The 69,808-nt window shown below is 45.0% G+C and overlaps 1 protein-coding gene and 26 non-coding genes across 27 annotated transcripts in view; 1 reads left to right on the top strand and 26 right to left on the bottom strand.

The window, feature by feature from the left end:
• HELLS (helicase, lymphoid specific) overlaps positions 1–24,076 on the bottom strand; it is a 42,456-nt gene extending 18,380 nt beyond the window's left edge. Inside the window, exons 1-9 of the mRNA XM_040362201.1 lie at positions 23,950–24,076; positions 14,725–14,843; positions 11,984–12,106; positions 11,723–11,770; positions 9,547–9,571; positions 9,371–9,432; positions 9,222–9,263; positions 8,904–9,128; positions 223–405 (exon numbers count right to left, since the gene is read on the bottom strand). Of these exons, the coding sequence (XP_040218135.1) occupies positions 223–405; positions 8,904–9,128; positions 9,222–9,263; positions 9,371–9,432; positions 9,547–9,571; positions 11,723–11,770; positions 11,984–12,106; positions 14,725–14,843; positions 23,950–23,983 (861 nt within the window). The 5' untranslated portion in view covers positions 23,984–24,076. The remainder of the gene's footprint in view (positions 1–222; positions 406–8,903; positions 9,129–9,221; positions 9,264–9,370; positions 9,433–9,546; positions 9,572–11,722; positions 11,771–11,983; positions 12,107–14,724; positions 14,844–23,949) is intronic.
• Positions 24,077–31,598: 7,522 nt separating this feature from the next.
• LOC120912488 lies at positions 31,599–31,757 on the top strand. The gene has a single exon (XR_005743086.1). It is a non-coding gene; the product is annotated as a U1 spliceosomal RNA (small nuclear RNA).
• Positions 31,758–39,591: 7,834 nt separating this feature from the next.
• On the bottom strand, positions 39,592–39,706 carry LOC120912600. The gene has a single exon (XR_005743133.1). It is a non-coding gene; the product is annotated as a U5 spliceosomal RNA (small nuclear RNA).
• A 281-nt stretch (positions 39,707–39,987) lies between these two features.
• LOC120912593 lies at positions 39,988–40,103 on the bottom strand. The gene has a single exon (XR_005743126.1). It is a non-coding gene; the product is annotated as a U5 spliceosomal RNA (small nuclear RNA).
• A 649-nt stretch (positions 40,104–40,752) lies between these two features.
• Positions 40,753–40,866, bottom strand: LOC120912567. The gene has a single exon (XR_005743101.1). It is a non-coding gene; the product is annotated as a U5 spliceosomal RNA (small nuclear RNA).
• Positions 40,867–41,151: 285 nt separating this feature from the next.
• On the bottom strand, positions 41,152–41,266 carry LOC120912591. Its single transcript, XR_005743125.1, has one exon. It is a non-coding gene; the product is annotated as a U5 spliceosomal RNA (small nuclear RNA).
• Positions 41,267–41,551: 285 nt separating this feature from the next.
• LOC120912585 lies at positions 41,552–41,665 on the bottom strand. Its single transcript, XR_005743119.1, has one exon. It is a non-coding gene; the product is annotated as a U5 spliceosomal RNA (small nuclear RNA).
• A 649-nt stretch (positions 41,666–42,314) lies between these two features.
• LOC120912587 lies at positions 42,315–42,429 on the bottom strand. Its single transcript, XR_005743121.1, has one exon. It is a non-coding gene; the product is annotated as a U5 spliceosomal RNA (small nuclear RNA).
• A 244-nt stretch (positions 42,430–42,673) lies between these two features.
• On the bottom strand, positions 42,674–42,793 carry LOC120912606. Its single transcript, XR_005743139.1, has one exon. It is a non-coding gene; the product is annotated as a U5 spliceosomal RNA (small nuclear RNA).
• Positions 42,794–43,080: 287 nt separating this feature from the next.
• Positions 43,081–43,195, bottom strand: LOC120912599. The gene has a single exon (XR_005743132.1). It is a non-coding gene; the product is annotated as a U5 spliceosomal RNA (small nuclear RNA).
• A 287-nt stretch (positions 43,196–43,482) lies between these two features.
• Positions 43,483–43,597, bottom strand: LOC120912597. The gene has a single exon (XR_005743130.1). It is a non-coding gene; the product is annotated as a U5 spliceosomal RNA (small nuclear RNA).
• A 285-nt stretch (positions 43,598–43,882) lies between these two features.
• Positions 43,883–43,996, bottom strand: LOC120912584. The gene has a single exon (XR_005743118.1). It is a non-coding gene; the product is annotated as a U5 spliceosomal RNA (small nuclear RNA).
• A 649-nt stretch (positions 43,997–44,645) lies between these two features.
• LOC120912595 lies at positions 44,646–44,758 on the bottom strand. Its single transcript, XR_005743128.1, has one exon. It is a non-coding gene; the product is annotated as a U5 spliceosomal RNA (small nuclear RNA).
• Positions 44,759–45,042: 284 nt separating this feature from the next.
• On the bottom strand, positions 45,043–45,157 carry LOC120912581. Its single transcript, XR_005743115.1, has one exon. It is a non-coding gene; the product is annotated as a U5 spliceosomal RNA (small nuclear RNA).
• A 243-nt stretch (positions 45,158–45,400) lies between these two features.
• LOC120912605 lies at positions 45,401–45,520 on the bottom strand. The gene has a single exon (XR_005743138.1). It is a non-coding gene; the product is annotated as a U5 spliceosomal RNA (small nuclear RNA).
• A 285-nt stretch (positions 45,521–45,805) lies between these two features.
• LOC120912590 lies at positions 45,806–45,920 on the bottom strand. The gene has a single exon (XR_005743124.1). It is a non-coding gene; the product is annotated as a U5 spliceosomal RNA (small nuclear RNA).
• Positions 45,921–46,204: 284 nt separating this feature from the next.
• LOC120912582 lies at positions 46,205–46,319 on the bottom strand. Its single transcript, XR_005743116.1, has one exon. It is a non-coding gene; the product is annotated as a U5 spliceosomal RNA (small nuclear RNA).
• A 287-nt stretch (positions 46,320–46,606) lies between these two features.
• On the bottom strand, positions 46,607–46,721 carry LOC120912596. The gene has a single exon (XR_005743129.1). It is a non-coding gene; the product is annotated as a U5 spliceosomal RNA (small nuclear RNA).
• Positions 46,722–47,006: 285 nt separating this feature from the next.
• LOC120912583 lies at positions 47,007–47,120 on the bottom strand. The gene has a single exon (XR_005743117.1). It is a non-coding gene; the product is annotated as a U5 spliceosomal RNA (small nuclear RNA).
• A 649-nt stretch (positions 47,121–47,769) lies between these two features.
• Positions 47,770–47,882, bottom strand: LOC120912594. The gene has a single exon (XR_005743127.1). It is a non-coding gene; the product is annotated as a U5 spliceosomal RNA (small nuclear RNA).
• A 284-nt stretch (positions 47,883–48,166) lies between these two features.
• LOC120912580 lies at positions 48,167–48,281 on the bottom strand. Its single transcript, XR_005743114.1, has one exon. It is a non-coding gene; the product is annotated as a U5 spliceosomal RNA (small nuclear RNA).
• Positions 48,282–48,524: 243 nt separating this feature from the next.
• LOC120912604 lies at positions 48,525–48,644 on the bottom strand. Its single transcript, XR_005743137.1, has one exon. It is a non-coding gene; the product is annotated as a U5 spliceosomal RNA (small nuclear RNA).
• A 285-nt stretch (positions 48,645–48,929) lies between these two features.
• Positions 48,930–49,044, bottom strand: LOC120912589. Its single transcript, XR_005743123.1, has one exon. It is a non-coding gene; the product is annotated as a U5 spliceosomal RNA (small nuclear RNA).
• A 284-nt stretch (positions 49,045–49,328) lies between these two features.
• On the bottom strand, positions 49,329–49,443 carry LOC120912579. Its single transcript, XR_005743113.1, has one exon. It is a non-coding gene; the product is annotated as a U5 spliceosomal RNA (small nuclear RNA).
• Positions 49,444–50,066: 623 nt separating this feature from the next.
• On the bottom strand, positions 50,067–50,181 carry LOC120912578. The gene has a single exon (XR_005743112.1). It is a non-coding gene; the product is annotated as a U5 spliceosomal RNA (small nuclear RNA).
• Positions 50,182–50,424: 243 nt separating this feature from the next.
• On the bottom strand, positions 50,425–50,544 carry LOC120912601. The gene has a single exon (XR_005743134.1). It is a non-coding gene; the product is annotated as a U5 spliceosomal RNA (small nuclear RNA).
• A 285-nt stretch (positions 50,545–50,829) lies between these two features.
• Positions 50,830–50,944, bottom strand: LOC120912588. The gene has a single exon (XR_005743122.1). It is a non-coding gene; the product is annotated as a U5 spliceosomal RNA (small nuclear RNA).
• Between the last annotated feature and the right edge of the window lie 18,864 nt (positions 50,945–69,808).

The raw sequence follows: 69,808 nt of genomic DNA, 5'->3' as shown, positions 1-69,808 counted from the left end.
TTACTTTAGGGATACAACTATGAAACTACACTAAGCCCCCCAGAAGTCTGCCATGCCTAAGAAAAAATAAAAATATATATAGATAGAGATAGAGATAGATAGAGATATAGTGAAAGAAAAATACACAGAGTCACAAGTACACTTTTGGACTAAGGAAGCCAAGCATGCACAGTATTAAAACAAGCTTAGGATACATCGTTCAATACAAAAAATTAAAATTACCTCAGGAGAGAACCGTTTAAACTCAGACATCCAGTTAGGAAGTGTAGACAAAGGGCCACAAACCAAGAATGGTCCAGGTACACCTCTTTCAATCATCATCGCTATAGTAGCAATACATTGGACCGTCTTTCCCAAGCCCATTTCATCAGCCAAAATGCCATTAATTCCATTCTCCCACAACATCTGTTGAGGAAACAAAAAAAAAAAAAAAAAAGGCTTACTGCATAAACAAAGGGAAAATGATACTACCGAAGCAATAAAAGCCAATTAGGAGATACTCTATACAAAACAAGACAGATGCACCAGTCTACCTACTCAGTGCCTAACCGACTAGCATTTTTTTCTGTACCCTGGCTCCCCCACAAATCCCACTGGCCATCAGTAACAATTCATGGGGTTGATGCTTTTGCTACACCATAGACTTGGCAAACAATTTGTAGCTTAGATACTAGATTTTCTTATAGGCAGACTTATCAGATTTTAAGTAAGCCAAGTGTGATATAATAGAAGCACTACTTGATATAGAATTTCAAGGTAAATGACAAACTTGCACCAAAAGTAGTTGTATAAATAAGTGCAGCGCTGAAAGGAAATTTCAAATTATGAACATAAAGTGCACGAAAACAAAATAAAGTCTCTTAAAACCTTGTTTCAAGGGAAATGTGGGGTGTCAAAACATGTATCAAACATCAGCTGGAGGCTGGCATCTCCTGTAGAAGGTATTTCACCCAAAGTGTGGTCTGTAGATTTAGTGTGATATCCCACCACCAATATATAATGCATTTACCAAAAGATGAATATGAGCCTTTTGTTATAAAACACGTGGGTAGACAGATTTCAGCCAGGCCTTAATCCACTGATCAGCATCCAGGTGCAAGTGAAATAAATAGCAATTTTTTTTTTTAGTACTTTTTACTTAGGTAGACTTATGGGGCACTTTGGGTTTCATAGTTGGTGTCCCTAAAGTAAATGTTACCACTTAACATGATTGAGGACAACATCCACGCATTTTATAGCACAAGGCTCAGCTTTATACATCTTTTGGTGGGTGCATTATATACTGGTGGTGCCATATATACAGAGAATCTACAGACCACACTTTAGGTGAAATACCTCCTACAGGATATGCCAGCCTCCAGCTGATGTTTGGACACCCCACATTTCCCTTGAAACATGTTGAGAATTTTGTTATTTTCATGCACTTTATGCTCAATCATTATTTGAAATGCTCCCATCAGCGCTGCACTTATTGTATTTATATTGTTTGAGGATTGTAAATTCAATTTTGTGCAAGTGGCCTCGTTGTTGCACTAAGAGCTCACAGGGGTACTCAGGGAGGGCCCAGGAGTGCAGGCAAGGGACCATAGAAGAGTGAGGAAGCTCAAAAAAATAAAAATAAAAAAAAACCCACCACTGCACAGAGCAGGCAATATGACTTAAACGAAAGACTTTAACCACTTAAGACCCGGACCTTTAGGCAGCTAAAGGACCTGGCCAGGTTTTGCGATTCGGCACTGCGTCGCTTTAACTGACAATTGCATGGTCGTGAGACGTGGCTCCCAAACAAAATTGGAGTCCTTTTTTCCCCCACAAATAGAGCTTTCTTTTGGTGGCATTTGATCACCTCTGCGTTTAAATAGAGCGACAATTTTGAAAAAAAATTCAATATTTTTTACTTTTTGCTATAATAAAAATCCCCCAAAAAGATATAAAAAAAAAATTCTCAGTTTAGGCCGATACGTATTCTACCTATTTTTGGTAAAAAAAAAATCGTAATAAGCGTTTATCGATTGGTTTGCGCAAAAATGTATAGCGTTTACAAAATTGGAGATATTGCATTTCTATTTTTTTTTTTTTTTTTACTAACAATGATAGCGATCAGCGATTCTTTTCGCGACTGCGACATTATGGCGAACACTTGACAAATTTTTGGGACCATTGTCATTTTCACAGCAAAAAATTCATTAAAAATGCATTGTTACTGTGAAAATTACAATTGCAGTTTGGGAGGTAACCACAAGGGGTGCTGAAGGGGTTAAGTGTGACCTCATTTGTGTTTCTAACTGTAGGGGGGTGTGGCTGTAGGTGTGATGTCATTGATTGTGTTCGGAACACACGATCAATGACGGCGCCACAGTGAAGAACGGGGAAGCTGTGTTTACGCACAGCTCTGCCCGTTCTTCAGCTCTGGGGACCGATCGCGGGACTCCAGAGGCGATCGGGTCCCGGAGCTTCGGGGCACGACCCACGGCTGGGCACTTAAAGAGGATGTACCTGTATGTGCTTGTGCCCAGCCGTGCCATTCTGCTGACGTACATGTGCAGGAGGCGGTCCTTAAGTGGTTAAGATCACTTTAATGCTCACACAGATGTCGCTTCTCAAATACATCACCCGCCTTTTGCTGGAGTTAAAGTGGAACTTACCCCCAAAAAAAATAGGATTTTTGTACTCACCGTAAAATCCATTTCTCTGAGTTCATGGACGGACACAGCATCCTTTGACAGTAGGGTTATGCACCTTCCTTCCAGGAGAGTTTAGGCAGACTTTACAGCACTTAAAGAGTCAACAACCTTTCCTTAGTGCAGCTCCTTACCAGGGTGCGTGGCTCCCCGGGCATAACCCACACCCTGCTCTAGCAGCCTCAGTTCATAACAAGCAGTACAAACAAAGGAGGGGTGGGTGCTGTGTCCGTCCATGAACTCAGAAATTGATTTTACGGTGAGTACAAAAAAATAGGATTTTTGTACTCACCGTAAAATCCATTTCTCTGAGTTCATGGACGGACACAGCAGCAATTGACCTTGGGGTTATATCCGCTTCCTTCAGGAGAGTTTAGGCAGAAACAAAGCACTCAGTGCAGCTCCTCCCAGGGGGCGTGGTTCCCAGAGTATAATTCACACCCTGCTCTAGCAGCTTCCAGTTCGTAACAAGCAGTACAAAATAAGGAGGGGTGGGTGCCGTGTCCGTCCATGAACTCAGAGAAATGGATTTTACGGCGAGTACAAAAATCCTATTTTCTTTTCCGTTCATGGACTGACACAGCAGCAATTGACCTTAGGGACGTCCCCAAGCAGTGTCAAAAAAATTCGAGGGGTGGGAAAAAACACAGCAAATTAAGCTTCACCCCAAACAAACCAGAGTTCAATGGTGGAACTTCAACCTTAAACAGCCGCCTGCAAAAACTTGCGGCCAAAGGAGGCATCTGAAGGTGCACTCACATCCACCTTGCAAAACTTGAAAAGGTGTAGGTTGACGACCCGATCGCTGTCTTAAAACACCTGTAAAACAGACGCTTGATGGCGAAAAGTCCAAGAGGGATCAATCGCCCTGGTCAAAAGCGCCGTAACCAGAAAGGGAGGCGCCCTCCCCTTTTAGGGCATAGGCCTGGAGCACAACCTGACTGCTCCACCTGAAAAATGGAGGCCGACGACCGCCAGACCTTTTTTTAGGAACAGTCACTGACACGAACAGAGAGTCCAATCTCCGGAACGGAGCTGTAGCAGACAAGTACGCCCGTAAGGCTCGCACCACGTCCAAGGGAAGCAACGTGGCCTCCAAGTTCTCCGGCTGAGGACATAAGGATAGTAAAACCAATGTCCTCATTAATGTGAAAAGCCGAAACAACCTTCGAAAGGAACGATGGCTGCGGCCGCAGCACCACCTTATCCTTGTGGATGACCAAGTAAAAGCCTTGCAAGACAAGGCCGCCAGATCCCAAACTTGTCTGACCGAAGGAATGGCTGCAAGGAAGACCACCTTCTGGGACAGAGTCAGAGGAATGTCCTCAATCGGAGCCCTTTGAAGCACCGAGAGGGCAGAATTCAAGTCCCACGGAGGACGCACAGGAGGGGCCACATGCCTGACCCCCTGTACAAACGTACGCACCAGGGAGTGCGTCGCCAACGGCCGCTGAAAATAAACAGCCAAGGCCGAAATCTGACCCAGAACCGTACTTAAGGAGAGAGCCTGATCCACTCCACTGTAAGAACAGCAGAATCCGGGACAGCACGAATGTGCCATTTCATCTCTGCACACATAGAGATGTAGGCCTTACACGTACGATGGCAAACCCTATGTGAAGTAGACTTTCGTGCAAGTAGCATGGTAGAGATCTCCGAGTCCGACGGACCTCGGTCCTTCAGCACCTGGCTCCCAACAGCCATGCCGTTAAAGCCAGCGACTAAAGCAGGGTGAGAAAAATCGGACCCTGCGACACATCTATTCTCAGTGGTAGAAGCAAAGAGACGTCTGCCACCAGACGCACCAGGTCCGCGTACCAGGAACGGCGCGGCCTATCCCGGAGCAACCAGGATTGTTGGTAACCCCTCCGCTTCCACTCTGTGCAACAGGCGAGGGAGAAGCTCCAGAGGGAAGGCGTAGACTAGGCGATAGTGACCCCACGGTGCCACCAAGGTGTCTGACGCGTTCGGCGAAGGGTCTCTTGACCTGGCCATAAAACGTGACATCTTCCGATTGAGACGGGACGCCAGAAGGTCCACGCCTGAAGTGCCCCATTTTTGGCACAACTTTGAAACTTTTCTGGGTGCAACGACTATTCTCCCTGGTCCGCTGCGGCTGAGCTCTGCGTGCCCCCTTGATGGCAGACATACGCCACGGCCGAGGCGTTGTCGGACTGGATCCTGCAGACCCAGAGACCACTTGGAGAGCCGCAGCCTGATAGCCCGGAGCTCCAGGACATTGATTGGCAGACAGGACTCCACCGCCCCTGGGCTGACTGGACACTCCAGAACGCCCCCAGCCGGAGAGGCTGGCATCCGTCGTGACCACTGTCCGATAGCACGGCAGGATTCATTTCCTGGTCCGAAGTACTGGAGATGCCACCCACCACACTAGGGAGGACCTGACCAGGCGACTCACCCAAACCTGGTAATCCAGAGACGAAGGGAGCTTGTCCCAACGTGACAGAATCTCTCTCTAACACTCGGGTGCGGAATTGGGCATACGGAAACGCCTCGAAAGAGGCTACCATGGGACCCAGAATTCTCTTGCAAAAGCGAAGCAAGGACCACATCTGGGTCGCTAACCGCTGAACTGCAGATTGCAGTGTCTGGAGTTCTTCCGTCGGGAGAAAAACTTGCTTCTGAGGAATCGAGGACCAACCCCAGGTATTCCAGTCGCTGAGACAGTACCAACATTGACTTCTGGACATTCAGTAGCCACCTGAATCTTTTGGAGGTGCTGGCAGGTGATGGACCATCCTCTAAGACTGAGCTTAAAGAAGCTCTCAGGAGAAGGTCGTCCAGGTATTCCACAAAAGCGATTCCGCGCTGCCTTAGCAGGGCCAGAATCGGAGCGATCACCATTGTGAAAACTCGTGGTGCCAAAGCCAGGCCAAAGGGGAGGGCCAAACTGAAAATGGTCCTCTTCGACCGCAAAACGCAGAAACCTCTGGTGTTTTGCGTATATGGGAATATGCAGGTACGCGTCCTGAATCTTTGCACTTTGACAAAGGAGTTAAGGGCCGTCCAGGATTGGACGGACCCCTTCCTTTTTTGGGGACTTCAAACAGATTGGAGTAAAAACCCCTGAAACCGTTCCCTTGAAGGAACCGGTATAATCACTCCCCTGACCAGCCCCTGACAGGGGCACCCGGCATACCGGAGGAAGCTGGAAGGAAAAATCTGTTTGGTGGACAAGAGAAACTATCTTGTACCCTGAGGAAATTACCTCGCAAACCCAGCGGTCGGAAAGAGGGATCTCCACCGAGCCGCGCATCCGCAAAGTCGGCCCTCCACCCGAGTATCTGGCGGGGGCAGACCTACATGCAGAAGCAGGCTTGCGGTACCAGGTGTGCTTTTTGATCTACAGCGGGTGCCTTCGCACCCTGGAAAACATTTTCCTGCCGTACCTGGGGGGCGAAAAAAAATCACTTGGGGGAGGTAAAGGAGGGACCCTGCTTATGACGAGGCTCCTTACCCTTCCCAGATTGCGGGAGCAGAGTGCTCTTACCCCCTGTAGCATCTATAATGTCATCCAGGGACGCCCCAAAAAGCCTTGCACCCTTCAAGGGTAAGTCCCCTAAGGACCTTTTAGAGGTTTGGTCCGCAAACAAACACTTTAGCCACCCAAGGTGGCATAGTACCACCGCGGAGGCCCTGGAGAACAAGAGGAGCGTATCCAGGGCCAATTCACAGGCCCCTGCAGTAACTGGTCAGCCAGGCCCACACAGAGCTCAGGAGCATTATGCGCCTCCAGCTCCTGCAGCAGGGACTTGCCTGCTCGGTAATTGTCTGACACTAGAGCTCAGGCCAAAACCGGTCTCACTGCCGACCCCACTACTGTAAACATGGAGCAGGCCACAGCCTCAACTCTATCTGCGGGGTCCATAAAGGCGGGAGCCCCTTCCACAGGCAACATGGTAGACTTGTTTAGTCTTGACACAGGGGGGTCCGCTGACGGAGGACTTTTTTTTTTTTTAAGTCTTCCTCAAGAGGATAACGGACCGCAAAGTATTTTGGTACATCAAAAACTTTCTGCGGCCGATTCCATTCCTTGTATAATATTTTGTCCAGGTAAGGAACACAAGGAAACACTTTTGCGGTGCGGGGCAGCGTGCGGAACCCAAAAGGGACCAGGCATCTCTGATGGCTCCGCCGTCCTCAAGTTTTTGAGTATCCCGCAGTGATAAGAGCTTCAACAAAACGCCTTATCAAGCGCTGACCCTGAAGCAGAGTCATCCTCACTGACCGTGTGGGCTAAGCCTGCAACATCTGACATGACAGAACCAGAGCCAGCAGCAGGATCTGGTTCCGTGTCAGAGCCTTCCCCAGAAGCAGGGAGGGGGGGGTTTTTACCCCCCTTCTGGCCGCTTGTCACTTCAATCCTGGCGATAAACGCCTAAGGGACTGCCGTATGGGCTCTACAGAGACCGCAGGGGCACTAAGGGTCAACTCAGGCATGCTTGGGGTAGTAGCCTCTGTTCAGACTCCATGTTGACCCACCGCTATACCGCCCTAGTACTGCAAGACAGAGACCCACAGGTCACCCTCCCGGCTGCAAAACAGAGCAGGGGACCCCCAGGTAACTCACCACCCGGCCAGGCTGTAGTGCTGCTGAGAGTGCTGTCCGCTCTGCGCCGTCCCTCAGGAAGCAATTCGCGGGCTGCAAAATTGCGGCCATACACGTGTTTAAAGCAACAGTGACACAGCAGAAAACACAGCCCAGCACACACAGCAACTCCAATACAACAAATTATTAAGAAGGGAGAAGCTGCTGCTCCAGGTGAGCACACCTGGAGCAATCAATGTCCTCTCAGAAACAGGTGGGTGCCTGCAATGCATGAGGCAAAAACTTGAAGGCAGGGTGTGGACAGCCGCACACCAATGAATCTTAAAAAAGTAAGCCTTTAATGGTGAAAAAGGAAAGGCACTACAAAAAAAAAAAAAAAAAAAAAAATGAATGGCACCACACAGCAGCACAGCCCCCATAGTGACAGAGCCCCAGGCGGACCCCCCCCCTTACAGCCGCCACCCAGCATGGGGGAAGGAGGGGGAGGAAGGGAGAGAGGAAAGCAGGGCGGACCCTCATTCGACCTCCCCAGGAAAACACCAGCCAGACCACTTACCTGAGCAAGGGCCACTACTTACCCGTCCTGCGACCACCGGCTGGAGGTATCCCAGACAGATCCAACGTCCGCTAAACGGCATGGCTGTCGGCCAGACACACTGACAGAGCCATAAAAGACCGGTCATATGTGTGCCCTAGAACAAGATGTTCCCCCGGCCGCCCCTGGAGCAACGGGGCCTGTCGTGGACATCCCAAAGCTGAGCTAAGGGCCAGCACACGCTCGATGGCCGAACATGGGGGGACTACAAGAGTCGAGGACCCAGCCTGTCACCCAGTCGGCTGTTGATAGAAGAATCACAGGATTAAAAAATTCAGGAACAAAATAAAAAGCGAGAAAATGGCAAGAAAAAAAAACTCCAGAGTACAGGACTCCAGAGTGCCTGACCTCTCCTGTCGTTAGGCAGGAAAAAAAATGGGGCTGCTAGAGCAGGGTGTGGGTTATGCCCGGGGAGCCACGCCCCCTGGGAGGATCTGCACTAAGGAAAGGTTGTTAACGCTTTAAGTGCTGTAAATTCTGCCTAAACTCTCCTGGAAGGAAGGTGCATAACCCTACTGTCAAAGGATGCTGTGTCCGTCCATGAACGGAAGAGAAATGAAAATAGCTGTTTGTTTGCATCCTCCTCGCCACATTTCAGCCCCTTCTTCCCCTGCAGTCTTCTGGAACACATCACAGGTCCTAGAAGACTACAGGACCATTTACAAAGTGTAGCGAAGCTCACGCAGTAGGGAATTGGCTATGAAGACGCTTCACTGCCCCTTTCTAGAGATGCCAGCACCTGCACCCGAATAAAGAGTCTGCTTGGGTGAGGACATTGCTGGATCCCTGGACAGGTAAGTGTCTCAATATTAAAAGTCAGCAGCTACAGTATTTGTAGCTGCTGACTTAATTTTTTTGGAAACCTGGAGCTCTTTCTAAAATGTTGTACAATGTGCAAGTTAAGAACCAATAAAACAAACAAAAACATGCAGCAGTCATATAAAGGTGGGGGAAAATCCTCATGAAAAGGGCAGACTTAAAAACATTAAATATTTAGTGTGATAGGACAACAGTAAAACACCTGCAGTTTTACGGAATTCCCTCAAAGTTAACCTACCCTGAGCCATTCCATGCCTTCCACTTGGTACCAGCGCATCACACCTCCAACAAAGTACTTTGGCTGTTGAAAAGGAACTGGTTGGCCATCTACTTTCCTCACTGGGTCCAGCATATGCTTAGCACTGTGCCTCACAGCTTGATTCAGGCGATCTTTAATTATAGTGTTCGAATCTCCCATCTGCTCAATCTCTTCAGATGTTAGTTTACAGGCAGAAGAATCATTCTATAGGTGTAGAGGAGGTTGTGGAATATGAATATAATATGATAAATAAAATGAACTCTAAATACAAAGAACCTGTAAAAATTCCACACATACCTCCGAATCCTGCTTGGATCGTTTGGAGGCTGTTAAAATATCCTAGGAAGGAAGAAGAAGAAGAACAAAAAAAAAAAAAAAAGAAGTGAAATTGGATTCCAAATGAATATTTTGCAGAGCTGTACTTTGCTAGATTAAAGTGCTCTTACTTCTTTTGACATGACATCTGCGATACAATAGCTTTCCTCACGTGGTCTTTTCTTTGCCTGAGCTGTAGGAAAAAGAAAAGCACCCCTTAATTGGCACATATCAGCACACACTAGGTGAATGTACATAAAGCTGCAAAAGAAGAAAGAAAAAAAAAAAACCCACACCAAAGACTCACCTGTTTTGTCGGAAGTTTCTTTTGGCTAAAAATTAAAAATAAGAGACGTAAGCATATCCCATATTCACAAAGTGGGTTTGAGTTACTAAATGAACAGCATTAACACGATCTGAATGACTTTGCAAAGTGAGAATTTTCCTTCAGGCTTGGCAATAGATGTACAGACTTCAATCTAAATTAGGTGCAGGCAAATATGATTTAAATGACCTAAAAAGGTTTTTGACTGCTTTGAGGCGCACTTAAAGTATTTTTGGGCTATACTGCTACCTACAGGATTAGCAAAGAAAAAACTAGAGCTACCCAAGATAACCTGTCCCACTAGGCCACCGTTTTGTAGCAAAACATTAGAAAGAGCATGATCATAAACAAAACAAAAAAAAGTTTCTCGTTCATAGAAAACTACACAGAAGTCTTATACCTTGGAGATGTGCAAAAGCAGTTTGAGGTGTGGGCACCCCTGGGGGTGGAAACTAAAACTTAAAAGTGAAGTATGCCTTCATCCAATAAGAGCCCTTACAGAAGTAGACTGCCAAGATTTTAGCATGTAGAAAGACTCGGATGGTCCCGTCCCTCAGAACCTGGGTTTCAGCATACTTGCCATTAAAGTAAGCAGCCATAAAGCAGGATGGCCACTTAGTCCTTGGGACATAAGATCTTAATATTGCATTGCCCAGGTAATGTCTGCCTGGGGGAATTTAGCAAGTCAGCTTGCCCAGGCTAGTCAGGAGCAATAAGTATTACAGAATTTCCTTCATCTTTGCTTTCCAAAACGTGTCAGCTTTGCAGGATAAAGGCCCAGCTCTGGCTGTATTGATCCAAAGCCAGACTCCAGGTACAGAGATCCTAGTGGAAGCAGCAGATAATCTGGTGACGATCCTGTCCAGCAGGACCACAAGCAGCATCCCCAAACTGCAACAAGTGCTGAACAAACCAAGTGAAGGAACCACTGATTCAGGTGCTGCTGGCTGAGGAAGCCTGCATGCCAATTATCTACAACTGTAATGTGCTTGTCTGACACGTTCTGCCTAGAATAGGATCCAATCCGACCCCATCCACAATGAAACAGAGAAACTATAGGGGGGGGGGGGTGTTGGATGGGGAGGGGTGGTAGAGGGGACTAAGCGAGAACAGGAGGAAAACAGCAGGGAGCATTGTAAGTCTCCAGGAGGGATTCATTCCAAGGTCAGTGACAGACAGTGTGTGGAGATCTAAAGGAACATGCCACGATTGGTTGTGAAGCCAGAGGAAGAGATTATGTGGCTGGGGTTTGAATCAAGCTGCTGCAGCCAGGACTTGCTGGGATTAGTAGTTCCATCAAGATTCAGTTTGCACAAATACTTATCGCTATTGGTTGCTACACCAAAGGGGCCTGCAGACCCATGCCAGCAAATGGTGGCTATTTGACTGTTGGGACTTATTCAGAGTGAGGCCTAACCATATGCCAACTGACAGGATTCTACAATTGTACAGTAGAGAACGTGAAGTTGACTCAAGTGATGTGCTGGTGACTTGTGCTTTAGACTGCCACTATAGACTCAAAAATCGTTGTTCAAGTTTACAAAAAGCTCCCCCCCCCCCAATCCAAGATAGAGAATATATAATATATATATATATATATATATATATATATATATATATATATATATATATATATATATATATATATATATATATATATATATATATATATATACACATACACACACACACACACTTCATTGGCGATGTGTGTCTGAAGTGAATGCCTTGCCCAGCAGGGTGATGTGTGGAACTACTACATTCAGCGACCCCACAGGGCACCGCTACCAGGAGATAAGGAGAGAGTACTACAGAATGCAGAGGTGGCAGGGTTTAGTGCTTGCTGTAACTGCTCAACATTGGAACCCCTATATTTGTAGGCTCCAGGAGGGGGTGGGGCTAGACCCAGCTATGACAGGGAAAAAAAACTGCTTCAGACAGGGTTCAAATTTTAAATGGAAACTGCTATAACCACAAGAATCCCTGGAGATTTATGCCACTTGATTCTGCTGACAGTCTTATCTTTAAGTTTTAATACATCTATAATTAAATTTTGCATCTTTTGCACTGCATGCTTGCGTTATATTAAATAAGATAGTTTGAAAGATTGTCAAAGTTACACACTGCTTTCATATCTATAAACTTTAAATAAGGATACCTGTTTAGATTTCGGCTTCTTTTCAAGTTTTTCTTTCCTTTTAATCTCCTGAAAAAATAAAAAATATAAATAAAAAAAAAACAAGAGGAACGCCGTCACACTGTTCAGATTTCATTGCACAGAGCTGTAGCAACATTCAGTCAGCCCTGGCTGTACCCAACTCTACAGCAATAAACGTTACCAGGACAAGAAAAAAAATGCAAAATTTACATCTAGGCAGCATGTCTTTCTGTACATCAACAGTGCATGGAAATAACTCACCTCCAGCTGCTGCTGTTCCATTTTAGTTAAAAGGAACTTGGAATAAATGTTACTTTTCTCAAGTAAATGCTGGAGCCTTTTATAGCGCATTTCATTGGAGTCTCTTTCCCAAGACCTCTGAGCCTGCAAGAGGAACCAAGATAAGAAACTGGACAGAAAAGAATGGTTTTGTACATCTTTGTTTGGCAAGTTCAATGGAGGTACACAATGTATTGTTGAGCACATGTCCTGCCTTTGGGGAAAAAAATAAAAAAAGTTCATCAAGTCTGCCTTCATTTTTTGTTACATTGAGTATAGGGCTGAAACTAATCGATTAATCGACAACTAATCGATTATGAAAATAGTTGTCAACTATTTTCATAATCCATTAATTGGCCAGTTGATTAGTTGGCCTGCATATAGAATACATTTGTTTACATATCGGGAAATACAGTACAGCACACATACAGCTCAGTACACCATCCATACATGCCTGAGAATTTGTGAATGTGCAAGTGTGAGGAGCAATGCCTCATGGGACATGTAGTCCTAGGCAGGAAGTGAATGGTTCTAATGGCAGAAGTGTTTTTTTTTTAAACCTTGCTATAGGGGGCGCTCTATACTATACTTTGCAGCTTGCTATTGAGGCACTCTGAAGGCAGGAGGAGCCAGAAGCATCGGTGAGGGACCCCAGAAGTGGAGGATCTGCTGCTCTGTACAAAACCATTACACATAGATAGGAGGCAAGTATAACAAGTTTGTATTAAAAAAAAAAAAAAAAAACTTTAAAGACTCTGTGCAGGGAAGATCAGCATCTGAACCCAGAGAAAGTGGAGGTAATAGAAGGCATTACAATTACTGTAGTTGGTTATTTATATTTACCACTGCATATGGATATTTAAAAATAAAATGCCTTTTTTTTTATTTACAGATTAACTAAATTGTTCGCCACACTTTCTTTTGCCATGATGGATTTTTATTTGGGTTCCCACCTGGAGCGGCTACTCCTTTTCCTTGACATCCAGTCAAGATGCTATAGGTCAGGCAGGAAGTAGTTAAATGGTACGTTTTTAAGATTATCCGATTAATCGAAACAATAATCGGCCAACTAATCGATTATAAAAATAATCATTAGTTGCAGCCCTAATTGAGTACAGACCCAGCATGTCTGCATTTGCTTACTTTTGACTTACTACGAAAGTCTATGCCAAGCATCAACTACCCTTTCAGTAAAATACTTTCAAAGATTAGTTTTGAACTTTCCTCCTGCTAGCTTGGTCATGTCCCTGTGTTCTTGAGCTTCACATCCATGCTGGCCATCCCTGGTGGTCCAGACTGGGCCACCGTGGGGGGGGGGGGGGGCTGTGCTGATAATCAGCGCAGACCCCCGTCAGGAGAGCTGCCGATCAGCTCTCATCTACTTGCCCAGACACAAGTGAGGAAAACCTGATGCACAGCTTTTTTGTTTACCATGTGATCAGCCGTGTCTAATCACGGCCGATCAGTGTAAAGAACCTCTATCAGAGGCTCCTTGCAGAGATCAGTGTAGCCGTGTGTCAGACTGACACACCGCACCGACAGTTACCCTGAAAGATGACGTCAAGACAGGAACAAAAGGCGTTTCTGGACAGCCGCACTCTGAACAAATGGTAGCCTTTATTAAAATAAGGACAGGACTACAAGTCACAGCAAAAAAAAAAAAAACCCTGGCAACTGACACGTTTTGCACTGGAACTAGTACTTAATCATAGCATGATTGAGTTATCTGCCATGATGGATTTTCATTTGGGTTCCCACCTGGAGCGGCTACTCCTTTTCCTTGACATCCAGTCAAGATAAATGAACCATGGCCCAGCTTTGCTATAGGTCAGGCAGGAAGTAGTTAAATGGTAAGTTAAGATTAGTCGATTAATCGAGACAATAATCGGCCAACTAATCGATTATAAAAATAATCATTAGTTGCAGCCCTAATTGATACTAAAGGTTTATATTTACACACACACACACACACACTTGTCCACCCCAACACTTAACCCAAGTCCTCTCAATCCAGCACTGTGCCTGGCTGCAGCCCCACTCTCCTCACAGGACACTTCCAGCAGCAGAAGTCATTGGCTCCTGCTGCTGTTGGTCAAATCCTGTAGGAGGAAGTGAGGGGTTTGGCCGAGTCACTGTCTACAAACATGGTCCTCTAAAGTGCACCCTCACAGGTTGTCAGCTTGCAGAGGTGGCACTTATAGGAGCCAAGACTGTCTGGGGGGGGGGGGGGGGGGGGGGGGGGGGAATTGATCTGTGGAGAAGATTTTAGACTTAAATACCACTTTAACATGTCAAGATTATATTCAGGCAACTAAATTACAAGCCGTCAGCATTCAAGTTTTTTTTATAAAAATACTTTCTTCAAAATGTTTTGCAGACTCAATGACCTGGTTCCCATAGACTCATCTCACAACTAGAACTGAGTCCCCCAGTGAAAGACAAACTAACCACTACAAAAGGGCTTATGTGGAACATAAATAGGCTGTCGCTTTTTGAACACACCTGAACCCTATTGTAATCAATTGTTACAGCTTTTAGTTTAAGCACAAAAAAAAGAAAAAAAAAAAAAAAAAAAAAAAAAAAAAAAAAGGTAAAGAGTCTATATTGCTTTGGTTGAGGCACTTTTATAGCACAAAAAAAAAAAAAAGTATGATCAAGGTATTTTACTTTGTATGCATACTACTAAAGATCATAAAAAAAATAAAAATAAAATATATTTGCACCTTTTCCATCATTTTCTGCTCTTCAACTTGAGCTGCTTTCTCAAGCTTTTCCTCTTCCTTCAACATTGCTGGAGTTATTAATCCATCCAGTAATGGAGCCATCTCAGATTCAGATGAAGCTGCAAACAAGAACATTTGTTTTAAAAAAACGTTAGTCCCATCCTTTAGCTGCGAGGTTTAGATATTGAAACATAAAATTTCTGTTCCATTTTCACTCATGTTCCATCAATGGTTACGCTTCACATTTCAAACTTCTTTGGTCACATATGGGGTGGAAATCCTTTAGGGCTATACTACAATGGTGGCATTCCAAAACAAAGCTGCCCATTATGGAACACAGAAGCTCATTGTATGCATTATGAATGATCCCATTTTCAAAGTTAATAATGGTTTCTAGAATACATTGCCCCTGTAGATACACGGACTTCTAAAAGTACAATGGCCATGTGGTTAGCACTTCTGCCTATCTGCACAAGAGTTGTTGGTTCAAATCCCAGCCACTACCTGCCGGGAGTTTGCATACGAGTGTGCGTTTCCTCCAACCCACAAGACATGCTGGTAGGTCGATTGGCTCCTGTTTAAATTGGCACTAGGGCATACACATTGAAAGTGTTTAGGTTTGATATATGGTTTTGGTAAATCTAAAGGAAAATTTAAAAAGGTAAAAAAAAAGAAAAAAAATTGTATCATGTATAGCAAGCTGTAAATTACATAGTAGGCAAGGCTGAAAAAAACAACGTCCAAAGTCCAACCTATGTGTGTGATTATATGTCAGCATTACATATAACTGTATGTTGTGGTCGTTCAGATGCTTATCTAATAGTTACATGAAACCATCGATGCTCCTCACCGAGACCACCGCCTGTGGAAGGGAATTTCACATCCTTGCCGCTCTTACAGTAAAGAACCCTCTACGTGGTTTGAGGTCAAACCTCCCTTTCTCATTTTAGTGAGTGGCCACGTGTCTTGTTATACTCCCTTCCACAAAAAAAGTTTTATCCCCATTGTGGGGTCCCAGAACCCTGGGGGACTCCACTACCCAACCCTAAACATTCTGAGTACTCCCCATTTATCACAACCCTCTAAACTTGCCATTGTAGCCAGTTTTCAATCCATGTACTCACCCTATGGTCCATGCCAGCAGACTATTTTGTACAGTAAACTTTTATGGGGAACTGTGTCAAATGTTTTTGCGAAATCCAGATACACCATGTCTACGGGCCTTCCTTTATCTAGATGGCACATTTGACAAATTTGCCAAATTTGCTTGGAATCTAGGAGCCAGCTAAAAAAAGTTAGGAGCCAGAAAACGCACCCCGTCCCGACGAGCTTGCGCACAAAAGCTAACACATACGTGAGTAGCGCCCGCATATGTAAACGGTTTTCAAACCACACATGTGAGGCATCGCCGCGATTGGTAGAGCGAGAGCAATAATTCTAGCCCTAGACCTCCTCTAACTCAAAACATGCAACCTGTAGATTTTTGTTAAACGTCGCCTATGAAGATTTTAAAGGGTAAAAGTTTGTTGGCATTCCACGAGCGGACGCAATTTTGAAGCGTGACATGTTGGGTATGAATTTACTCGGCGTAACATTATCTTTCATAATATAAAAAAAAAAAAAAAAATGGGGATAACTTTACTGTGGTCTTATTTTATTTAAAAAAAAGTGTAATTTTTTCCCAAAAAAGTGTGCTTGTAAGACCGCTGCGCAAATACGGCGTGACAGAAAGTATTGCAACGATTGCCATTTTATTCTCTAGGGTGTTGGGATAAAAAAATATATAATGTTTGGGGGTTCTAATTAGAGGGAAGAAGATGGCAGTGAAAATAGTGAAAAATTACATTAGAATTGCTGTTTAACTTGTAATGCTCAACTTGTAATACCAGATGGCGCCAGCTCACATCTGGTGGTAATAACTTGTAATACCAACGGCTCACCACCAGATGGCGCCAGCTCACAACAAAGCTGCCCACCTTCCAAGCCAAGTCGCCAGGACACTATTTCTAGTCGCCATGGCGACCGGGATTTGTCAAGCCCTGGGATAATAGATTGGTTTGGCAAGAACAATTCTTCAAGAACCCATGACGACTACTGCCAATTATAGTTTTCATTACAAAAATCTTGTATATAGTCCCTTATCACCTCCAAGAGCTTACATACTATTGATGTTAGGCCAACTGGTCTAGTTCCCAGGGATGTATTTTGGGCCCTTGTTGAAAAATATTGGTGCTACATTGGCTTTTCTTTAATCAGCTGGTACCATTCCGTCAGTAAAAATTAGAAGCGGACTGGCAATTTACTTGACTACGTAAATCGGTGCTTGACAAATTTGCTTTGAATCTAGGAGCCAGCTTAAAAAAATAAGGGAGGTTAGATGCTATTTTTTTTTTTTTTTATAACAAATCTTAAAGCGGGGGTTCACCCTATAAACCCAAAAAAAAAAAAAAAAAAAAAAAAAAAAGTTTTGTTCTACCATAAAATCAGGCATTGTAGCGCGAGCTACAGTATGCCTGTCACGATTTTTTTTCCCCCGTACTCACCGTTTACTCGTACATCGAAGATACCGACTCCCCTCGGGGAATGGGCGTGCCTATGGAGACGGAGGATGATTGACGGTCGGCTCTGGCGCGTCACGCTTCTCCAGAAATAGCCGAAATAGGCTTGGCTCTTCACGGCGCCTGCGCATAGCCTGTGCGCAGGCCCAGTGAAGAGCCGAGACCTACTCCGGCTGTCTTCGGGGAGAGTGACGTGCCAGGGCCGGCCGTCAATCATCCTCCCTCTCCATAGGCACGCCCATTCCCCGCGGGAGCCGAAATCTATAATGTACGATTACACTGTGAGTCCGGGGTTAAAAAAATCGGGACAGGCATACTGTAGCTCGCGCTACAATGCCTGTCTCGATGGTAAAATCATGTCAGTGAGGGTGAACTACCGCTTTAAGGATTTAACATGTCCCCGAATGTGAACTTATCCTTTAACCCTTTCATAGTCCGAGTGTTTTTTTATGCACGTCTGAAAGCAGACACCCTAAAGAATAAAATGGTGGTAGTTCCATTTTTTTACATCACATGAAAAAAAAAAAAAAAAAAAACACTTTCTAGGCACTTGACTCGTATAATAGTAAAAAAAAGGTTTTATTCATAACAATTTATTAAAAGACAACATGGTACATACATAACTAGAATTATACCAACTGTAACATGGACAGTACAATAGGTATATCCTTCATCTGACGCATTTCAGAGTCTGTTTTACCTCCGTCTGGTGTAGAGAAGATATCAATTCTAATCACTTCAGTAGTGTATATGTACACATTCTATGTGAATAAAAACACGAGAAAAGTTCCTGCTTCGTTCATCTCCATCAGGTCTAAGAGCTGATTGGTATATTTGTAAAACACTTGCTCTTAACCCAAGAAGCATTAAAAGAGCTCCCTTGAAAATAGGGAATCCAGGCACACTGCGGCCTATAGACAGAATCTTTTCTTTAAAGGGCCTGGTGGCAAGACAGACCATCTCCCGATAGGTGGTATTGCATCAGATGGTAGTAGGGTCCTCAAAAAGGATATGCTGCATTGCCTTTTTGATGCCATGATTTATTGCTCTACTCATTACATTCTTTCCCAGCCCCTGCACCAAGCGGCACCCGCTATGCCGGTCACAGAGGCCCACAGATGGGCAAGCGGAGCCTGGATACATAGCAGGGGGTAGCATTTGGGCAGCAGCCCAGGCGCCAGGTCAAAACCTCTTGTCATAAGGGTGACCTGGGGTTTGTTGAGTACTGGTGTAAAATTAAGGGAACTATAAAAGTACCTGGATTAAAAATCTGACAAAAATGGCCTAGGAGGAATAACCACCATAATGATAATCTAGGAAATGCTTTAAACCCCTTTCACACCGGAGGCATTTTTCAGGTGTTTTAGCGCATTAAACACATCTGTCAATGCTCCTCAGTGTGAAAGCTATACACTGCTCCTCCACCCCCCACCCATTGAAACGAATGGGCACCACTGCCGAAGCACCTGCACAGTGCTTCGGCAAGCGCCCCTATTAACCCTTTCTTTGGCCAAGATGGTAAAGCACTGCTAAAACGGCTCAGTGTGAAAGGGCACTTAAGGCTAGGTTCACATATGTGCATGCATGGTTGCACACGTGTAGTGGGTACAGCAACCCATTCATTTAAATGGACTGCTGTGCCTTTTAAGCGGAGGTTCACCCTAAAAATCATCTATATACCATTAGATCCAGCATACTGCTGACATCTACAGTATGCTGGTATTTTTTTCACTGTACTTTCCCTGTTATAGATCTTTTCATCCGGCTCAGAGTTCTCACTCGCGCGGGGAGCAGGCGTTCCTATGAAGAGGGGTAGATGATTGACATGCGGGTAAGGTATGTCACGCGTTCCGAAAGTAGACAAACTAGGACTCGGCGCCTGCCGTGTAGAGCTGACTGCGCAGGCGCCGATTAATGCCGAGTCCCAGATCATCTATTTTCGGAACACGTGACGCGCCTCACCCGCACGTCAATCATCTACGCATCTTAATAGGAACGCCTACTCCCCGGACAGTGAGAACCCGGAAGCCGGGTGAAAAGAACTATACCTGGGTAAGTACAGCGAAAAAAATAAAAAAATACCAGCATACTGTAGATGTCAGCAGTATGCTGGATGTAAAGGTATATAATAGTTTTAGGGTGAACCTCCGCTTTAAGGAAACATGGGAAAGTCATCCCGACCCTTTAAAACGTGCTGCACAGAAACACATTGTGATGCCGATTTGCGCATACAAACATGCCAATGCAATGTGCGTCTGCTACAGAGCGCCACATTCCTGCGCAAGGGCTTACACCAATGCTGGGCCCCCTGTTCTGAGACTGCATCTGACTTGGAGTTGCGTGAAAACAGACTATACAAGCAGATGCAGAGGTTGCATGAACACAACTGCCATGTCAGAACTTGTCATGTGCAGCGAGTGCACAGATCTGAACAAAGACAGCTTTTTGTCAGATCTGTACAACCTTTGCCCCACTTTTAGCACAGACACTGCAGATAAAGTAGCCTATTCAAAAATGGTCTGTATGCAATTGCAGAGAGACGCAAAAATGTGGACCCTATGCCATGTTCATACCAATGCATTTTTTTGTAGACCGACTGTTAAACATAACCTACTAAAAACACATTTAGGTACATTTGTAATGCACTTCTATTGAGGTTTAAGGCTCAGTTCACATCCATGTGTTTAGCATGTGCAGATCTACAGAAAAGCACTGAAATACATTTAACCTCATTTTCTATGGGTCCCATATCTACGCAGTCTCCTGTAATGCATTTTTAAAAATGCTACTTTTTTTTGCAGCAGCATGTTTTTTAGCTTCACAGACTTCAATAGGATTGCATTAAATCTAAGGGCTTTTGATTTTTGGTTTTCTACACAACACCTCTTTGCAACACCAACACAGTTTAAATTATCCAAAAACATGCAAAATGCAATAAAAACACCGGAAAAACTGCATCAGCCACACAGATGTAAACCAAGGCTAAGGAAAAAATCCCTACACCTCCCCGAAAGACATACAGCAGGGGGCTATATAGATGTGAATGGGCCCCATAGGAAGACCCGATCACTTGATTGTACTGCATTCCTGAAAAGGCACAATTCACACTTGTAGGGTTTCAAAGCTGGGCAACTTTGGGGTGCAAAGTTGAATGGGTGCGACTTGTCCCTCTGTAAAGTCAGACCCACTGTTGCAATGAAAAAAAAACCCACACTTTCAGATAAGACCAGGGCTGTGGAGTCGGTAGATAAATGTTCCGACTCCTCAGTTTTATGTACTTCCGACTCCCCGACTCCTCTGTATTAATATGCGAATGTATTTTATACATTCCTTGAGGGAAAGAAACGCAACCTACCACAGGACTACTGTCTGGGAAGCCAACAGTCTACTGTATTGCACAGTTTAAGCAAAAGACAAACCCAATGAAAACAATCAAGTGGCTGGATAGTAGCAGCAGGCATAAACATCAGGAACAGGATTTTTACCAGTTCAAAAATACAAACCACATTATTTGGTTGTTTTAGAACAAAAACAAAGCTTATCTATAATGAACCAAAAACAAAATCTGTAAAACCTAGAAATGGTTTATATTCATCTTGAAATGTAGTTATAGGCTTAGGAAATGCAAATCAATTCAATGTAGAGTTCTAAGGAAGAGAATTGCCTCTGCCAGATCCTCTTTCATAGAGGCTCTAAAGTCAGACTGAGCCTAGGTTCACACTGCTGCAAATTCAAAATCGCAGTAAATCGATTTTACCGCGATTTCGCCACGATTTCGGCCACAATTTAATGTAAATCGCAGCCCGAAATCGCAAAAAGTAGTACAGGAACTACTTTTTGAAATCGCAGATGCGGCGTCGCACTGATTAGGACAGTGCCATTGCCGACAATTGCCGCCGTTCCAAATCGTACCCAGTGCGAACCAGGGCTTTATTATTTTTAGGGCTGAAAATAATCTTTCGACACAGACTTGGGTGGGTGGCATTGCAGTAACTATTCTGGCCACATCACTAACGATCTCTGGATAAACAAGGATGGCTTCTTCAACAGTAAGTTTTGATGAGCGATCATACTTTTCAACTTCTTTTAGTGCTTTATAAAACTCCTGTTGGAATTTTTTTATTTGGACACTTACTGGTTCTCTAACATGCGTTCCCTGTAACAGCAGAACACAACACTATGGAAAGTATAAGTATTGCAGCTCCTAATTGTGCGTTGCGTGCCATATAGTGAAGCACATGAAAAGCATGCTTCTTCACGGTCACTTAACGTGTTCGTTTTGCGGTTACGTGAGGCACTGCATGCATTGGTCTTTATTCTTACAGTAGAGAAGTCATTAATTATAACTTTTTGTGAATTGGGACATTTAAACTTGCTTTTTTTTTTTTATTCCAATCTAAATTTAGTAGGAGTCGGAGTCGGTGCATTGTTTGCCGACTCCAGGTACCCAAAATTTCCCCCGACTCCGACTCCTCAACTCCGACTCCACAGCCCTGGATAAGACTTCCATGCAACCATTGAGAGTTAAAAGGACACCAATGCCCCTTTCACACCAAGGCGTTTTAGCGCTAAAAAAAGCACCTAAATAACGCCTGAAAAAAATCCTGCCCTGTAGTCTTCAGTGTGAAAGCCTGTAGGCTTTCACACTGAAGCAGTGCGCTAGCAGGACCGTTCCAAAAGTCCTGCTAGCCACATCTTTGGAGTGGTGTGTTTCCCACAGCTGCCTATTGAAATCAATGGGACAGCATGGCTAAAGCAGCAGTTTTAACCCTTTCTCGGCCACTAGCGGGGGTAAAAACCGAACCGCTAGCGGTCAAATATCGCTGCAAAAACGACAGTATGGCAGCGCTAAAAAGCATCGATATACCGCCAGCGCACCTCCCGCGCCCAGTGTGAAAGGGGCCTTAAGGTTCCTGTAAGAAAAAAAAAAAAAAAACCCACACACACACACAACATTTTTCACACAGTGGCCCCGATCCTCGGCGGATGTCTGGACTCCTCCCCGCAAGAACTAACCCCCCCCCTTCATGGGAACTATAGCCACAGACTATCACTCGGCACCCCCCCCCCCCAGATCATTGGATGCGATTGACAGCAGCGTGAACCAATGGCTGCACTGCCATCAATCCAATCAACAGCCAGACTGAGTGGAGGGCAGGACATCAGGGACGAGCGCAGGAGGTGAACGGGCTCAGGTAACGGGGGGGGGGGGGGGTTTCCCCACCATAATGCATAGGATGCACAGGGGTGGAAAAAATAAATAAACAACAAACCTTTACAACCCCTTTAAGACTTTTTACACTAGCCGACTCCAGGGCTGGACTGGGACAGAAATTTGGCCCTGGACTTCATCCAGACTGGCCCACTTTGACAGGTCTCTCCCATGGCGGGTGGACAACTCCTGCACCCCCCCCCCCCCGGCCCCCCAAGCCCCCTCTCCCCCTTCACTAGCCACTAGCCGTTCTATTTATTAGAGTAGAACGACTGGTACTCTTATAGGCAGTACCAGTGGGGAAGCTAGACATTATTTCACCCGGGGCAAAGAATCAGTTCGGTGCCCCCCTTATGGGACAAGATTAGGCAGAAGTGAGAAACTCACAGGCCAGTTGAGTCAGCTGTCATGCTCCTCTGACGTCCCCCCTGCTTCTTTGTTCCCCCCAGGTGAGTGCTGTGGCGAGGGAGAGGAGGTGAGCACTGCAGGGAGGGAGAGACAGAGGAGCAGAGGGGGGAGGCGGTCGGCTGTCACTGAAACCAGCCCACTGAGCCATCAGCCCACCGGGAAACTCCCTGTAGTCCCAATGGCCAGTCCATCCCTAGCCGACTCCCAAGTTGCATGATTTTCAGTGCAACTGGCATCTGACTTAGATAAGACTTTTACAGCCTCTGACATTGAAGTTGTGTCAAAAGTCAGATCATAATGGTGTAGAAACCTTTTCTCAAGTCGCATTGACTTCAATAGTGTCAATTAGAACTGCTCTCAGTTAGATGCATGGCACTGCCCATGTCCTGCGACTGGGGGGGGGTTCTCACAAATCAAACCCTAAATCATTGTTCACACTGCTGCGACTTTCCTTACGTGACTGACGCAGCTTTACCTACGACTTCAACTGAAGACAATAAGTTGTATTGAGGTCGCACCAAAGTTGCACAGGAAGCTTCTAAGTCGGCACATCTTGTCATGCAGTTTCACAAGTCACAGCAGTGAGAACCTGGGGCTTAGCCACACAAGTCTGACCAAAGTAGTACACAAACTAAAGTTTCTGTGACTTGAAGTTGCACTTATATAAAAGGTTAGCTTTGGAAAACATGGGGTACAACTCATCATGCAACCATGTCCAATGTTGCATGTCAAGTTGCACAAGGGTGGAACCCCCCTCCCCCCCTCAAATTACCTCACCAATACTGGACACAGAAGTATGGGGGCTGCTGACCTTTGTGGAAAATTCTCCTCACCTAGCTGCTACCATTAGAGAGACTTCTGAAGTCTGAGTCAAGCCAGTTCAACTCCTCATCTGCATGCTAGCTTAGTGGGCAGCCAAGTAACTAGCATTTCCTGAAGAACGTCAGCCAATACAATCCTCTGACTAAACGTTTCCTTCCCTCAGGACACAAGGAGCACGTGTTGTGTGGACGGGTTGAGGACAGAGTGGGGAGGAGAGGACATTACCGGGGTCAGCGAGCGGCACTTCCACAGCAGGCATGGTACGGTCCTGGTTCACACAGCTCACACTCACTTCCACCACGACAAACTCGCGCCAAATCCCTTCACAGATCACGCGTCCCAATGAAAAGTCCGACAAAAACCGCCCCCTTTCCTTTGAAGTTTCCCGCACCCCGCCCACCCCTATGTTGGAAACATCGCGAGAGCAGCCTCAACTGTGTGCAAACGGCGCGAGTTTTTTTTTTCCTTTCCTCGGTGGAGTCATGTGACAGTTTTTTTGGTGGGGAAGTGTGGCATAGCTGTGTATTGTGGGAGGGTGTGCTGACAGATAGGAGGTGAGGAGGCGCCTCAGGGAAAGATGGAGGAACCCTACAGTTCTCTTTATTCTTTTCTAGAACAGACAATTCTCTTCCATTGCTGTGCTGGCAGCTGGAGGGAAAAGTCTGAACATGTCCTGTATGGGGAGGGGCCCTCTGCTCATATTATACAACGTTATGTTAGTCACAGCAGGGAGGTGCGATGAGGTAAGTGGCTGGTATCAGAGCCAGATACACACAGGTTACATATTCATAAGTTATGTATTCCATTCTCATTACGTCTGTGATTGCAGTTCTACTCATTTAACAAAAATATTTACAAACTCTGTCCCTATAATCACTTGCCGACCAGCTGCCGGCGTACTGCGACAGGTTGGCTCGTTCCTGCGAATTGCCGTCATCGTACTGCGACAGGTTGGCTCGTTCCTGCGAAGTGCCATCATCGTACTGCGACAGGTTGGCTCATTCCTGCGAATTGCCGTCATCGTACTGCGACAGGTTGGCTCGTTCCTGCGAATTGCCGTCATCGTACTGCGACAGGTTGGCTCGTTCCCACGAATCGCCGTTATTGTTCTGCGGCAGGTGGGCTCGTTCCTGCGAATTGCTGTCATCGTACTGCGACAGGTTGGCTCGTTCCCACGAATCGCCGTTATTGTTCTGCGGCAGGTGGGCTCGTTTCCGCAAATCGGCATCATTGTACTGCGACAGGTGGGCTCGTTCTGCGAATCGGTGTCATTGTACTGCGACAGGTGGGCTCGTTCCCGCAAATCGGCGTCATTGTACTGTGACAGGTGGGCTCGTTCTGCGAATCGGCGTCATTGTACTGCGACAAATGGGCTCGTTCCCGCGAATCGCCGTCATTGTACTGCGACAGGTGGGCTCGTTCCCGCAAATCGCCGTCATTGTATTACAACAGGTCAGCTCGTTCCCACGAATCGTCGTCATTGTACTGCAACAGGTCAGCACGTTTCCTTGGCTCGCCGTCGTACTGCGACAGGTTGGCTCGTTCCCACGACTTGCTGTCGTGCTGCGGCAGGTCGGCTCGTTCCCGCAAATCGCCGTCATTGTACTGCGACAGGTGGGCTCGTTCCCGCAAATCGCCGTCATTGTATTACAACAGGTCAGCTCGTTCCCACGAATCGTCGTCATTGTACTGCAACAGGTCAGCACGTTTCCTTGGCTCGCCGTCGTACTGCGACAGATTGGCTCGTTCCCACGACTTGCTGTCATGCTGCGGCAGGTCGGCTCGTTCCCGCAAATCGCCATCATTGTACTGCGACAGGTTGGCTCGTTCCCGCAAATCGCCGTCATTGTATTACAACAGGTCAGCTCGTTCCCACGAATCGTCGTCATTGTACTGCAACAGGTCAGCACGTTTCCTTGGCTCGCCGTCGTACTGCGACAGGTTGGCTCGTTCCCACGACTTGCTGTCATGCTGCGGCAGGTCGGCTCGTTCCCGCAAATCGCCATCATTGTACTGCGACAGGTTGGCTCAAAGAAGAACCGCCCTCCGTTGCTGAAAATACCCAATTTAGCGTCAAAGTACAACTATGATGGCGGTAAGTGGTTAAAAAAGTAAATTTTCAGCAGCAACAGATTCTTAATAACTTTTGCACAAACCAATCAAGATACGATTATTGAGATTTTTTGAGATTATGTAGAAGAATACATATTGGCCTAGATTTTTTTGTATTTATTATAGCAGAAAGTAAAAAAAAAAAAAAAAATTTTTATTCAAAATTGTGAGCCTTTTTTTTGTTTATAGCACAAAAAATTAAAACCGCAGAGGTGATCAAATACCACCAAAAGACAGCTCTATTTGTGGGGAAAAAAGGACATCCATTTTATTTGGGTACAGCATCGCATGACCGCGCAATTGTCAATTAAAATAACACAGTGCCGTATCGCAAAAACAATGGCCTGGTCATTGAGGGGCTTAAACCTTCCGGTGCAGAAGTGGTAAAACAAATCCTCCTATATACAATTTTATCTGTAGTCATCTCTTCTCTACATGTGTTTTAAAGTCCAGAATTTATACAGCTTGCCTCAGCTGCCAGAAAAAATGGGGTGGAGAGCTGAACTTGCACTCTTCAGAGCTCAGTGAGGAAAGCTCTGAGAGCTGATTGGATGGAAGGGACACACTCCCTTAACACAGCAACAGAGCTGAGGCTGTCAATCCGCTGGATATCTCTCCCCTGTCACATTTTTCTCTTCTGTAAGAAAAACTTGTCAGAAGTGATTCATGCTGATAGAGGAACTAAGCAACAGTTAGAAATTATACTTGGTGCTCTTAATTGAGACAAGTACACACTATAGAGGGATATGCTTTGTCCATATTTCATGTTGGAGATTTCCAACCCCCTTTTAGCGGAACTAAACCCATCAATTTAACCTTATTAAAAAAGAGTTACATTCCCGGAATGTATTGGGAATGTAACTGTCACATTGGTTGTGCTCTCAACCAAAATGTCAAACCATCCAATGGCTGATGTCATAACTGATCACATATGCAGCACCATGGCAACTGAAGATCAAACAGAGGCCAAGATGGCAGCTTCCTTGGCTAAAAAGAATAGGGGGGAGTTAGTTCTGGTTTAAGCCCTGTAAGTTGTGAGGTGGAGCCTCCATGGATTGGACTTGTTTTTTCAGCACATTCCACAGATGCTCAATTGGATTGAGATCTGGAGAGTTTGGAGGCCAAGTCAACACCTCTAACGCATTGTGTTCATCAAATCATTATTGAACAATTTTTTTGCAGTGTGGCAGGGTTCATTATCCTGCTAAGAGGCCATGGCCATCAGGGAATATAATTTCCATGAAGGGGTACAGGTGGTCAGCAACAATGTTTAGGTAGGTGGTGCGTGTCAAAGAAACATCCGCATGAATGGCAGGACCTAGGGTCTCCTAGCAGAACATTGCCCATTTGCTTGACTCCCCCCCCCCCCCCATACTGCATCCTGGTGCCATCTTTTCCCCTGATAAAGAATGCACACACACACCCGGCCATCCACACGTAAAAGAAAACATGATTTATCAGACCAGGCTATCTTCCATTTTTCTGTGGTTTGGTTCTGATCCTCTTGTGCCCATTGTAGGCACTTTTGTTTGTAAACACAGGTCAGCTAGGGCACCCTGAAAGGTAGGTTTTGCAGCTACATACATAACAAACTACGATGCCCCCTTTTTCTGCTTTCAACACATCACCTTCAGGGACAACATGTTCAATTGCTGCCTTATATATCCCACATGTAAGTGTTGTTGCTTAATTCTTCATAATCAACACACGTGAATGAGCCCTAGAGTTACTACAACATCAGACACCTGCAATGAGTTTCTGTGGTAACCCTTTGAGATTGGCATAACTTAGTCACCAGTCATTAATGTGGTTAATAAAATAAAAAAAGAGCAGTTTCTCTTTGAAATGTGAAAAGTGTGATCTCCGTAGTATCGGTAAAATAGCAGAGGGATTTATATATCTTTTTCACTGAAATGGTTAGTAAAGTATGTATGGGGGCCAGAAAATGACTGGGAGAACTGATATTGCATTTGTGATTTTTATGCAAACCATTTTTTTTTTTAATGGGCTGCCGTACCTGTGGGAAATGTAGGGGAAAGGTCCATGCACCCTTTCCAAAATTGCAGCTGCACGGAAACTGCATGGTACTATTAAGAATTAATGGCACTCCCATGCATCTGCTAAACAGCAACCAGCCAAACAAAAATACTCCAGGCTGGGGGTATGTAATAAAGTGAAAAAAAAAACTGATGCAAAGTCTAAAGGAAGTAGCTGTACATCTACAAAAATAGAAATGTAGATTCTGGTAACTGTACACATTTTCTACAGTCATCATCAGCGCAATAACTTGTCAAGAGTTATGGCTTCCTGCAGGTGTTTCCCTCCCTCTTCTTTGTTTTTTGGGTTGGCTATATGTCTTTTTTCACGTATTTTTGAATAATAGAGCCACTTTGCAATATGATCTCCACTCATCTGTTTACTATTACCAGACAGTTTTCATACCAGTTTTTCCCTGAGCATTGTATATTATTGCTGCTAGACTTACATCTGTAATAAAGCATTGGATAATTTCAGGATTTTCCCTCTCTTACATACATGTATGTTTCCATTTATGTTACCCATGCTGATCCCATTGCTATCCCATCTAACCCATGCATAGAAGTTTAGGAAGCTCTTTACTCTTTCCGGTTCTCTTGTCACTGTTCTCTAGCCACCCCTAGAAAGCTTCTGTTTAACAACACACAATATTCTAAAGCCCAGTACACACGGACCGAGTGTCAGGAAACATTGGCCAGTAAAAAAAATGTCCAACATTCGGCCCGTGTGTATGCCACCCTGTCCAGCAGCCGACCAACCCCCAATCAGCACTCTCAGCCAATGGCATAGAGCGCTGATCAGAGTGTTCTGGGGGGGCATCCTCCTGTCAGAATACAATGGCTTAGCAGGGGAGATCACGCTACTAACTTTGCATTCATAGTGTGTACCAGGCTTAATACTGCGATTGCTTAGTTGAAAAAAAAAATCTTACTATTGTAAAGTACAGAAGACTGTCTAAGACTGTCTAAGACGCCTTTCATTACAATTTATAAGATGCAATCAATGTGCCAGTCCTTACCTTACCCTGTATCCACTTATTCTATACTGTACCTTTATACTAGTGGTTCTCAATCACTGGGCCATGGTCTGGCTGTGGGTCGCTGCTTCCCTCCTGCCTGAACATCAAATTTAGCATCTGATGTGACCCTGTCTGCCCTCTAGCCAAATTACTTCTGGGAATCTCTGCCATTCCTGCAATTATCTAACCTGAGACTATATTCTGTGGGCTGTTGTGGATGGCACCTGTGTCATTTGGCTCCACTCCCAGCACCATCCACACCCCCTGGTACCTCCACCAGCAACAGCAAATGGTCTGCTCTACGTCCCTTACAATCAAGGTAAGCTGTAAGCAATTGGGGAGGCTTGTGCAAAGGTTGGAAGGGTGAGCAAAGTTAGGCCTGTTTACCCTATACAAAAAAATGGGGAAAGAACCCCCAGAGAAAGCAGGTACTATATGCAGCCCATATAGTATGACAGGTACAAAATGACTTTATTAAAGATACCAAACAATTAGCAAATAACAATAGATGGAAATAACCACCCTCAAATAATTCCTCCACCCCACGCTCAATTTAAAGTGGATGTAAACCCTCACATGGGCAGCACAGTGATGTAGTGGTTAGCACTTTCACCTAGCAGCAATACGGTCACTGGTTCAAATCCCGACCACAACACCATCTGCCTGGAGTTTGCACGTTCTCCCTGTGCCTGCATGGGTTTCCTCCGGGTACTCTGGTTTCCTCCCACACTCCAAAGACATGCTGGTAGGTTAATCAGATCCTGTCTATAAATTAACCCTAGTATGTGTATGTGTTTGTAAGCGCAATGGGACCGTGCTTAATCAAGATACCTCTCAACTCAACATATACCCAGTGAAGTGAACAGCCTCAGATGATACACATAGATGAAACAATCTCCCTACATAATGTTTACATGTATATCTGCTGTCTTCAGCTTTATATTCTGTTTAGAAAGTGCACATCGTGTTAGATTTTCCCTTCATTTTTAACACTGCAATGAAGCCTGGACATACAGCCAAGACAGCTGATTGAAGGAAAGGCACACCCCCCTCTCCTCTTAGGTAGAGACTTTCATCTCTGTTCCTTGAGTTGTTCAGAGCTCTGCTAATCTATTTATAGCATCCTCCCAACACAAAACTCGTCTGCTTTTATCATATGTGATGGAGAACTTATAACAGAAGAACGGAGCAGGAGACAGTTATGGACATAGTGCTTTAAAGAGAGATAAGAAAATACTGCAGATATATGTGCCCAGCTTGAGGGAGGAGTCTAGGATAGCGCGGTCTGTTGGTCGGAGCAGCTAGATGGAGCCCTCTCTCCCCAGCCTAGCTTAGCTCCGGGAAATGTTTCTCCGAGGGATCTCTCCCTCTTCCTCGCGCTTCGGACCCCCCCTCTGCTCTGTATTAAACCTCCATCCTCCCCCTCCCCCCGGCGGAACACGAGGTCTGTGACCCGGACAACTGAGCGCTTCATTGGTCCGTGGACAAACGGAGACAGAAGGAAAAACATCAGATTACATGGAGTACCAGATACAGCGCAGGCGGAAAACCTCTCAGAAATAATAACGAAAATCTGTAATCCAATATTAGAGAGAGAAATAACCTCCCCACTGGGAGGATCTGAGAACTGTAGTGGGGACTTTTAATGGCAACTATAATCACAGGTAGTGTTACTCACAGTGTCACCGACTTTGTGGTGTCTAGTGACACCTATGCCGAAATCAGGAGATGGGGGTCTCCTCCAGCCCCTCCCACTTCACATTCCTTACCAGTCAGCTGAGCTCTAGTCTTTGGCCCCCCAGCCATGCAGTGAACTAAATAGGCGGCTGCGAAGAGGCTGAGGGGGTGGCCGTGGGCTCCAGGAACAGCCCAGCTGGGCAGCCACAGGCTTCAGGGACAGCCCTGCTGGGAGGCCACAAAATGGCTGGTAGAACGGTGTGGGCTTCAGGAACAGCCAAGGATTCGGGGACCCCTGGCAAATCATCATTCGACCACCAGGTTGAGAACCACTGCACTAGGGGAAAAGAGACCGAGGAAAATGCCTGCAGTGGACTGATTATCTCAGCCTAGGCCAGTGTTTCTCAATTCCAGTCCTCAGGCCCCCCCAACAGGTCAGGTTTTCAGGATTTCCCTCAGATGAAAAGGCTGTGGTGATTACTAAGGCAGTGAAACTGATCAAATCACCTGTGCAAAATAATGGAAATCCTGAAAACCTGACCTGTTGGGGGGGCCTGAGGACTGGAATTGAGAAACACTGGCCTAGGCAAAGTCACTTGAGTAAATCAAAAGGTAATCCTTGAAATGAAAAAAAAGAAACATCATTGAGTAACAACTTGTTGACAAGACGGCAAAGAAATCATGGAGAATGAATTATGACTACTTCCTCTTAAATTGGCAAGTTTAGTCAATAAAATTGGCCACCCACATCTTAACGGTGGCCAGATGTCTGATAGCCCTCCAATGGAAGAGACAAAAGCCACCGACGCCAACTGACCTTTATGCTAGGATTAAGGATGTGGAGATCATGGAGTTCCTGACAGCCCAACTGACTGACAGGGTTGATTGCCACCAAGCAATATGGGAACCCTGGCATCTCAGGGAAGACCCTCCATAAGGCTCTCAAGCCTTTCTTTCATCCGGGATGTCGGCACTCTCTAGACCCAGGAATGACGAGCCGTGTCTGTCTACTCCTTCTACATCTCCTCTCTTAGTTACCTGGCAGGGGAGACACCATGATCATGAAGGTGGTTCTCCCAGGGCGAGGCACGGCTATTGCACACTCTAGGCCGTGCTGATCGTGGTTGTCTTCCCTGCCGCTTCTCGGCCTTTTGGCTGGGACTGGGTGTGGTATCTGTCCTTATCAGTTGTCAGCGGAGCGCTGAAGCACCTCCTACATGGGGAGGGTGGATGCAATCCAATGATGTCATTGCACCTGGAAGGATGGTTTCAGCAGGGACTACGCTGTGCTGCCCGATAGAATACTGGGGGCCGGCCCATGGTTGAGTCTGAGCCATCTGGAAGGGTGCTCCTGGTGAGGGTGGGTGCTGCGCTCGGTCTTGGTCTTTTTGCCGAGTTCTAGTCTGGCCTTCTGGCTGGCTGGTGTAAGTGCTATCTCTGTCAGCGATCCGGTTGGAGGAGCTGGTAATGCCCTGTGGTAGGACGGGGCAGAACCATGCAAATCCGCTGGGTTGGCTGGCAGGGGTGGAGGGCTGCACTGGCCGGTCGGGGGGTCGGATATGGAACGAAAAGCCTATGGTGCATGTGCCCCTGGAGTGGCAGTCCAGGGGTATCTGAAGATCACTGTGTGTGAGGGACACATTGATTGAAGGATACCACGGTCACTGCACCAGATACACGCTTTTTTTTAGCACCTGCCTCCTGGGCCGGGCCTTTTGGCTAGGACCGGAGGAATTTTTTATTCCTGGCCGGAGGGCCTGGTCATTGTTTCACCACAATGGCCACTTCTTTCACTCTCCTCTTCACTATCCCTTCCCCCACTTTATTTTATTTAAGCCTGTGTTTGTCACTTTTTTGTCTTTTTTTTGTTGTGCACGTTTTGTCACTGTGTGATTAGTAGGGTGCGGGTCCTCGGGCCAGCCCTGAACGTCTTGGGAGTGGGTGGACATGGCCTTCTGGCTTAGTTCGCCTGCTCTCATGGGGTCTCCCTTCGGGGGAGCCCCACCTAGTACTGGGAGGGTTCTGTTTCGGCAGTCCCTCCGAGGAAGTTGGGTCCGTGTCGGCTTCGGTTGCTCGGACCACAGTACCTCAGTCCCCGTCTGGAGCCTAACGCCCCGGGGGATCAGGGTTTGGGTCCCTCTTCACAGGAGGACCACTTGACGTTGCACCCGTCTGCACGTTTTTGTGAACACTCTTTATGTGTGTGCACATTTTTTCTGCACCGGGTGGAGTTTTTTGGGTGTGTTCACACGCCATAGGCTTAAAGAAAAAAAAAATCCTCTCTTAGTTGCTTCTTTCTTACTTCATATGAGCTCAATAGGCACTCGCCATACTTCCTTGGGTTCAGAATCACTGGCTAAGCTACTTCAAGAACTCATTGTATTGATTCCACGCACCTGGTTTGCCTGACTCCTCAGTACTATAAGCAATATCCAGTTACAGAACTGTATAACCATTTTATTGGTTTTACTCAAGACCCACATGTATTGCTATGTGTACATTCTATGTCGGTTCGCTATTGGAAGTTTGCATGATTTCCAGTGATCGTTACCCTTTTCTATTTTTGTATTGTAAAATCTAAAACTTCAATAAAAATTGTCAGTTATAACAAGAAAAAAATTAATAATGGATCAATTGAGGTGGAACATAAGGAACTGAGTAATTATTGTGTTTGGGCTGCAATTATCATTAAAGAAAAGTGAAAAATATCATACCAATTTTTGTATTAAAATCTAAAAAAAGGGAGTATTTCAGAATAAATAACCAAGGAACTGCACACCATGAGATACTGTAGATCAGAAGATTGGAGGCTTTTTAAGTCAGGGCAGAAAGGATCTCTAGAGCGGCATCACAGACTTTCTGTATCAAAATGTGCTTATTATAACTTCTTCAAACCCATTGTGACTGTAAATCTAAGATGGGATCCCTAAATCCAGCAGGGGTAGGGAGGCAAATTCTACAAAAAATATCCATACGTAAGGGCCTGTCCTATGCCGTGTTTTGTCTTTGTTGTGTTGATGTAGCCTTGCAAATATTCAGTGCATTCTATTTTTCATAGGAATCATTGGGAGAAGTGTCCAGTACAGTCAGATGCATTAGAAACATATTGCAGACACAGCAGTGTGAATGTACCCTAATATCCAAATGAGCATGTAAGTATATGTTATATTTTCATAACAAAATGCAAGCCTGTGTTGCCATTGGACTGTGAAAAACTGTGAATTTGTTTGCTTTATTTTATAATGATACAGTTTTTTTTTTTTTTTATTCCCTAGGCCTCATGCACACTGGACGTTAAAAAAAAAAAAACATTCTAAAAATGGCAGTAGCTTTGCAGTGATATTTTCAGTTTTTGCAATATCGGTTTTTAGCGTTTTTCTGCGTTAGCGTTTTTTTTTCTACGGATCGAAGACGTTCCAAAAACGCTGGTCAGCTGTGTTTATGAGCGTTTATCAATGTTTATCAGCGTTAGAGCATTTTTACAGCTGAAAAACATCTCTCAGAACCAACTAGTTTATTTATTTTTTTACTGCTTAAAAACGCCACTGCTGATAACAGCCTATGTGTGCATGGACACATAGGATAACATGATGGAGAGTTTAATGACTGTAGAAAAAAATGTCTACAGCCAAAAACAGCTGCTGTAAAAACTTCAAACGTCCAGTGTTATGCTGGCCATACACTCCACGAAAAATAGTCCGAACGAACTTTCGAAAAACGAACGTTCGGTCGTGAGCGCAAACGATTGCCATCATGTAATGACCGATAAATCGTTCAGTGGACATAAATAAAAAAAATTTGGTTCATTTTTTTTTACATATACCTAGTGCAGAAAAGTCGGACGGGAAACACATTAACCTTCCGATTTATCGTTCGTTCAGCAGAAAATTTCCAAATGTGTCCTTCGTTTTTTCGGCTCAAAAACGTCCCAACGATTATCGATTTTGTGCCCATGAACTGGCCGAAAAACGAAAGAACTGTCTGAACGACCGAATTTCGGCCGAATTTTTGTATAGTGTATGGCCAGCATTAGTCCAGGCCTTATAGTTAGTTTAACCATCTTTAAAGTGAAACTTTACCAATAACAACTTTATAAAAAACAATGTTCTGTAGCAGTGGTCCCCAACCTTTTTGGCACCAGGGACTGCTTTCATGGCAAACAATTTTTGCAGGGACCGGGGGGCTTCATGCAGTCGGTCCCCAGTCTCCCTTTATGTCACAACCCCCTTTACAGCGCAGTCCCTCCGATAATACCTTTTATATCAGTTTCCACAGTCCCTCTTTACATCTCAGTTCCCCCTTTAAAGCAGTCCCACAGTGTTCTCAGTTCCCCATCACATCCCAACCCCCCTTTTTTATTACAGTGCCCCTTTGCAGTGGTCTCCTTTATATCACAATATCCATTTACATTACACTGTAATGTAAAGTGGCCTGCGCTGTAAAGGGGCATTGTGATATAAACCGGACTGCAATAAAAAGCTTTACAGTGCAGCCCCCTTTATATTACAGTGACCCAAGTAATCACAGCTCTCCATCACAGTGCTCCTTCCAGTCAGGAAAAAAAAAAAGTCTGACAGCTCTTGTTGGAGCCGCTTTACCAACGATCCAATGTTAGGACAGCGATCTCCCCTGCTGTTATTTTGTGTTCTGATAAGGGGATGGCCCCCCCACCAGAACACTCAAGTCAGCACTCTCATGTCCGATAGCCTGCATTACACACAGGCTGAACGTCTGCCGGTTTTTATTGAACAGGCCGATGTCGCCCAACATTCGGCCCATGTGTACTAGGTTTTTACCTTCAACAGGGCAGAGGCATTTATCAGCCAGCGTGTCTTCTCCCAGGTTTCCCACCACACTGGTGATGTCATCCTATCAGCAAGGCAGGGCATTGGAGAGGAGCTGCAGATCTGGATGGAGGCCAGGAGCTGCCCAACTTATTTAGCAAGAGGGTGATTACTCGATTGTTAATATGAAAAGACTCCCACACTCTGTGCAGAACTCCAGCTCTTCTCACCCCCTGCAATGCTGATAGGATGACATCGGGAGGGAGACCCAGGAGAGGGCACACGGGCTGCTAAGTGGCGCAGCTGCGGTCCGCACTGCCATGGAGATCAATTGAGCATGTGCAGAGCAGGGTGAGACACACAGAGGGTTTTCCTCGATTTTAAACAGTATAAACACTCATTATTTATTTATTTTTTACAAATATAAGTTTTATTACATTTTCCAACAAAGAAATACAGAAAAGGGTACTGAACAACTGTGGTCAAAATAAACAGTAATACAAACATGCGGGCTGTCCTACGCAAGCCCCATTTCTATCTGCAACATGAAATACTTATACTGTCACAACAAACTGGTAAAACATTATATAGTGCTCATACAATTCGACAATAAACAGTCCTGGTCTTGTATGCTAGCACCTATGACATTGTCTTAATCACCCAATTACATGTTTAGTTGGAACGTCCTTGTCTCGATCCCATACACCACATCCAAATATCTGGATAGAGAACCAACAGTTGAGAAAACAGAAAATAAAGAAAGCAGAGAGAAAGGGGAGGAGGGGGGGAGGCATTGTTCAGCATGGCAGTGATGTATATATCGACACTGTCACTTTTTAGTTGGCCAGTATCCGGAAAACAATTAGGAATTTAATAAGGATTGCCCTTCATCAGAGTAGATATATAAATTCCACAGCCTCCAGACTTTAGAGTGTTTTTCTTGTTTATTTTGTGATGTAAGGACTAGATCTTCTAGTTTCTTGATTTCCTCTAATTTACGCAGCCACAGTCCAACGGACGGGGGTGTGTTTTGTTTCCAGGTAGCTGGAATACAAGATTTTGTGGCATTGAGCAAGTGTTGCACAATGGATTTCTTATATTGTGCCGGGACTGTGGTGGCATGCAGCAGGATGAATGCTGGATCTTTTTGAATTGTGTGATCTAAAAACTTTTGTGCAATTGTCTCTATTGTTGTCCAAAAGTGCAGCAAAAGCGGGTATGTTCAAAAGATATGTAGAAGTGTTCCTTTTTCTGTTTGACACCGCCAGCATTTATCTGATGAGGTAGGGAAACATTTGTGTAGTAACTGAGGTGTATAGTACCACCTTGTCCGAATCTTATAGTTTAGTTTTTTGTAATCTAGTGCAAATGGACGATTTTAGAGAGAATCTGAGGATATTTTGTGTTTGCACGTCAGTGAAAGTCTGTTTTAGAACTTCTCCCCATTTTCCTAAAAACACCAGATCTGGCTGCATGGATGGGGTGTTAAGTAGGGTATACGTTTTGGTCAGTACTTGGGGCAGAACTCCGTTGTCTCTACAATAGTCCTCAAATGTTGTCAAATCACACTTAAATTGTACTGGGTCTGGTATTGAGTGGATGAAGTGGTGTGATTGTATAGCTTTCCAGAACAAAAGTTGGAAGCTACCAGTATCAATCGTTAGTGATTGGATCGATGGCCATCGATCTCCCTCTACATAGTGTAAAGCACAGTCTTTGCCTGTTGTCAAGAGCATCTCATACTCTGATCGGTTCAATTCAGGCGTAAATGCCAGGTTGCCCAGAATTGGGATTAGTGGGTAATTTCTCGATATCAGTGCAGTTGCGTTCACCATTACATACACTTATTTTTAATGTTTTACATAGCTATACCTGCAAAAGGGGCAGCCTGAAGCGACTAAAGTTCCACTTTAATAACTACAAAACTCATCCGATTTGACATGAGTTGTTTGATCAGCATTTCTTCACTAGATGGCACTATAATACAGTACTGTGCCTAGCTCTGTACCAATATGTTCTGTAAAGCTTGTTAACAGTTTCAGCTCAGCAGATATTTGTATTTTTCTAGATTTTACATTGCCTTTGTGCAGTTTAACAATTTATTGACTATTATTTTTTTATTAAGATTTGCAGAAAACATACATAGTCACATAGTTGAGTTGTATAGTGAGATATAACTAAGGATATTCACTATTCTCGTAAATATAACAAAACATGTGAACCGCCATCGACAAATATAACAGTGTTAATCGTTAAACATGTTATACGTAGGATGAGATTGCTGTCTATCAACCCCAGACTACCAGATAACCCCAGTATGGGATCAATGTGCGTCCAGGGGAGTGAGACAGCACCTTCACTCTAATACACTATAGTGGGGGGGAGGTAGGCAGGAAGGGAGAGAACACAAGGGTAGAATATATGAGTTACATCAAACATTCACAAAGGTGTTATACCGATTATTCCAGGGAAGCCAACGATCAAAAGTTTTTGAACGTGCGATTGGCTCAGTCGCCATTAAGGATTTGTAAGAGTAATGTGTCTGTACTAAGTCGGTCACATCACCAATAGTCGGGATTTTTTCGGTCTTCCAAAGTCTGGCGATCAGTAGTCTAGTTGCTAGCAGTACATGGGTAGTAGTCGTGCTAAAGTTCGAAGGGAATCGATTCTATACCAATGTGTAGAATGGCCAATTGTGGTGTGATTTTGCACTGTGATTGTGTGATGTTAGATTTCAGGTCAGTTACATCCGACCAGCGCTTATTCCAGGTGTGGCCAGGCCCAAAATATGTGGTGTAATGTACCATTTTGCCCACAAAGTCTCCAACAAAAGGGGGGTAGGGATGAATTGAAATGTAGCTAGTTTCTGAGGTGTCAAATACTACCTCAGGGTTCATTTTTGTGTCAATTCCCAGAATGACGCACACTTTGTGGACTTATAGATAGAATTAAAGGCACTTTGCCATTGCTGGTCAGTAAATTGCTGTTGTAAATCCTCCTCCCATCTCCTGAAGGGTAGAGACTTGGTAAATACCCTTTTTTCATGTAGGATTGCATATATTAGGGAAATGCCCTTGCATTTTCGACTATTGGAAAAATAGTAGTTCCAAAGGGAGAGAGGTAGGTAGATAGATAGATATCAGTTTACAGTACTCACTCAGAGGCAGGAGGGACTGACTGGATATCCATCTTTCCTTTCTGTTTGGCTTTAATCTTCCCGCCCACATCCCTTAGGCAGCAGAACAGTGTCTGTCGTGGAGAGTGGGGGGGGCAGATACAGGAGGAGAGGAGTAGAAGCAGCTCTTCTCCTCTAAATGCTCATGTGGGCAGCAGGGGGAGGGGAAAACATTTCAGAGCTGGCTGTGATCCGCCCAGCTCATCTCTCTCTGGGGTATACCCCTGGGGAGAAGTGATATGCGGCCCGCCGAGGGCTGTTCGGGCCTGACTTCGTCTGTGTGTCTTTCCGAACCAAAGGTATTTTTCACCATAATAAAAGAAGCCCAGCATTAGCTCTGCAGAACACAGATGCTGTTCAACTCATGGTGTATCCAAGACTCCAATTTGCATGTCTGTGCAGCTGCATGGGGGCGGGATTAACGAGGCACGCGTAACAATCGGCTTCATCAGAACAATATAAGACGCACGGCCTGGCAGAACACAGATGCTGTGCAACTCATGGTGACTCCAAGACACCCTAATTTGCATGTCTGTGTAGCTGCATGGGGGCGGGATTAAGCAGGCACGTGTAACAATCGGCTTCATCAGAACAATATAAGACGCACGGCCCGGCAGAACACAGATGCTAGGCCAACAACATTAACGCCATCTACGTGCCTTTACAAATCAAAGGAACTCAAGCTATTTTTCACCAAGGAAACACGATTGTTCCTCTCCACAAAAATCTTTAGGTAAATTCAAAAGATTTATGCATTCTAAAGAGAAACCAGAGTATAACCCAACAGAACACAGATTTTGTTCAACTCATGGAGACTCCAAGACAACCTAATTTGCATGTCTGTGCAGCTGCATGGGGGCAGGAATCAGAAGGCACGCGTAACAATCGGGTTCATCAGAACAATATAAGGCACATGGCCATGGAACTGGTGGCAAATATATGCACAGGTGGATCAAAACCATCAAGTCGTTTTCTAGGCCGTGTTTCCCACCACCAACAACAACATTAACGCCATCTGCTTGGCTTTACAAATAAAAGGAACTCAAGCTACTTTTCACCAAGGAGGCCCAGCATTAGCCAGGCATCAAAAAATTCCCCAAAACTTATTGTTGTTCCTCTCCACAGTAATCTTTAGTAAAAATCAAAATATTTACGCATGCTCAAGAGAAACCATAGTATAACCCAACAGAACACAGATTTTGTTCAACTCATGGAGACTCCAAGACAACCTAATTTGCATGTCTGTGCAGCTGCATGGGGGCGGGAATCAAAAGGCACGCGTAACAATCGGCTTCATCAGAACAATATAAGGCACATGGCCATGGAACTGGTGGCAAATATATGCACAGGTGGATCAAGACCATCACATCATTTTCTAGGCCGCGTTTACCACCAACAACATTAACGCCGTCTGCGTGCCTTTACTAATAAAAGGAACTCAAGCTACTTTTCACCAAGGAGGCCCAGCATTAGCCAGGCATCAAAAAAATTCCCCAAAACTCATTGTTGTTCCTCTCCACAGAAATCCTTAGTAAAAAGCAAAAGATTTACTCATGTTCAAGAGAAACCATAGTATAACCCAACAGAACACAGATTCTGTTCAACTCATGGAGACTCCAAGACAACCTAATTTGCATGTCTGTGCAGCTGCATGGGGGCGGGAATCAGAAGGCACGCGTAACAATCGGCTTCATCAGAACAATATAAGGCACATGGCCATGGAACTGGTGGCAAATATATGCACAAGTGGATCAAGACCATCACATCGTTTCCTAGGCCGCGTTTACCATATACAACAATAACATTAACGCCGTCTACGTGCCTTTACAAATCAAAAGAACTCAATCTATTTTTCGCCAAGGAAGCGCGGTTGCTCCTCTCCACAAAAATCTTTAATGAAACCCAAAAGATTTATTCATTCTAAAGAGAAACCAGAGTATAACCCAACAGAACAAAGATGCTGTTCAACTCATGGAGACTCCAAGACAACCTAATTTGCATGTCTGTGCAGCTGCATGGGGGCGGGAATCAGAAGGCACGCGTAACAATCGGCTTCATCAGAACAATATAAGGCACATGGCCATGGAACTGGTGGCAAATATATGCACAGGTGGAACAAAACCATCAAGTCGTTTTCTAGGCCGTGTTTACCACCAACAACAACATTAACACCATCTGCGTGCCTTTACAAATAAAAGGAACTCAAGCTACTTTTCACCAAGGAGACCCAGCATTAGCCAGGCATCAAAAAATTCCCCAAAACTCATTGCTGTTCCCCTCCACAGAAATCTTTAGTAAAAAGCAAAAGATTTATTCATTCTAAAGAGAAACCAGAGTATAACCCAACAGAACAAAGATGCTGTTCAACTCATGGAGACTCCAAGACAACCTAATTTGCATGTCTGTGCAGCTGCATGGGGGCGGGAATCAGAAGGCACGCGTAACAATCGGCTTCATCAGAACAATATAAGGCACATGGCCATGGAACTGGTGGCAAATATATTCACAGGTGGATCAAAAACCATCAAGTCGTTTTCTAGGCCGTGTTTACCACCAACAACAACATTAACGCCATCTGCATGCCTTTACAAATAAAAGGAACTCAAGCTACTTTTCACCAAGGAGGCCCAGCATTAGCCAGGCATCAAAAAATTCCCCAAAACTCATTGTTGTTCCTCTCCACAGAAATCTTTAGTAAAAAGCAAAAGATTTACGCATGCTCAAGAGAAACCATAGTATAACCCAACAGAACACAGATTCTGTTCAACTCATGGAGACTCCAAGACAACCTAATTTGCATGTCTGTGCAGCTGCATGGGGGCGGGAATCAGAAGGCACGCGTAACAATCGGCTTCATCAGAACAATATAAGGCACATGGCCATGGAACTGGTGGCAAATATATGCACAGGTGGAAGAAAACCATCAAGTCGTTTTCTAGGCCGTGTTTACCACCAACAACAACATTAACACCATCTGCGTGCCTTTACAAATAAAAGGAACTCAAGCTACTTTTCACCAAGGAGACCCAGCATTAGCCAGGCATCAAAAAATTCCCCAAAACTCATTGTTGTTCCCCTCCACAGAAATCTTTAGTAAAAAGCAAAAGATTTACTCATGCTCAAGGGAAACCATAGTATCACCCAACAGAACACAGATTCTGTTCAACTCATGGAGACTCCAAGACAACCTAATTTGCATGTCTGTGCAGCTGCATGGGGGCAGGAATCAGAAGGCACGCGTAACAATCGGCTTCATCAGAACAATATAAGGCACATGGCCATGGAACTGGTGGCAAATATATGCACAGGTGGATCAAGACCATCACATCGTTTTCTAGGCCGCGTTTACCACCTACAACAATAACATTAACGCCGTCTACGTGCCTTTACAAATCAAAAGAACTCAATCTATTTTTCACCAAGGAAGCGCAGTTGCTCCTCTCCACAAAAATCTTTAATGAAACCCAAAAGATTTATTCATTCTAAAGAGAAACCAGAGTATAACCCAACAGAACAAAGATGCTGTTCAACTCATGGAGACTCCAAGACAACCTAATTTGCATGTCTGTGCAGCTGCATGGGGGCGGGAATCAGAAGGCACGCGTAACAATCGGCTTCATCAGAACAATATAAGGCACATGGCCATGGAACTGGTGGCAAATATATTCACAGGTGGATCAAAAACCATCAAGTCGTTTTCTAGGCCGTGTTTACCACCAACAACAACATTAACGCCATCTGCATGCCTTTACAAATAAAAGGAACTCAAGCTACTTTTCACCAAGGAGGCCCAGCATTAGCCAGGCATCAAAAAATTCCCCAAAACTCATTTTTGTTCCTCTCCACAGAAATCTTTAGTAAAAAGCAAAAGATTTACACATGCTCAAGAGAAACCATAGTATAACCCAACAGAACACAGATTCTGTTCAACTCATGGAGACTCCAAGACAACCTAATTTGCATGTCTGTGCAGCTGCATGGGGGCGGGAATCAGAAGGCACGCGTAACAATCGGCTTCATCAGAACAATATAAGGCACATGGCCATGGAACTGGTGGCAAATATATGCACAGGTGGATCAAGACCATCACATCGTTTTCTAGGCCGCGTTTACCACCTACAACAATAACATTAACGCCGTCTACGTGCCTTTACAAATCAAAAGAACTCAAGCTATTTTTCACCAAGGAAACACGATTGTTCCTCTCCACAAAAATCTTTAGGTAAATTCAAAAGATTTATGCATTCTAAAGAGAAACCAGAGTATAACCCAACAGAACACAGATTTTGTTCAACTCATGGAGACTCCAAGACAACCTAATTTGCATGTCTGTGCAGCTGCATGGGGGCAGGAATCAGAAGGCACGCGTAACAATCGGGTTCATCAGAACAATATAAGGCACATGGCCATGGAACTGGTGGCAAATATATGCACAGGTGGATCAAAACCATCAAGTCGTTTTCTAGGCCGTGTTTCCCACCACCAACAACAACATTAACGCCATCTGCTTGGCTTTACAAATAAAAGGAACTCAAGCTACTTTTCACCAAGGAGGCCCAGCATTAGCCAGGCATCAAAAAATTCCCCAAAACTTATTGTTGTTCCTCTCCACAGTAATCTTTAGTAAAAAGCAAAATATTTACGCATGCTCAAGAGAAACCATAGTATAACCCAACAGAACACAGATTTTGTTCAACTCATGGAGACTCCAAGACAACCTAATTTGCATGTCTGTGCAGCTGCATGGGGACGGGAATCAGAAGGCACGCGTAACAATCGGCTTCATCAGAACAATATAAGGCACATGGCCATGGAACTGGTGGCAAATATATGCACAGGTGGATCAAAACCATCAAGTCGTTTTCTAGGCCGTGTTTCCCACCACCAACAACAACATTAACGCCATCTGCTTGGCTTTACAAATAAAAGGAACTCAAGCTACTTTTCACCAAGGAGGCCCAGCATTAGCCAGGCATCAAAAAATTCCCCAAAACTTATTGTTGTTCCTCTCCACAGTAATCTTTAGTAAAAAGCAAAATATTTACGCATGCTCAAGAGAAACCATAGTATAACCCAACAGAACACAGATTTTGTTCAACTCATGGAGACTCCAAGACAACCTAATTTGCATGTCTGTGCAGCTGCATGGGGACGGGAATCAGAAGGCACGCGTAACAATCGGCTTCATCAGAACAATATAAGGCACATGGCCATGGAACTGGTGGCAAATATATGCACAGGTGGAAGAAAACCATCAAGTCGTTTTCTAGGCCGTGTTTACCACCAACAACAACATTAACACCATCTGCGTGCCTTTACAAATAAAAGGAACTCAAGCTACTTTTCACCAAGGAGACCCAGCATTAGCCAGGCATCAAAAAATTCCCCAAAACTCATTGTTGTTCCCCTCCACAGAAATCTTTAGTAAAAAGCAAAAGATTTACTCATGCTCAAGGGAAACCATAGTATCACCCAACAGAACACAGATTCTGTTCAACTCATGGAGACTCCAAGACAACCTAATTTGCATGTCTGTGCAGCTGCATGGGGGCGGGAATCAGAAGGCACGCGTAACAATCGGCTTCATCAGAACAATATAAGGCACATGGCCATGGAACTGGTGGCAAATATATGTACAGGTGGATCAAGACCATCACATCGTTTTCTAGGCCGCGTTTACCACCTACAACAATAACATTAACGCCGTCTACGTGCCTTTACAAATCAAAAGAACTCAATCTATTTTTCACCAAGGAAGCGCAGTTGCTCCTCTCCACAAAAATCTTTAATGAAACCCAAAAGATTTATTCATTCTAAAGAGAAACCAGAGTATAACCCAACAGAACAAAGATGCTGTTCAACTCATGGAGACTCCAAGACAACCTAATTTGCATGTCTGTGCAGCTGCATGGGGGCGGGAATCAGAAGGCACGCGTAACAATCGGCTTCATCAGAACAATATAAGGCACATGGCCATGGAACTGGTGGCAAATATATGCACAGGTGGATCAAAACCATCAAGTCGTTTTCTAGGCCGTGTTTACCACCAACAACAACATTAACGCCATCTGCGTGCCTTTACAAATAAAAGGAACTCAAGCTACTTTTCACCAAGGAGGCCCAGCATTAGCCAGCATCCATAAATTCCCCAAAACTCATTGTTGTTCCTCTCCACAGAAATCTTTAGTAAAAAGCAAAAGATTTACGCATGCTCAAGAGAAACCATAGTATAATCCAACAGAACACAGATTCTGTTCAACTCATGGAGACTCCAAGACAACCTAATTTGCATGTCTGTGCAGCTGCATGGGGGCGGGAATCAGAAGGCACGCGTAACAATCGGCTTCATCAGAACAATATAAGGCACATGGCCATGGAACTGGTGGCAAATATATGCACAGGTGGAACAAAACCATCAAGTCGTTTTCTAGGCCGTGTTTACCACCAACAACAACATTAACGCCATCTGCGTGCCTTTACAAATAAAAGGAACTCAAGCTACTTTTCACCAAGGAGGCCCAGCATTAGCCAGGCATCAAAAAATTCCCCAAAACTCATTGTTGTTCCCCTCCACAGAAATCTTTAGTAAAAAGCAAAAGATTTACTCATGCTCAAGGGAAACCATAGTATCACCCAACAGAACACAGATTCTGTTCAACTCATGGAGACTCCAAGACAACCTAATTTGCATGTCTGTGCAGCTGCATGGGGCGGGAATCAGAAGGCACGCGTAACAATCGGCTTCATCAGAACAATATAAGGCACATGGCCATGGAACTGGTGGCAAATATATGCACAGGTGGATCAAGACCATCACATCGTTTTCTAGGCCGCGTTTACCACCAACAACAACAACATTAACGCCGTCTACGTGCCTTTACAAATCAAAAGAACTCAATCTATTTTTCACCAAGGAAGCACGGTTGCTCCTCTCCACAAAAACCTTTAATGAAACGCAAAAGATTTATTCATTCTAAAGAGAAACCAGAGTATAACCCAACAGAACAAAGATGCTGTTCAACTCATGGAGACTCCAAGACAACCTAATTTGCATGTCTGTGCAGCTGCATGGGGGCGGGAATCAGAAGGCACGCGTAACAATCGGCTTCATCAGAACAATATAAGGCACATGGCCATGGAACTGGTGGCAAATATATTCACAGGTGGATCAAAAACCATCAAGTCGTTTTCTAGGCCGTGTTTACCACCAACAACAACATTAACGCCATCTGCATGCCTTTACAAATAAAAGGAACTCAAGCTACTTTTCACCAAGGAGGCCCAGCATTAGCCAGGCATCAAAAAATTCCCCAAAACTCATTGTTGTTCCTCTCCACAGAAATCTTTAGTAAAAAGCAAAAGATTTACGCATGCTCAAGAGAAACCATAGTATAACCCAACAGAACACAGATTCTGTTCAACTCATGGAGACTCCAAGACAACCTAATTTGCATGTCTGTGCAGCTGCATGGGGGCGGGAATCAGAAGGCACGCGTAACAATCGGCTTCATCAGAACAATATAAGGCACATGGCCATGGAACTGGTGGCAAATATATGCACAGGTGGAACAAAACCATCAAGTCGTTTTCTAGGCCGTGTTTACCACCAACAACAACATTAACGCCATCTGCGTGCCTTTACAAATAAAAGGAACTCAAGCTACTTTTCACCAAGGAGGCCCAGAATTAGCCAGGCATCAAAAAATTCCCCAAAACTCAATGTTGTTCCCCTCCACAGAAATCTTTAGTAAAAAGCAAAAGATTTACTCATGCTCAAGGGAAACCATAGTATCACCCAACAGAACACAGATTCTGTTCAACTCATGGAGACTCCAAGACAACCTAATTTGCATGTCTGTGCAGCTGCATGGGGGCAGGAATCAGAAGGCACGCGTAACAATCGGCTTCATCAGAACAATATAAGGCACATGGCCATGGAACTGGTGGCAAATATATGCACAGGTGGATCAAAACCATCAAGTCGTTTTCTAGGCCGTGTTTCCCACCACCAACAACAACATTAACGCCATCTGCTTGGCTTTACAAATAAAAGGAACTCAAGCTACTTTTCACCAAGGAGGCCCAGCATTAGCCAGGCATCAAAAAATTCCCCAAAACTTATTGTTGTTCCTCTCCACAGTAATCTTTAGTAAAAAGCAAAATATTTACGCATGCTCAAGAGAAACCATAGTATAACCCAACAGAACACAGATTTTGTTCAACTCATGGAGACTCCAAGACAACCTAATTTGCATGTCTGTGCAGCTGCATGGGGACGGGAATCAGAAGGCACGCGTAACAATCGGCTTCATCAGAACAATATAAGGCACATGGCCATGGAACTGGTGGCAAATATATGCACAGGTGGATGAAAACCATCAAGTCGTTTTCTAGGCCGTGTTTACCACCAACAACAACATTAACACCATCTGCGTGCCTTTACAAATAAAAGGAACTCAAGCTACTTTTCACCAAGGAGACCCAGCATTAGCCAGGCATCAAAAAATTCCCCAAAACTCATTGTTGTTCCCCTCCACAGAAATCTTTAGTAAAAAGCAAAAGATTTACTCATGCTCAAGGGAAACCATAGTATCACCCAACAGAACACAGATTCTGTTCAACTCATGGAGACTCCAAGACAACCTAATTTGCATGTCTGTGCAGCTGCATGGGGGCGGGAATCAGAAGGCACGCGTAACAATCGGCTTCATCAGAACAATATAAGGCACATGGCCATGGAACTGGTGGCAAATATATGTACAGGTGGATCAAGACCATCACATCGTTTTCTAGGCCGCGTTTACCACCTACAACAATAACATTAACGCCGTCTACGTGCCTTTACAAATCAAAAGAACTCAATCTATTTTTCACCAAGGAAGCGCAGTTGCTCCTCTCCACAAAAATCTTTAATGAAACCCAAAAGATTTATTCATTCTAAAGAGAAACCAGAGTATAACCCAACAGAACAAAGATGCTGTTCAACTCATGGAGACTCCAAGACAACCTAATTTGCATGTCTGTGCAGCTGCATGGGGGCGGGAATCAGAAGGCACGCGTAACAATCGGCTTCATCAGAACAATATAAGGCACATGGCCATGGAACTGGTGGCAAATATATGCACAGGTGGATCAAAACCATCAAGTCGTTTTCTAGGCCGTGTTTACCACCAACAACAACATTAACGACATCTGCGTGCCTTTACAAATAAAAGGAACTCAAGCTACTTTTCACCAAGGAGGCCCAGCATTAGCCAGCATCCATAAATTCCCCAAAACTCATTGTTGTTCCTCTCCACAGAAATCTTTAGTAAAAAGCAAAAGATTTACGCATGCTCAAGAGAAACCATAGTATAATCCAACAGAACACAGATTCTGTTCAACTCATGGAGACTCCAAGACAACCTAATTTGCATGTCTGTGCAGCTGCATGGGGGCGGGAATCAGAAGGCACGCGTAACAATCGGCTTCATCAGAACAATATAAGGCACATGGCCATGGAACTGGTGGCAAATATATGCACAGGTGGAACAAAACCATCAAGTCGTTTTCTAGGCCGTGTTTACCACCAACAACAACATTAACGCCATCTGCGTGCCTTTACAAATAAAAGGAACTCAAGCTACTTTTCACCAAGGAGGCCCAGAATTAGCCAGGCATCAAAAAATTCCCCAAAACTCATTGTTGTTCCCCTCCACAGAAATCTTTAGTAAAAAGCAAAAGATTTACTCATGCTCAAGGGAAACCATAGTATCACCCAACAGAACACAGATTCTGTTCAACTCATGGAGACTCCAAGACAACCTAATTTGCATGTCTGTGCAGCTGCATGGGGCGGGAATCAGAAGGCACGCGTAACAATCGGCTTCATCAGAACAATATAAGGCACATGGCCATGGAACTGGTGGCAAATATATGCACAGGTGGATCAAGACCATCACATCGTTTTCTAGGCCGCGTTTACCACCAACAACAACAACATTAACGCCGTCTACGTGCCTTTACAAATCAAAAGAACTCAATCTATTTTTCACCAAGGAAGCACGGTTGCTCCTCTCCACAAAAACCTTTAATGAAACGCAAAAGATTTATTCATTCTAAAGAGAAACCAGAGTATAACCCAACAGAACAAAGATGCTGTTCAACTCATGGAGACTCCAAGACAACCTAATTTGCATGTCTGTGCAGCTGCATGGGGGCGGGAATCAGAAGGCACGCGTAACAATCGGCTTCATCAGAACAATATAAGGCACATGGCCATGGAACTGGTGGCAAATATATTCACAGGTGGATCAAAAACCATCAAGTCGTTTTCTAGGCCGTGTTTACCACCAACAACAACATTAACGCCATCTGCATGCCTTTACAAATAAAAGGAACTCAAGCTACTTTTCACCAAGGAGGCCCAGCATTAGCCAGGCATCAAAAAATTCCCCAAAACTCATTGTTGTTCCTCTCCACAGAAATCTTTAGTAAAAAGCAAAAGATTTACGCATGCTCAAGAGAAACCATAGTATAACCCAACAGAACACAGATTCTGTTCAACTCATGGAGACTCCAAGACAACCTAATTTGCATGTCTGTGCAGCTGCATGGGGGCGGGAATCAGAAGGCACGCGTAACAATCGGCTTCATCAGAACAATATAAGGCACATGGCCATGGAACTGGTGGCAAATATATGCACAGGTGGAACAAAACCATCAAGTCGTTTTCTAGGCCGTGTTTACCACCAACAACAACATTAACGCCATCTGCGTGCCTTTACAAATAAAAGGAACTCAAGCTACTTTTCACCAAGGAGGCCCAGAATTAGCCAGGCATCAAAAAATTCCCCAAAACTCATTGTTGTTCCCCTCCACAGAAATCTTTAGTAAAAAGCAAAAGATTTACTCATGCTCAAGGGAAACCATAGTATCACCCAACAGAACACAGATTCTGTTCAACTCATGGAGACTCCAAGACAACCTAATTTGCATGTCTGTGCAGCTGCATGGGGGCGGGAATCAGAAGGCACGCGTAACAATCGGCTTCATCAGAACAATATAAGGCACATGGCCATGGAACTGGTGGCAAATATATGCACAGGTGGATCAAGACCATCACATCGTTTTCTAGGCCGCGTTTACCACCTACAACAATAACATTAACGCCGTCTACGTGCCTTTACAAATCAAAAGAACTCAATCTATTTTTCACCAAGGAAGCGCGGTTGCTCCTCTCCACAAAAATCTTTAATGAACAGCAAAAGATTTATTCATTCTAAAGAGAAACCAGAGTATAACCCAACAGAACATAGATGCTGTGCAACTCATGGTGACTCCAAGACACCCTAATATGCATGTCTGTGCAGCTGCATGGGGACGGGAATAAGCAGGCACGCATAACAATCGGCTTCTTCAGAGCAATATAAGACGCACGGCCTGGCAGATCACAGATGCTGTGCAACTCATCTAGGCCGTGTTTACCACCAACAACAACATTAACGCCATCTGCGTGCCTTTACAAATAAAAGGAACTCAAGCTACTTTTCACCAAGGAGGCCCAGAATTAGCCAGGCATCAAAAAATTCCCCAAAACTCATTGTTGTTCCCCTCCACAGAAATCTTTAGTAAAAAGCAAAAGATTTACTCATGCTCAAGGGAAACCATAGTATCACCCAACAGAACACAGATTCTGTTCAACTCATGGAGACTCCAAGACAACCTAATTTGCATGTCTGTGCAGCTGCATGGGGCGGGAATCAGAAGGCACGCGTAACAATCGGCTTCATCAGAACAATATAAGGCACATGGCCATGGAACTGGTGGCAAATATATGCACAGGTGGATCAAGACCATCACATCGTTTTCTAGGCCGCGTTTACCACCAACAACAACAACATTAACGCCGTCTACGTGCCTTTACAAATCAAAAGAACTCAATCTATTTTTCACCAAGGAAGCACGGTTGCTCCTCTCCACAGAAATCTTTAGTAAAAAGCAAAAGATTTACTCATGCTCAAGGGAAACCATAGTATCACCCAACAGAACACAGATTCTGTTCAACTCATGGAGACTCCAAGACAACCTAATTTGCATGTCTGTGCAGCTGCATGGGGGCAGGAATCAGAAGGCACGCGTAACAATCGGCTTCATCAGAACAATATAAGGCACATGGCCATGGAACTGGTGGCAAATATATGCACAGGTGGATCAAAAACCATCAAGTCGTTTTCTAGGCCGTGTTTACCACCAACAACAACATTAACGACATCTGCGTGCCTTTACAAATAAAAGGAACTCAAGCTACTTTTCACCAAGGAGGCCCAGCATTAGCCAGGCATCAAAAAATTCCCCAAAACTCATTGTTGTTCCTCTCCACAGAAATCTTTAGTAAAAAGCAAAAGATTTACGCATGCTCAAGAGAAACCATAGTATAACCCAACAGAACACAGATTCTGTTCAACTCATGGAGACTCCAAGACAACCTAATTTGCATGTCTGTGCAGCTGCATGGGGGCGGGAATCAGAAGGCACGCGTAACAATCGGCTTCATCAGAACAATATAAGGCACATGGCCATGGAACTGGTGGCAAATATATGCACAGGTGGAACAAAACCATCACATCGTTTTCTAGGCCACGTTTACCACCAACAACTACAACATTAACGCCATCTGCGTGCCTTTACAAATCAAAAGGAAGGTTGCTCCTCTCCACAAAAATCTTTAATGAAACACAAAAGATTTACTCATGCTCAAGAGAAACCAGAGTATAACCCAACAGAACACAGATTCTGTTCAACTCATGGTGACTCCAAGACACCCTAATTTGCATGTCAGTGCAGCTGCATGGGGGCGGGAATAAGCAGGCACGTGTAACAATCAGCTTTATCAGAGCAATATAAGATGCACGGCCCGGCAGAACACAGATGCTGTGCAACTCATGGTGACTCCAAGACACCCTAATTTGCATGTCTGCAGCTGCATGGGGGGCGGAAATAAGCAGGCACGCGTAACAATCGCCTTCATCAGAACAATAAAAGACGCACGGCCCGACAGAACACATGCTGTGCAACTCATGGTGACTCCAAGACACCCGAATTTTCATGTCTGTGCAGCTGCATGGGGGCGGGAATAAGCAGGCATGCGTAACAATCGGCTTTGTCAGAACAATCTAAGATGCATGGCCCGGCAGAACATAGATGCTGTGCAACTCATGGTGACTCCAAGACACCCTAATATGCATGTCTGTGCAGCTGCATGGGGACGGGAATAAGCAGGCACGCATAACAATCGGCTTCTTCAGAGCAATATAAGACGCACGGCCTGGCAGATCACAGATGCTGTGCAACTCATGGTGACTCCAAGACACCCTAATTTGCATGTCTGCAGCTGCATGGGGGGCGGAAATAAGCAGGCACGCGTAACAATCGCCTTCATCAGAACAATAAAAGACGTACGGCCCGACAGAACACATGCTGTGCAACTCATGGTGACTCCAAGACACCCGAATTTTCATGTCTGTGCAGCTGCATGGGGGCGGGAATAAGCAGGCATGCGTAACAATCGGCTTCATCAGATCAATATAAGACGCACGGCCCGGCAGAACATAGATGCTGTTCAACTCATGGTGACTCCAAGACACCCTAATTTGCATGTCTGTGCAGCTGCATGGGGGCGGGAATAAGCAGGCATGCGTAACAATCGGCTTCATCAGAACAATATAAGACGCACGGCCCGGCAGAACATAGATGTTGTTCAACTCATAAAAGTTAGATGATGGATGGCCACACTCCAAAAACCGTACAGGTTGTCTTTTATTAAATGAACAGCAAATACATCACCAAATCACAGCAACAGAAACAGGGGAACAGCCAACGTTTCGCACAAGATCAGTGCTTATTCATGGCATATGAATAAGCACTGATCTTGTGCAAAACGTCGGCTGTTCCCCTGTTTCTGTTGCAGTGATTTGGTGATGTATTTGCTGTTCATTTAATAAAAGACAACCTGTATGGTTTTTGGAGTGTGGCCATCCATTCTTCATCTAACTTTTATGTTTTCCCAGTGCACCGCCAGCACCCTTGGAATCCTGTATTAGTGTGTGACCGTATAGTAGACCCACCTGGAGCGGTGACTTTCTTTCTGCTGTTCAACTCATGGTGACTCCAAGACACCCTAATTTGCATGTCTGTGCAGCTTCATGGGTTCGGGAATAAGCAGGCACACGTAACAATCGGCTTCATCAGAACAATATAAGACGCACGGCCCGGCAGAACACAGATGCTGTGCAACTCATGGTGACTCCAAGACACCCTAATTTGCATGCCTCCTCCTCCTCAAGGTGATGTGGCAGGTGACGTGACAAGTGGACAATTCACAACTTGTGGCAGGTGATGTGGCAAGGTGACGTGGCAGGTGATGTGACAAGTGGACATTCCACAACTTGTGGTCAGGTGACATGGCCAGTGGACAATCCACAACTTGTGGCAGGTGACGTGGCCAGGTGATGTGGCAAGTGGACAATCCACAACTTGTGGCCAGGTGACGTGGTCAGGTGACATGGCCAGTGGACAATCCACAACTTGTGGCAGGTGACGTGGCCAGGTGATGTGGCAAGTGGACAATCCACAACTTGTGGCCAGGTGACGTGGTCAGGTGACATGGCCAGTGGACAATCCACAACTTGTGGCAGGTGATGTGGCCAGGTGATGTGGCAAGTGGACAATCCACAACTTGTGGCAGGTGATGTGGCCAGGTGACATAACAGGTGACATGGCCAGGTGACGTGGCCAGTGGACAATCCACATCTTGTGGCAGATGACGTGGCCAGGTGATGTGGACAATCCACAACTTGTGGCAGGTGACGTGGCCAGTGGACAATCCACAACTTGTGGCAGGTGACGTGGCCAGGTGATGTGGCAAGTGGACAATCCACAACTTGTGGCAGGTGATGTGGCCAGGTGACGTAACAGGTGACATGGCCAGGTGACGTGGCAAGTGGACAATCCACAACTTGTGGGTGACGTGGCCAGTGGACAATCCACATCTTGTGGCAGATGACGTGGCCAGGTGATGTGGACAATCCACAACTTGTGGCAGGTGACGTGGCCAGTGGACAATCCACAACTTGTGGCAGATGACGTGGCCAGGTGACATGGCAGGTGATGTGGCCAGTGGACAATCCAAAACTTGTGGCAGGTGACGTGGCCAGGTGACGTGGCAAGTGGACAATCCACAACTTGTGGCCAAGTGACGTGGCAAGTGGACAATCCACAACTTGTGGCAGGTGACGTGGTCAGTGGACAATCCACAACTTGTGGCCAGGTGACGTGGTAAGTGGACAATCCACAACTTGTGGCAGGTTATGTTGCCAGTTGACATGGCCAGTGGACTATCCACAACTTGTGGCAGGTGACGTGGCCAGGTGATGTGGCAAGTGGACAATCCACAACTTGTGGCCAGGTGATGTGGCAGGTGATGTGGCCAGGTGACATGGCCAGGTGATGTGGCCAGTGGACAATCCACAACTTGTGGCCAGGTGACCTGCCAGGTGATGTGAACAGGTGACATGGGAGGTGACGCGGCCAGGTGACATGGCCAGGTGACGTGGCAAGTGGACAATCCACAACTTGTGGCAGGTGACATGGCCAGGTGATGTGGCCAGTGGACAATCCACAACTTGTGGCAGGTGATGTGGCCAGGTGACATGGCAGGTGATGTGGCCACTTGATGTGCCAGGTGATGTGGCCAGGTGACATGGCAGGTGATGTGGCCAGGTGACGTGGACAATCCACAACTTGTGGCAGGTGGCGTGGCCAGGTGACGTGGCAGGTGGACAATCCACAACTTGTGGCCAGGTGACGTGGTAAGTGGACAATCCACAACTTGTGGCCAGGTGACATGGCAGGTGATGTGGCCAGGTGACGTGGCCAGTGGACAATCCACAACTTGTGGCCAGGTGACGTGGCAAGTGGACAATCCACAACTTGTGGTAGGTGACATGTCCAGTTGATTTGGCCAGTGGACAATCCACAACTTGTGGCAGGTGACGTGGCCAGGTGATGTGCCAGGTGACGTGGCAGGTGATGTGGCCAGGTGACATGGCCAGGTGACGTGGCAGGTGATGTGGCCAGGTGACGTGGACAGTCCACAACTTGTGGCAGGTGGCGTGGCCAGGTGATGTGGCAAGTGGACAATCCACAACTTGTGGCAGGTGACGTGGCCAGGTAACGTGGCAAGTGGACAATCCGCAGCTTGTGGCAGGTGATGTGGCAAGTGACACGCTAAATACAAGTACACTGCTGCTCTCTCAGCTGCTACTCACTCTGGTCTCACAAAATGGCTGAAATGGTTAAATAATACAGTTTTTTTGAGCTTAGGGAGGGTCTTATGATGTTTCTTAAAGTGGAGTTTCCATCCAAAAAAATATTTGGCTTTATAGTGTAGCTTATACCTAAAAAAGAAAAAATGCATGTTGCTATGCGGTCCCATGAAATCTGCCTTCCTATTCACAGAGGATCCTGACGTCAGCTCCCTCTGCTCCTCACATCGCTAATGCTCCTAGGAAATGATGACACATGATGCCGTGCGTCTCCCCTGTGCAAGTATCGCGTTGCTACTATACCAGAAGTGACGCGATTCCCTCAATAGCTCGGCGCCATTTTCAAAACTGGCATAGCCCTTAATAAATAAATAAATGGTATTCCTTTTTTCATAAGAGACAACTGCTTTTTCAATCTCCCGGCTTGTTGTTGTTGTTGATGGGTTGCCATCACATCGGCGTGCTCTTCCGCCGCTCGTTGTGATGGCAACCCAACTAGTTGAAGGCGCGGCGCTGCAGCAGTCTTGCGCATGCGTGAGAATGGGGCAGGACAGTGGCTCTTACAGATGCGTCAATCCCAGTATTCCTGGAACTAATTGCTTGTGGGCTTCACAATGCCCACAAGCAAAATGGGAGCGATCTGCACACAAGAATATAAAGTGTGCGTTTGGAATAACTCGGCGGAACGGCGGAACTTTAAAAAATAGTAAGTGACACTATAGAGACATATAGAACGAGAGATGAAAGTACATACTTTGAAAAATGAAAAAATGTGAGTGGAACCCCGCTTTAATTAAACACTTATAAACGCAAACGCGGTAAAACGCGGCCGTTTTTAAACGTGTGTTTAGCAGAGTTTGCAGAGTTTGCACCGGCGTCCTGTTTGCATGGGGCCTTAGAAACATAGGGTACAGAGGCGGGCACATTGTGAGCACTAGCTGCTGCACTGTGCAATGGATGCTCTGGAGGGGGGGAGGTTGGAACTCCCTATGCCTTCATAATATACACCTCTGGATATTGGACGTTGTATGTGCGTTTCTTTAACCACTTGCTTACTGGGCACATATACCCCCCTCCTGCCCAGGTGAAATTTCAGCTTCCGGCACTGTGTCGCTTTAACTGACAATTGCGCGGTCGTGCGACGTGGCTCCCAAACAAAATTGACGTCCTTTTTTCCCCACAAGTAGAGCTTTCTTTTGGTGGAGCGCGTGCGGGGAATGCCAAAAGGGGCGGACGTCAATTGACGTCCAGTTGGATTTTCAGGTCCGCGCTGTAGCCATCGATCGGCTATAGCGCGGGCCTCTAGTGGTTAAAAGACAACTTCAGTGCTAGTTCACACCAGATACAGTTCCGTTCAGTGTGCTTTTTTTTTTTGCACTAAAAATGCATGCACAGTGTTTTCCATGTATTCCAATAGCTCTAGTTCACACCAGTGCAGTCAGTTCCGGTCAGTCTCCGGTGCAGAAACTGACTGTATTGGTGCAGAAAAAACTGAACTGCATGGAACTGCATCTAGTGTGAACTAACCCTCAATCAAAACGATTATTGTTTAACCCCTTGCTGCCGAGCGTATGTAGATATGCGTCCTCCGCTTTTGGGGGTTATACCGGGCTGATGCCCACAGCTGCAGCCATCATCCCGATACCGTTGTTAAGAGCAGGCGATCGGCTTTCCGGTGATAAAAGCCGCTCGGTTGTTATTCCAGAGGAGTGGGAGGGGACATTCCCCCTCCCGCCGCCTCCGCCGCTCTGACCGGGCCTCCCATCCCACCGGGAGACCCGATCCACGATGCCCCTCTTCCGACGCCTAGCCACAGACTGGAACGAAGCCGTAAACGGCTTTGTTCCAATCTCCTGACTGTAAACACGGAAGCGACGTCACAATGTCACTTCCAGTTTACTCGGCTACCAATGGCGCCGGATTTGAAAAAATACACAGTATTCAGAAGCACCGTTTTCGGTAATCTGAATACTTTGAAGTGTCTTCTAGACCCCCAATCTCTCCATAAAGAGTACCTGTTACTGTCACAAGGGATGTTTACATTCCTTGTGACAGCAATAAAAGTGATCAATTCAGTTCACATTCTTCTCTCAGTGATATTCTCGCAAGAATTCCATCATCTTGCATATACTGTGGCTATAACAACATCAAATGACAAAATCAAACTCTCCCCAAAAGATTTTCTCATAATGTAAAATAAATAACTGGGAAGTGCAGTAGCAGGAGAGTGGAGCCTTCATCATGGCCTTTTGAGTAGTCAGCAAAATGTACTGCATGCAAATATCACAACTGCAATCTCTGAAAGATATAAGGTGATGTGGCACAAACGCAACAATCGCAACAATAACTAAAATATCAGGTATGGGCAGAGGCCCATTTTTTAGTCTTGGATAATCCAGTACACTATAGTAAAAGCACTGTTTAAGCTGTTTCTGTACACCAGAATTATCTGGCAAAACAACTGCAGACTTCTTTTCTCTGGCTTTTCAATGCTTAAACATTCCACAGTTCCTGGCCACCTTAACAAATGTGATGTGCAAAAAATACAACTTATTTTCCCAGCAGAAAAACATGAATGGAAACAAAATGTAGTTTTCAGTGTTTATTTCTGTCTGTCTATGCCTTTGTTACTTACAAAGCCTTTTGAACAGGTTGATTGCCTCTAAATGCGCACTTGCCCTGCTTTGTTATGTGTTAAAAATAAATCTGAGCAACTCGGTCTATGCACATGGGTACATAGGATATTATAACATTAAGTAAAGCGCGTATGTCATATTGATCAGCAGATCCAGATATACTGTATAGGCAACTAACTTCTATGTAAATACTGATCTCTAGCTTGGCTATCCTTCAGCCCTTAACTATGTTTTAAAAAGTTGAAACAATTGACACTCCACCATAGAACCAACCTAACAGTTGGTAACTGGCTCCAACTTTTTCTCTCCAACTGACAAAAACATCACTGCTATGAACCCAGGAATTGCTAACCCAGACTTTGAACCAGGACTGCAGAATTCTGAACTCCTCAACCTCCTGGGATCTAATGCAATAACACTTCAAATTCTTCAGTATACTATAGACAATGGTATTCGATCACTAGAGGAACTACATGCGCTCTGTTGAACTGTAACTTGTGTCTTTTTTTCAACCAGATTAACTCTTCAAATTGTTGTTGCCTAGATGAGTTACCCTGAAAATCAGACACTTTTTGAACTTGTTAGAGAAAATCTTCAATTGACGTGTATTGTAGAGGGGATACTGCATCACTCAGTATCACAATCATACATACTGCTAACAGCTCCATCAGAACACCCTACCTCTTCGGAAATGGGAGAGAGACCTAAATACCCAGTTTACCCTGGAACAAGGTGACAAAATCTTATAATTTGCTGTCCCCAATTTTAAACAAATTCCAAGAGTTGGGTTATAAGATAATGACCAGATGGTACCAACAGTCTTGCATAAATGTTACTATATCAGAACTGCAAGCTCTGCAGGTGATGAAAGCAGCAGGGGGTGAACCTCCCCAGCATCTTTTCGAGTCAAGTTCGGGAGATATTGCACAAATTGACCAACATTGGTATTGGAGACAATACAGCCTCCCATCTGCTTCATTCAAGCTACCTCTCTAGGAAACGTTATTAAGTCTATTTCACCTTGTAAACGTAGCCAGGGCTTGTGTTCCTTAGCTTAGGAGACAGGACTCATCGCCTACCATTCAATTATGACTCCCCAAAGTTATCTGTCGTATTATGGATTTGATGGCAACTTTATATCATCATGTAGAAAAGTTTAGAATAAGGTGGTACTATTGGACAGACTTTGCATACTCTCAGGAATATAAAAATCTAATGATGGCCACTAAGAATGTGTCACTCTGGGTCACTTTTAGCAGACCAAATCTAGGACATCAACAGTCTCTGACCCCCCCCCACACACACACCATTCCTCGTTGTCCCTTTTTGCACTTCTCTCCCCTGCATTCATGCATAGGTCATGGAAGCACGGCTAAGCAACTTTACCATGCACAAAAACAAAGGAAATGGGGTGCAAGAAAATGGTAGCACGTGCTTTGGACGTATGAGTCAAACATTTTAAATATTTGGCTGTAGCAAAAGGCAGTTTGTTCACGAAGGCCTGGAGACTGGTGCAATAATAAATATCTGCAGGCAACAGTGAAGTATGCTGGAGGTTCTTTGCAAGTTCAGGGCTGCATTTCTTCAACTGAAGTTGGAGAACAATGGTGTCCTCAATGCTGAGAAATACAGGCAGATACATATCCATCATGCCATACCATCAGGGAGGTGTGTGATTGGCCCCAAATTAAACCTGCAGTCGGACAATGACCCTAAACATGCAACCAATGTCATTAAGAACTATCTTCAGTGTAATGAAGAACAAGGCCCTTTCACTTCTGAAAAACGTACCTTTTCATGCGGAGTCCCTCAAGGGTCACCCCTGTCACCCGTACTATTCAATATTTATCTCCGCCCTCTCCTCAAAATCATCAGTAATCAGAATTTTCTATACCATTCTTATGTGGATGACAGCCAACTCTACTTTCGAATCAGCAGCAAAAAGGATCATTATCTCGGACTAGAGAAATGCCTTACTCTGATAGAGAAATGGATGATGGAGAGTTACCTTAAACTCAATGGATCAAAAACAGAACAACTTCTGTTCCACACTAACTGAAAGAGACTTCCTACGACAACATGGAAGCCCCCGCCCATCCTAGGACAAACCATTACCCCTAGAACCAAAGTCAAAAGCCTCTGAGTCACATTTGACCATGACAATGGATGCACAAATAGGTTCAGTAGTCAGCAGATCTCACCATCTGCTGCGCCTGCCTTGTAGACTCATTCCCTTCATCCCAAAAGAAGACACAGCAGTCGTAGTGGGAACTATAATGAATTCCAGGCTCGACTATGCAAAAGCCCTTTACCTCGGACTCCAAAAATACCAGGTTGCCCATCTACAAGTCGTTCAGAATATGGCGGCACGACTTGTAACGGGGAAAAAACCCTGGGAATTAATCACTCCCTCAAGTCCCTTCACATTTAAGGTGCTCTGCCTCACGCACGAATGTGTACAAGGAATCACACCCCAATACTTGTGAGAAATTAAAAAACCACAACCCCAATCGCGTTCTCCGTTCTACCAACCAAAATCTACTCCAAATACCCAAGGCCTGCTACAAGACCAAAGGAGAACGAAGATTTGCAGTCCAAGGATCTCGACTGTGAAACGCATTACCAACCAATATCTGAATGGAAGTGAATCACCAGTCCTTCAGAAAAAAACTCAAAACCCACCTATTCTGAAGGCAAAAAAATCTAAGGAAATGGATACCAAGCGCCCTGAGGCGATTCAGTTCGCATGTGTAGCGCTATACAAGTTTTTCACTCACTCAAGGAGTCCTGGAAAGTGAGGGTTTGGCTCCCACAGAGCCCTGATGTCGACATCATTGAGTCTGTCTGGGATTACATGAAGAGACAGAAGGATTTGAGGCAGCCTACATCCACAGAAGATCTGTGGTTAGTTCTCCAAGATGTTTGGAACAACCTTCTTGCCAAGTTCCTTTAAAGAGTGTGTGCAAATGAAGAATTGATGCTGTGTTGAAGGTAAAGGGTGGTCACAACAAATATTGATTTAGATTTTTCTTCTGTTAATTTTCTTTCCATTTTGCTAATTGATAAAAAATAAACTACTAACATTTCTATTTCTGAAAGCATACTTAATTTACAGAATTTTTTTCACACCTGCCTAGGATGTTTGCAAAGTAATGTATATTGCAGCTTATTAGTCCTTAGATATGTTCATAGCATGACATTTTTTAATAAAAAAGCAGCGACCACATATAAGAAGTTTAGAAAATACCTGCTAATTTTGCCAGAAATGCAGGGCCCTTGTCATTTCTTGTGAATGGACCTGGATGCAAAACCATTGTTATCTTATTTAGGGAAATTTGTAATTTACCTATCCCCTATGTAATGGAGATGAATAAAAGCAGATGGCAACCATGGCTCATTCCATAGATACACTGAAGGAATGAGCGTAGTCACCCAGTTACAGGAAGTGTGTTAATAAAGTAATTAATAAAAAAGAGGACTGGTAAGTTGCAATATATTACAGTTTTAGGGTGAAGACACGTTGAAGGTATGGCACGTTGAAAGATGTCCAGTCCCTGCATATTTGGTTCAGTTTCCAGCAACATGTATATTACATAGGAATCAATGGTCATTTTTATAGGTCGCACACAAAGCATGTCTAAAACACACAATGCGCCTACAGTGCATCACAACACATAAAAATGCATCACTGTAAACAGACTAATGTAGCGAACTAAAACGCTGACATACAAATGGCCACAAGGGGGAGCATTTGCACATTTACATATGGAAAAACACAGCAACTGTACTCTCTGAAGTTCACTCTATTGTCCATTTAAAGGGGAAACCAGTAACAGACTTTCCTGACAGACTCCATGGCAGCCTACGTGTGGGTTAATCCCGCCTCTCATACCTCATAGGACCCTACTCCCATAAAGCTTTGCTTCTCCCAATAGACTGTGTTCCTTTTTTGTCCTCCTCCTAGGACCGAAGTAATCGTTTGTTTAAAGAAAAACCTTTTTTAGTCCCTGATTCCCATGCCTGGTGGCTCTGAAGTCCTACAAATCTCAGCTATTAGCTGGATGGACATTTTTTGTCTGTGGTACCCCTTTTTTTATGCTTACTAGCCTGCCACTGGCAGGTAAGCGATTATTTGACCACATACCCTGGCTATTAGCAGGGGGTCTCTAAATTACCAGACCTTGCAGAGTAAGCAGCAATGGCTTCCTTGTCCAGGCCGGATCATGGGTTTCCTAAAGGTGGTAATGTATAAACTTATCCTCTTACCTATCATGGCAGCCAGTTTTTGTGTGTAGTCTGTCTTTTCCCTTCCAGGTATGGCCGCTGGAGCGCAGTGCGTTCCAGCTTCGCCGCTTGCTAGTGGTCTGCGCACGCGCACGCCTCGTTCTGGGAACGAGGCTTGGCTGTGTGTGAGCTCCTTGGTCTAGCTAGCCGCGATCGCGCATGCGCGCGAGGCCGACGAGGTGACGCAGGTTCACTGCGCATGCGCACGCCGGTGCGCGGTGACGTCATCGACAGGGCGGCAAGTTTAAATAGCTGTCAAACACAGCTATATGGTGGCACATCCCTGACGGTCTAGGTGTATCTCTCTTGGCTGTGATCAAGGTAGGAGACTGCTCTTTTTTGCCTTATGTAAGCACTAGGATTATGGGTCCTTTTTGCCTGATGCATGGTTCCTGTTGGTTTTCTTTTTTAGTACTGTTTCCTCACCGCTATGGATGTGTCACCGCCCCCCTGTGGCCAAACCTTACGCTGCAGGTAGGATGGAATTTTATTCCCTCTGCCTGTTTTTCTATGGGTTTTGGTTTAAAAAAAAAAAAAAAAAAATTTTGTATTTTGTCTCTTTTGTTTCCAGTCCCTCCAGGTCTATTCCTCAAATAATAGCACGTGAAGATGTTATTGAAGTTCAACCACAAAAACATCATTCAAGTTCTAGAAGCTCTAGATCTTCATCTAAGCATTATAGAGAAGGTTCTAGATCCTCGTCTGGTCACCACTCTCACCGTCACTCCAGTCATTCTGAAAGGAATTCCTGTTGGGGATGTAGAGCTCAGGTCCCAGAAGGAAAATCCCTCTGTGAGCCATGTTATTCCCGTGCTGTAAGGGAAAGAGGGGGTGAGGACCAGCAGGTTGAAGCCCTGGTCAGAAGAGTGGTCCAAGAATCCTTGAACATCTCTACTTCCGCCCAAGCGGTTGTTCCTCCTGTTGAACCATCCCCAGTCCTGGTACAGGATGATCCTGAAGTTGCGGGGCCCTCTAGAGTCAACCGCTCTCCAAGTGTTTCCTCAGAAAGTGAAATGGAAAATGTCCATTATGCTGCTGGTTTTGATTTTTCCCTGGTCCCAACATTGGTGAAAGCAGTCAAGGACGCTTTAAAATGGGAGGATCCAGTAGAAGCACCTTCCAAGCAAAGGAAGTTCTTTAGCCAGCTCAAGAAAGACCGCCCAAACTTTCCCCTCCTTGGTGAACTAGGAGATGTAATTATGGAAGAATGGTCTGGTTCAGACAAGAAAAATTCTTTACTATCCAAGATAGCGAAGTTATACCCATTCAAAAGTGAAGAGGTGAGTCATTTAGAGTCAGCTCCTCTAGTCGATGCGGCCTTGATGAGACTGGTGAAACACGTTACTCTCCCTTTGGAAGACACCGTTTCCTTTAAAGATGGTCTGGAGAGGAAAATAGACACTGACTTAAAGCGAATTTATATTACAGCAGGCATGGCCTGTAAACCAGCCCTAGCGCTGGCAGCCCTGTCAAAAGCAATGGAGGCCTGGACAGGTGAAATGGACACTGTGTTATCTTGTGTCTCTGAAGACATATCTGGAAGCATCCCAGTCCAAGAACTAAAGATGGCTTCAGTCTTCTTAGGGGAGGCTTCCCTTGACCTTATACGTCTAGTGTCTCGGGTCATGCTTTCCTCTGTCACAGCCAAGCGTGCCCTGTGGCTACGCCCTTGGGTGGCTGACCCTGCCTCTAAACAGGCATGGTGCAAGATACCCTTTTTGGGTTCTTCCCTGTTTGGGAACAAACTAGATGATGCCATCACCCGAGCCACAGGGGGTAAGTCAGGGTTCCTTCCCCAGGATCGTCGTCCGTATGGACAGAAAAAATTCTTTCCCAGGCAAGATCAAGATCGGGCAAGGGAGGCCCGTCGGTACAGACCTGGACGTGATTTTAGGAGGAATTGGAGAAGAAACCAACCCTCTGGTCAGAAGCCGGCAAAAAGCCCTTCTTCTGGTGGACGTGAGGCTCCTAAGTCCTTTTGATATAGAGCCGGCCCAGACGGAAAGAGTCGGGGCTCGTCTCTTCCAGTTCAAGCATGTCTGGGCAGCCTCAATAAAAGATTTCTGGACAGTAAAAACAATATCTACAGGCCATTCCTGGATTTTTACAGAACCCCCTATTCTTCAAGTCATTCACACAACAATTCCATGCTCAGAAGAAAAAAGACAAGTCCTCCTGTCCTACACAAGCTCTCTTGTGGCTCAAGGTGCCGCTATACATGTCCCAACGGCCGAGAGGTTCCAGGGGATGTATTCACCCCTTTTCCTGGTCCAAAAAAAAGTCAGGTTCCTGGAGACCAGTGATAGACCTGACACATCTGAACACCTTTATCAAAAAAGAGAAGTTCAAAATGGAATCGCTGCTCACGATCCGGCAAGCAGTTCAACCAGGCGACTGGCTTGTGGCCATAGATCTGAAAGATGCTTACTTTCATGTGCCCATAGCATTGGAATTTCAGAAGTATCTGCGGTTCGCAGTAGGCAATATTCACCTCCAATTCGTTTGTCTCCCGTTTGGACTCACAACATCCCCACGGGTATTCTCAAAACTCTTACTAGCTGTTGTAGCCCTGATCAGAACCAGAGGCGTTCGTCTACACCACTACCTAGACGACCTACTACTGCTATCGCAAAACAAGGAGCAAATATTGACGCACCGGGATCTGGTCATATCGATTCTGACCGAGTTTGGCTGGCTACTGAACAAGGAGAAGAGTCACCTAGTACCAACACAATCACTGATATTTCTCGGGGCCCAATTCAATACATCACTAAGTACCATCTCTTTGCCCCTGGAGAAAATCCCAGTTGTTCGCGACAGGATCCGTTGCGCTCTAGAGTCTCCTTTCCTGAAAGCCTCACAATGCCTCAACATTATAGGCACCATGGTCTCCACAACTCCGATGGTGAGATGGGCACAGTGGAAGATGCGGCCCTTCCAGAAAGGGTTTCTTCAACAGTGGGACCCGAGATCACAAAACCAATTGATCCGGATAACGTCACACATGCGGGAAAGTCTTTCCTGGTGGCTACTAAGGAAAAATCTCCTCAATTGCCATTCCCTAGCCCCTGTATCTTGGATCACGATCACGTCAGATGCCAGCAACACAGGTTGGGGGGCTCTCTGCCTGAAGGAAGTAGCCCAAGGGAAGTGGGACTTTCAGTCCCAGAAAATCGTGTCCAATGTGCTGGAACTTCGCGCAGCCTTCTGTTCCCTACAAGCTTTTCTACACCTGATAAAGGGGTCTTCAGTCCTCCTAAGGATGGACAATACGTCAGCAGTCTCGTACATCAAGAGACAGGGTGGTACTCGCAGTCTGTCTCTACTGAAGGAGGTGAATCCAATTATGTCTTGGGCGCAGACACACTTGAAGGATTTGACAGCGGTATATCTCCCCGGATCTCAGAATCTACAGGCGGATTTTCTGTCGAGGACATCCCTCGACAACAACGAGTGGTCTCTCCACAACGAGATTTTCAGTTGGATCCTGTCACTGGATTTTTCACCAGAAGTGGATCTGTTTGCATCCCCATGCAATTTCAAGCTGGAGAAGTACTACACCAGATGTCGCTGTCCCCAGGCCTTCGGGGTGGATGCTCTAACGGATCAGTGGAGGTTTCGCAGAGCCTATGCCTTCCCTCCAATTCCAGTCATCCTCAAGTTTCTTTCGAGACTCAGGTGGGAGGAAGTCGAGATAGTGGCAATAGTCCCATACTGGCCCAACAGGCCGTGGTTCCCATTACTGTTTCAGCTGAGCTTCCGGGATCCAGTTCCTCTTCCATCCAGATCAGATCTCCTGCTACAAGGATCAACTCCTCATCCATGTCCAACCCATCTACATCTGATGGCCTGGTTCTTGAAAGGGGAAGGTTGGAAGCGTTAGGTTGTCCAAGCGGAGCCATCTCCACCCTATTGAACGCTAGGAGACCAAGTACTAACAGAATTTACCAAAGGATATGGTCAAAATTCTCTGACTATACCACTTCTATGGACGGTTCTCCTAATAATCCCAGAATTCAGGACATTCTGGGTTTTCTTCAGACGGGTCTTGAGCTACCTCTATCTGTAAGCTCACTAAGAGTCCAAGTCTCGGCTATCTCCGCCTTTACCGGGATATCCTGGGCCACTCACACTCTCGTCAGACAGTTTTTCAGAGGAGCTATCCGACTGAGACCTCTAAGAAAACCAAGATTCTCCAAATGGGATCTTCCGCTAGTTCTGGATTTTTTCTCAAACATACAGAATTCAGACCAACAACCAATCAAAGATCTTTCTCTTAAAACGGTCTTTCTAGTGGCCATGACTTCAGCGAAAAGGGTTTCGGAAATTGGCTCCTTGGGATGTAAGGAACCTTTTCTTTCGTTCTTCCCGGACCGGGTAGTCCTGATTCCTATGCTAGGTCACAAACCTAAAGTTACATCAGTCTTCCATGAGAACCAAGAGATCGTCCTTCCCATCTTTCGTTCTTCTGAGGACTCTGAAATTCATCCTTTGGATGTTGGGAATGTATTAAAACAATATCTGGAAGCTACAGCATCCTTTCGGCAATCCGATCATCTATTTATTTCATTTCATGGAAAGAACAAGGGAATGCGTGCTTCCCCTAGATCTATTGCAGCATGGATTGTACAGGCAATCCAAGGGGCTTATAAAGCGAAGGGTTTGGCTCCACCGGAAGCGGTAACCGCCCATTCTACTCGGGGCATGGCTACGTCGTGGGCGGCTGCCCGACACGTCTCTCCGGAAGTTATCTGCAGAGCGGCCTCTTGGTCATCACTGAATACATTTATGACGCACTACTGCGTGGAACCGGCTTCCTTATCGTCGGTTAATTTTGGTTTACATGTTTTATCTGTTGACAATGTCAATTAAAACTTTTTCTTTAACCAGCAATTTGCCCACCCGGGTGTGTTTGGCTAGTTATTTCCCACACGTAGGCTGCCATGGAGTCTGTCAGGAAAAAGGAAAATTTATATGAAATACTTACCGTAATTTTCCTTTCCTGATGGACTCCATGGCAGCCGGAGTTCCCTCCCCTTTGCTGGAGTAGGCTATATTACGGAACACAGTCTATTGGGAGAAGCAAAGCTTTATGGGAGTAGGGTCCTATGAGGTATGAGAGGCGGGATTAACCCACACGTAGGCTGCCATGGAGTCCATCAGGAAAGGAAAATTACGGTAAGTATTTCATATAAATTTTCCTTTTTGCCATCAGATTTTGGATTCTACACGAAGACTGGAAAAAACAAGCTTCCACTTGCTGCCAACAAAAATGTCTATATAACCCTGTCATAATCACTGATTACTGAAAATCAGGAAGTACCTTCAATTATACCATTATTTTTTATTTGATAAGTTGTGAGAAAAGAACTTTTCATTGGCTCCATCAAATTCCTGGAAAGTTTGACAATGCTTGCCTTATTTATTATATTTTTGTGACTTTGTTTCCTAGTTTTAAAGTAGAAGCAAAGGCTAAAATAACCAATGTTTAAGACCTTTGCCTTCCCACTGCTCTTGCATGCTGCAATCAGAATCAGATTGTAAGGAATATCAGTGTAAATACTTTTTATGAAAGGGGTTGTAAAGGAAAACATTTTTTTTTCATAATAAGCATCCTTTACCTGCAGACATTCCTCTTTTCACTTCCTCATTGTTCGTTTTTGCTCAGAAGTTGCTAAATGTTTTCTCTGTTCTGTTCACTTCCTGCTTGTCTGATTGTTACTCACCACTGTGAAGGGAGGCTTTACTGCGGTGGTCAGTGACGTGATCGCCCCCTCCTGGGAACTACATCTGTGCGGCAGGACCCTCTCTACGTGTTTGAGACTTCAAGGAGGTGTGAATTACTGGGCGTGCCGCAATTCATACTGGGAAATGTAGTTCTTGCATAAATGAGCACCGCAAACCAGGAAGTGAATGAGAGAACAGAAATTAGAATGCCGGAGGTGATATAGATGAAGGAATATAATAGGTATTTACTCGTTTTTTAACAGAATCATTACACTATTCTGTCTGTTTACCTTGCAGACATTACTTTTAGGCAAATTTTTTTTTCCCTTTACAACTCCTTTAATTTTCTTCTGGGCGGTTACGTGACCACTAAACTGTAGCTTCTCAGAGCAAATGAGGGGCTGCTGCGACTGGTGGAGGAAGATACACCAGTGGATGCTGATGGGTGGCATTGGGGCTCTGTGAAATTCATACCCATTGTTGGGCTGCACATCTAGTAAAAGGAGCCAAAATTGTGTAATCGTGACTGCTTGGTAGAAGATTAAAAAGATGGTATGTACAGTATTGCAAAAGATGTTCCCATCATCACCTGATACCTGCTGAAGATGCCACCAAGACTGTGGAAGCTATCTCCATATCTGGTGGAGCTGAACAAAAATTCAACCATTTTGCCATTCGTTTTTTCCAGATATATATTGAAATAAAGTCAATAGATATAACAGGCACACCAGAAGTAGTTTTGCACAGGCTTGTGATTCCAGGCTTTCTGAGATCCGTAGAAAGAGATATCTTGAGGCGCTGTCTAGTAGCATACAGAGACACTGGAAAATGGCAACTAAATCGCCACTTTCTTCCTGGGTCTCAATCGTGAACAACTTGAAGCATGCAGAAAGTCTGATAGCAGACACAGTGGATCTTTACCACTACACCTTGTCAGCCTGGGCTCCTCCCAGGTATTCCAAAATCTCTTGACATTTTAACAATCCTACCACTTGGTGTCAACATGGTATTTATCCTACTAACCTAAACAGTGTGTGGGAGACAGGGTGGTTGTCATGTCCTCCATATTGCCCTCCTCGTAGGGTGCCAAGCAAGGTTTACATGGGAGGCCTACCCCAGGCTGAATTTTTTAAACGTTGCCTATGGAGATTTTTAAGGGTAAAATTTTGCCGCCATTCCATGAGCGGATGCAATTTTGAAGCGTGACATGTTGGGTATCAATTTACTTGGCGTAACATTATCTTTCACAATATAAAAATAAATTGGGCTAACTTTACTGTTGTCTTATTTTTTTATTCAAAAAAGTGAATTTCTACCCAAAAAAATGCGCTTGTAAGACCGCTGTGCAAATACGGTGTGACAAAAAGTATTGCAATGACCTCCATTTTATTCTCGAGGGTGTTAGAAAAAATTATGTATAACGTTTGGGGGTTCTAAGCAATTTTCTAGCAAAAAACGTGTTTTTAACTTGTAAACACAGATTGCCGGATTCACGTAGAGCGGCGCATCTTTAGACCGGCGTAGCGCATCTCATATGCGCTACACCAACGTAAATCAGTGAGGCAAGAACAGTATTCACAAAGCACTCGCTCCCAAACTTGCGCGTTAACGTAAATTGGCCGGCGTAAGCCCGCCTAATTCAAAGTAGGAAGGTAGTGGGCGTGATCTATTAAAATGAAGCGTGACCCCATGTAAATGAAGGGCCGAACGAACGGCGCATGCTCAGAATCACGTCGCATATACTCTCTAAGATACAACGGCTCAATGCCTACGACGTAACCTACGCCCAGCTCCATTCACGTACGACTTACGTAAACGACGTAAAATCCGACAGCAGTTCCGACGTCCATACCCTAGACAACTTAGACCAGCTATTTGGTGGTTTATCTTTACGCCGGATGTACTCCTTACGTAAACGGTGTAGATTACTGCAACGGGCGTAAGTACGTTCGTGAATCGGCGTATCTTGCTCATTTACATATTCAACTCGTAAATCAATGGAAGCGCCCCTTGCGGCCAGTGTAAATATGCGCCCAAGATACGACGGCGTAGGAGACTTACGTCGGTCGGATGGAGCCAAAATTCAGGCTTATCTTATATCAAGAATCAGGCGCATAGATACGACGGGGCATCCGTGCACTTACGCGGCGTATCAGAAGATACGTTGGCGTAAGTGCTTTCTGAATCAGGCTCGGTCCTTAAGTGGTTAATATGCTAAAAGTTAATCTTGTATTTTGCTTAGGGCTGGTATAGAATGCCAGTTTTCTGATTCCCAGCTATTCATCATGCTTATTCCTTAAAGTGTTACTAACCCCACAACCGTAAAAATC

This window comes from Rana temporaria, chromosome 8, assembly GCF_905171775.1.
Source record: "Rana temporaria chromosome 8, aRanTem1.1, whole genome shotgun sequence".
Taxonomy (NCBI): domain Eukaryota; kingdom Metazoa; phylum Chordata; class Amphibia; order Anura; family Ranidae; genus Rana; species Rana temporaria.
Note: the sequence above shows the minus strand (reverse complement) of the source record. Positions and strands in the feature narration are given on the sequence as shown.